Raw genomic sequence first — 72,089 nt, 5'->3', positions numbered from 1 at the left:
GCGCGCGGGCACACACCACTGCTCATTTCAGAAGGACTGGTATCTGCTTCCTTTCATGTGTCAGTGCGACGGCTGCGGTATTGTCTATGTTCTGCTTGTTTAAACAACAGTCCGACCATGAAAGTTTTCCAAATATGTGTCTCGGGTCATTATTTCATCCCTCCTAGACCCATCCATGCTGTATATATGTTACTAACACTGTGGGGCACATCGACAGTGCACTAAGCGCTACGGCGTCCAAAGAGCACGCACGGAATCTGTTTATCGGGCACGTTTCTATCAGACTGCTGCTCAAAGCACATTTCCTGATGAGGAATCCATTCTACTGCAATTCTATGACCATTTCCTTCGTGTCCTTTAAAAACGCCTTCCCAGTCCTCCCCTTTGAAAACAAATACAGCAGCGAGAGAGGAAATGGCCGCATAGATATGGAAAGCGCGCGCACAGTGCATGTTCTCATCTAAATGCTTAAACATCTTGAGCTGTGCTTCACAACAATTGAGCTGAAGATTGATGCCCTGGCGAATAATGCAGTGAGGAACTGCGTTAGAAAAATACCAGTTCCTCCTCAGTTGCCTCTCTGCATGTGCCAGGATACGGGCGAGAAAATTGCCAACCCAGTGAGTTAATGTTCAACCCGCTACAGTCATAGGTGTATGGGACGGGGAAAGAGATGCATCGCGCCGACACTCCCTGCACTCCAGACTATTTAGCCATGCATGTAGTTACTTGTAAGTTTCCTTGTCTAATTAGCTGCAGAGCTGCTCCGTCTTTATCCCTTGATGCCTTGCCGTCATACGGAAGAGGAGGCCCGGCCTGTCACCGACCATGATGGAGCAGCGCTTGATTGTGCTACAAGATGTCCTGTGGACTCATTCCAGTCTGTTTTGAGTAATCATCAACTTTGGGCCACATACACATCTCATGCTGCCTGTCGCTCTACACTCTAGGAGGGACCGCAGGCAATTTGGGTGCCGACCTGAAGGGCCCACGCGTCTGTTACAGTAGTAAGCTGCCAGATGATTTTGTGAGTGCAGAGTATGTGTGAGTGCAGAGTGTGTGTGAGTGCAGAGTGTTTGTGCAGAGTGTGAGTGCAGCGTGTGAGTGAGTGCAGCGTGTGAGTGAGTGCAGAGTGTGAGTGAAGAGTGTGAGAGAGTGCAGAGTGCAGATTCAGAGTGCAGAGTGCAGATTCAGAGTGCAGAGTGCAGTTTCAGAGTGCAGATTCAAAGTGCAGATTCCGAGTGCAGTTTCAGAGTGCAGATTCAGAGTGCAGATTCAGAGTGCAGTTTCAGAGTGCAGATTCAGAGTGCAGAGTGCAGATTCAGAGTGCAGAATCAGATTGCAGAATCAGTGTGCAGATTCAGAGTGCAGATTCAGAATGCAGAGTGCAGATTCAGAGTGCAGAGTGCAGATTCAGAGTGCAGAATCAGATTGCAGAATCAGTGTGCAGATTCAGAGTGCAGAGTGCAGATTCAGAGTGCAGAGTGCAGATTCAGAGTGCAGAATTAGATAGCAGAATCAGTGTGCAGATTCAGAGTGCAGATTCAGAATGCAGAGTGCATATTCAGAGTGGAGAGTGGAGAGTGCAGATTCAGAGTGCAGATTCAGAGTACAGATTCAGAGTGCAGCGTGCAGATTCAGAGTGCAGAGTGCAGATTCAGAGTGCAGAGTGCAGATTCAGAGTGCAGAGTGCAGATTCAGAGTGCAAAGTGCAGATTCAGAGTGCAGAGTGCAGATTAAGAGTGCAGATCCAGAGTGCAGATTCAGAGTGCAGATTCAGAGTGCAGAGTGAGATTCAGAGTGCAGATTCATAGTGCAGAATCAGAGTGCAGATTCAGAGTGCAGAGTGCAGATTCAGAGTGCAGAGTGCAGATTCAGAGTGCAGAATTAGATAGCAGAATCAGTGTGCAGATTCAGAGTGCAGATTCAGAATGCAGAGTGCATATTTAGAGTGGAGAGTGGAGAGTGCAGATTCAGAGTGCAGATTCAGAGTACAGATTCAGAGTGCAGCGTGCAGATTCAGAGTGCAGAGTGCAGATTCAGAGTGCAGAGTGCAGATTCAGAGTGCAGAGTGCAGATTCAGAGTGCAAAGTGCAGATTCAGAGTGCAGAGTGCAGATTAAGAGTGCAGATCCAGAGTGCAGATTCAGAGTGCAGATTCAGAGTGCAGAGTGAGATTCAGAGTGCAGATTCATAGTGCAGAATCAGAGTGCAGATTCAGAGTGCAGATTCAGACTGCGGAGTGCAGAGTGCAGATTGTGAGTGCAGAGTGAGAATGAGTGCAGAGTGAGAGTGAGTGCAGGGTGAGAGTGAGTGCTGCAGAGTGAGACTGAGTGCTGCAGAGTGTGAGTGAGTGCTGCTGAGTTTGAGTGAGTGCAGAGTTTGTGGTTTGCAGCTGAGTGCTGCAGAGTGAGAGTGAGTGCTGCAGAGTGAGAGTGAGTGCTGCAGAGTGAGAGTGAGTGCTGCAGAGTGTGAGTGAGTGCTGCAGAGTGTAAGTGAGTGAGTGATGCAGAGTGTCAGTGAGCGCTGCAGAGTGTGAGTGAGAGCAGAGTAAGTGGAGAGTGAGACTGAGTGCAGAGTGTGAGTGAGTGCAGAATGAGTGCAGAATGAGAGTGAGTGCAGTGTGAGAGTGCAGAGTGAGAGTGAGTGCAGAGTGAATGCAGAATGAGTGCAGAGTGAGAGTGAGTGCAGAGTGAGTGCAGAGTGTGATTGAGTGCAGAATGAGTGCAGAATAAGTGCTGAGTGAGAGTGAGTGCAGAACAACTGCAGAGTGAGTGCAGACTGAGTGCAGAATGACTGCAGAGTGAGAGTGAGTGTGCAGGATAAGACTACACACATAAGACCACACACATAAGATCACACACATAAAACTACATACATAAAACCACATACATAAGGCCACACACATAAGACCACACACATAAGACCACACACATAAACCACACACACACACCACTCTCACCACCACACACACCACCACACACACCACCACACACTCACCACCACACACGCAACCACACACACAACCACACACATACACACACACCACCAGCCGTCACTGCTCCCTTTTACCGGACACAAACACCACCTGCCATCAGTGCGCGCTTTCACCGGGCACAAACACCATCAGCTGTCAGTGCAGGCTTCCACCAGGCACACAACACCAGACATCAGTGCACGCTTTCACCAGGCACACACACCTCCAGCCGCCTGTGCACACTTTTACCAGGCACACACACCAGCAGCCATCAGTGCACGCTTCCACCAAGCACACACACCTCCAGCCGGCTGTGCAAGCTTCTACCAAGCACACACACCACCAGCCATCAGTGCACAATTTCTACAGGCACACACACCACCAGCCATCAGTGCACAATCAATTGTTAATGCATCCACAATTAACTATTGTAGCAAACGCAGTATGGTGCATTTTACTTTTAAACATATTCATCTAAAGTGCAGCATACCACTATTGCTACAATTGCAATCCAACCCACATAATTCCACTACACACCACATGCATACACTCCATAACACATGGCTAAAAGACATTGCCATTTACAATGCTATTAGCTCTAACTCAAATAAATCCGAGACCTATTGCATTTCTAATGCTTGTTTAGAGATGTTGCAGTGGTAAAGATAGACATTGTAGTGCCTATGCAGGATTGGATAACCCATTTTGTTATGTTATGTTATATATAATATGTAACACGTGCAACTACTCAGGAGTATCCTGGCGAGAATGGGCATAGACAGAGAGGGCACCAATGAAATTAACTAGGAGGGTTGAAAAGATGAGTTTTGAGGAGTTTCTTGAAGATACAGAGGTCCTTTATATGTCGCAACATGCCAGGAAGCTTGTTCCATTGAATGGCCACTTTTATTGACCATGATTGGCCGCCCATCCTGGTGCGGCGAAATCGAGGAATGGCCAGTGGGCGACGAGAGGAGGAGCGGAGCGAGCGGCCAGGCTTATAAAAGGCCACGAGCTTCCTAATGTATAAGGGTCCAGAGTCATGCAAGGCTTTATGCACCATGGTCAAGATCTTAAATTGAACCCGCTGGGCCACAGGTACCCAATGAAGGTCTCGTAGCAGCAGCCTCGCACTGGATCATTTGGCGATGTTAAATAGGAGCCTGGCCACCGCATTTTGAATCAGTTGGAGTTTATTCATGAGGTAGCCCGGGATGCCAATAAATAGGGCATTGGCGTAGTCAAGCCTGGAGAGGATAAGTGCCCGAGCCACCATTTCCTTTGCCTGCTGTGGTAGCAGAGGGAAGAACTTCCTAAAGATCTTAAGAGTGCCAAAGCAGATACCAGTCAGTTTTTTAATATGCTCGGCGAACTGAAAATCTTCCCCAAACCATATCCCCAAGTTCTTGACCGGGCTGCCCAGCGACCGTGGGCATGGGAAGTACGGAGGCCACAGGACCTCTCTAAACTGTGGGGGAAAGTTGCCGTACAAAAGTATCTCTGGTTTTTCTTCATTACACTTAACATGCGCCTTGGCCAGCAAGGTAAACACAGCAGATCAGCACCTCTGTGCATCCCCGGTGCCCAATTTGGAACCTTTCCATGTGAATAAAAGCTGCGTATTGTCGGCATATGCCATGATTTTGGCACCCAGCACCTCAGCCAGGCCAAACAAAGGGGTCATATAGATATTGAAAAGTAGCGGGCACAAAGTAGAGCCCTGTGAGACTCCCGTTGATAGCTTCATGGCCAAGGAAGAGAAAGGAGGCACCCAGGCCTGTTGGGAACACTCCTCCAGAAAGGAACTCAGCCAAACCCAGACTGCCCCAAAGATGCCGATGGCAGAGAGCCGATCCAGGAGAAGCTGGTGAGGTACCGTATTGAAGGCAGCAGAGAGGTCCAATAGAATCTGAGCTGCTCCACCGCCCCCGTCCAGGCACTCCCTGATGACTTCTGCTACCTCAACCAATGCTGCCTCCGTGCTGAAAGATGTTCTAAAACCAGACTGGGCTGGATGGAGCACCCCAGATGTTTCAACAAAAGCCTCAAGTTGACGTAAAACCACCTTTTCACAAACTTTGGCCAGTGCCGGCAATAAGGAGATAGGCTGTGAGTTAGAAGGCAGCAGGGGATCAGCAGTTGCTTTTTTAAGAAGCAGGAGAAGTTTAGCCTGTTTCCATTGGATGGGAACACTAGCAGAGTGAAGTGAGCGATTAATAATGGAAGTGATTCAAGATAGACACTTCTCGCTACTCCTGCTAAGGCTCTAGCTGGGCATGGGTCTGATGGAGAGCCCAACTTTAAAGATTTGAGGATGGCAAGAATGTCGGAGTCTTCTGCTGGCAGAAACCGAGAGAACCGGGGGCGGGTAGAGATGTTAGACAGAATAGCTGAGGTAGAAAAGGTTTGGATTTTGACGGCATCTTTAATCTAGGGGGGTAAATACCCTGTAAAGGGAGAAAAATATTGTTATAACAGTTGAACCCGTAGGGATACCTCAGATATCCTTGGAGGAAAGTAAAGGAGCACTCAACAAAAGTGCTAGTGGTAAAGCGGCTGGTCCCAATGGGGTCAAAATTGATTTTTTTAAGCATGACGTTGAAATCTGAACACCTATCCTACTGAATTTTTTTACTGCAACCCTTGATTCAAAATCACGCAAATTCATATGTTGAAAGTATTATAGTTCCTATATTTAAAAAAGGGGATAGAGGAATTGCCAAGTGTTGCCGCGCCTTATCACTGCTTGATTCTACCTCGAAACTGATGGGGAGAGTCCTGTTGGGAAGATTGGAGACCTGAGCCTCTGAAAATAACATCCTCTCAGAGGCCCAGTATGGGTTCAGGAGAGGTATTGGGACAATAGAACAATGTGTAAACTTGGATCTTTTGGTGAGAAAATATACACTAGCAAAAGGGGGGTCCCTACACCTCTGTTTTGTGGACCTCACTAGTGCCTTCGATCTAGTATATCATGATAAATTGTGGCAAACACTGGTTGAGTTAGGTGCCCCCAAAGACATTGTTGTTTATTTAGCCCAGATTTACACCTTTTTGTTATCCAGAGTTCGATTTGGTTTAAAGGGAGATTGCACGCCTGACTTCAGAGTAACTCGTGGGATTAGACACTGGTTCATTTTAGCACCCCTCTTATTCTCACTATACATAAATAATGTTGACTGTTCTCTACAGAACCTTAAGGCTGATGCACCAAAAGTAGGACATCGCTCCACTCCAGTGCTCCTTTATGCAGATGATGCTGTCCTTCTTTCCAGGACAGCAAACGGTTTGCAATGCCTGATTGAAAAATGTGCCCATTTTATGACTGAAAAAGAATTAAAATTGAACTTAACCAAAACTTTCGTCATGACTTGTGGCAAAAAAGGAACAAGGATTAAAAAGCATTATGTGGATGGCATTGCGATAGAGAGAGTATCAAGTTTTACTTATTTGGGTTTACTGTTTAATGAAAATGGTACATGGGGCTCACATATCAAATTTAAAATTTACACCAAGCATAGAGGGTATATTTAGATTTGCAGAAAAAATAGGAAATAAAACAATAAGAGAAATGCTCACCCTATATAGAAGTAAAGCAATTTCGTCTGCATGCTATGGTGCAGCCTTATGGGGGAGAGCTAATGCTGTAAACCTCCAAACACAAGAGAATACGTTTTTAAAACGACTGCTAGCAGTCCCAAGTTCTACATCCAATTGTCTAGTTCATAACATAACATAACACGTGTATTTGTAAAGCGCACGTTCACCCAGAGGTCTCTTGGCGCTGAATAACAGATGTTTATTGTTACCCAACTCAATGGTACTCATTTTATTGACCTCAGTTGGATGAAAGGCTGAGTGGACCTGCCGGGATTTGAACCTGTGACCATGAGGTCAAACACAGGCCCCTGCAATGGACGCATTAGTCCACTGAGCCATCAGACCCGGCTCATAGCCATCATAGAGAATTGTCTGTTCCCTATATTAGCTATTTTACAAAAACAGCTGGTTTAACATTGTGGCATGGGATTTGGACACGGGAAGAAGCCAGGTTCACCAAGAGTATAATACTTGACTGCCTGGTTTTAGATAATAGTAGGAACATTTTGTGGCTTGTATATATACAAATTTTATTAAGTAGCTGCAAATTAACCCTAGACCCTAACAAACCTTTGGGGCCCATCGGGAGACGGGGAGGGGAAGAACCGACCAGACACAGATGTAGGTGTGATAAAGGCCGCTTTATTGGGAAACAGGTGCATCCTGACAACATACCCCCACCTTGGCCTTTGCCGTACAAAACTAGGCCTAACTAATTATACATGCACCTGCCAAAAACCCCCACCCCCTCCCCTAAACAGTTCCCCACCAACAACATAACATCATTATAAATTACCCAACACTTGTCTCTCTGTTTCAACATCAACCATCTGTACACTCCCTCTCCTCAGCCAGTAAAACTCCTTCCTCCTACCCTACCCCCCCGTTTGGCTAGGAAAAGCGCCATCCAACATAAACATTGCAGCACCTGCCCCCAGCGACAACACAACCCCAAAACCCTAACTCAGAAGGCACCTGCTTCACAACATCCCCTGGGACTCCCGACGGGCATCATCCCCTGAGCAAACTGACCCTTCCTCCCCCGAAAAAACCTATCCTAAGGGAGGGTGGGAGGGACAACGCTCCAAACTAAGCCCCCCTGCTGCTGGGTCACTGTCCCACGAAATGGTGCACAGTGACCCAAAATGGCCGGTTTTATCCCTACCAGCCCAAAAGGAGCCCAAACCCTACTGGCTAGCCCAAGACCCACGCCCCTTCCTGTGTCCCCTCGTAATGCTTCCCCCCTCCCCTCTTCCCGGGTTCCCAAAAATCCCCGGGGGGGCAAGCCTCCCTCCGGTCGGCCACCCCCCCAAAGCCCCATTGGGGCCCATCGGGAGACGGGGAGGGGAAGAACCGACCGGACACAGATGTAGGTGTGATAAAGGCCGCTTTATTGGGAAACAGGTGCATCCTGACAACATACCCCCACCTTGGCCTTTGCCGTACAAAACTAGGCCTAACTAATTATACATGTACCTGCCAAAACCCCCCACCCCCTCCCCTAAACAGTTCCCCGCCAACAGCATAACATCATTATAAATTACCCAACACTTGTCTCTCTGTTTCAACATCAGCCATCTGTACACTCCCTCTCCTCAGCCAGTAAAACTCCTTCCTCCTATCCTACCCCCCCCCGTTTGGCTAGGAAAAGCGCCACTCAAAAGCCCCCATATGGCTTTCGACCCCCCCCTAGGGCCCTGCACCTTTGGATACCTGCGCACCCCAATTGCCCGGTCCAACGCCTCCTTCAATTGCACGATATACAGCTCCATCCCATATCTCGACAAATGTACACCATCCTCCATAAAAAAGTAGACCGCCCCATACTTCAGCTCTGGGTGTTCCATCCTTCCCACTCCCTCCTTGTCACAGAAGGCCCTCATCTCTCTGTTAATCTTCCTCCTAGTCCTATCTATAGCCCCTGGCCTCTCCGCCCCCCTCCAACACCTCCTGGGTATGAACTCTGACCAGATGACATAGCACCCCGCCCACTTCTTCCTGATCTCCAGCAAGTCCCTCCTCATTTGTTTCACCAGCACCAACCCTTTGCACTGCACCAAGTCGTTCTCTCCCAGGTGAATGACCACAACATCTGGGCAGACCCCCCCCCCGCACAACATTGTTCAAAACCGGCACCAACTCGTGCCAACGCATGCCCCCTTTGCCCCTCCAATGACACCTAAACAAATTCTCGTCCAGCTTCAGATTGAGGTTCCTGCATTTTTCCCACTCAGCCCTCTCCGCTCTTTTTACAAACGAATGGCCCACCACATATATGGACACCGCTGCCGCTGTAGGCCCCGCCACCGCACCTGAAAAGAGACATATGTAAGCAGCGATCCCAAACATCCATTCTAATCCAACACTACCCCTCGCAACCTCACATACGACTTATAGCAGTCTGATTTCCACCGCCCCAGCCGTTTGATCTCCTCTTTTCCCCAACCCTTCCGCGCTGCCTCCGTCGCTGCACCGATGCGAAACGAATGCGTTCCAAACTGCCCCGGGTCCTCACCCATAGACCACAGGGCGTGCCGCAGGACCCACAACAACTGCGCCGCCGTCACACAGCCCCCCCCTCTGCTGCCAAAGACCTCCGAACCATCCTGTCTCCCTTCTTCTGCCAGCCGTCTCCCCCACTCCGCCGGGCACACCGCCTCCGTACCCCCCGGGCCCAACAACACCCACGTACCCTTTCCCCGCTGATCAGTCTTGGACCGCCGAAGCCGCACCGCCACTTCCCGACCACCGATCTCCACCTCCCCCCACGTCAACCCCGTACCACCCTTCAAACCCACCAACTCCGACACCCGAAAGGCTCCAAAATACAACCACGACATCAATGTGGAAAACCGCACCGTCTCCGCACGATCCCTGCACACCCGCGGTAACTGGCCCACCAGGCCCGCCAACATTTCCTCCGTAATCGGCCGCCTCTTCCGTGCTCGAGCCCCTCTCTCTCTCTCCCAACCTTCCAGTAGTCTCCCCCCCAATTCTCCCGCCGAGGGCACATACCCCCACCACAGCTTGCCCATGAAGGCCACCCCTGCCAATTTACCCGCAATGGTCACTCTCGCCAAACCTTTGTCCATCAACCCCAGCATGAAACGCACCACCTGCTCCTCCCGACACCACTTGCCCCGCTGCCTTACCGCTCCAAAACGCAGAAATTCCGTCCAGGCCTGCTCGTAACTCTTCCATGTGGACGCTGCCAGGGACGTCCTCACCAACTGAACGACCCGCGCTCTCCCACCAACCACATCTCCTTCGGCACCTCCGTCTTGACCGCCGCCGCCTCCGTGGCTAGCCCATGGAACCTCCGCCACTGCGAACGAGACAAAGCATCCGCAATGTCATTGTCCACTCCCGGCACATGCTCAGCCCGGAACAAGATATCGTGTTCCAAGCACCTCAAGACGAAAACGCGCATCAGCTTCAGCACCTGGGGCTCCCTCACGGACTGCCGGTTAACTACCTGCACCACTGACATATTGTCCACCTTGAACAACACCCGCCTGTGCGCCAGCTCCTGCGCCCACACTGTCACCGCCACCACCAAAGGGAAGAGCTCCAAAAATGCAATGCTCCTACCCCCTGCCTGCCACTGCTCCGGCCATTGCTCCGCGCACCATCTACCCACCCAGTAGATTCCGAAACCTCCAACTCCCGCCGCATCCGACGACATCGTCACGTCCCACTCCCAGTCCTCCAGGGGTGCCATGGGCACGCCATTGAAGCGCTCCAAAAACGCCAACCACATGTTCAGATCCTCCTTCGCACCCGCCGAAATCCGCACATGATGATGCGGCCGTGTCAAACCAGCCAACGCCAAACCCAACCGCCGACAGAAAGTCCGCCCCGCTCGCACAACGCGACACGCGAAATTCAAATGCCCCAGCAACACCTGTACTTCGCGCACCAACACCTTCCGCCTGGCCAACATGCTCCTCACCAACTCCACCATAACCGACCGCTTCTCCTCCGGCAGGCGTGCTTCCATGGCCGCCGAGTCGAGCTCTATCCCGAGGAACGACAGCACCGTGCTGGGCCCTTGTGTCTTCTCTGGCGCCAACGGAATCCCCAGGTGACCCATCAGTTCCGTAAAACTGTCCAGACTCTGCTGGCAGTCCGTTGAACCGGGCCGACCCACCAGGAAGAAGTCGTCCAGGTAATGTGTAATCGCCTCAGAGCCTGTGTGCCAGGAAAAAGCCCACTGCAGAAAGGAGCTGAATCGTTCAAACAAGGCACACGACACGGAACGCCCCATAGGAAGCGCTCTGTCCACAAAAATTTGCCCATCCAGCTGAATCCCCAGCAACTGATGATCAGCCGGGTGAACCGGCAGCAACCGAAAAGCCGATTTCACATCGCATTTCGCCATGAGCGCTCCCAAGCCCGTCGTCGTCACCAAACACCTCGCGATGTCCACCGACGAGTATGACACGGACGCCAACTCCGCTGAGATAAAGTCGTTCACCGACGCGCCCTCCGGCCACGAGAGATGCTGAATCAGACGGAACTGGCCCTGCTCTTTCTTCGGGACCACTCCAATAGGTGAGATGATCAAATCCGGCAACGGCGCCTCTACAAAAGGCCCTACCATCCTCCCCTCCTTCACCTCCTTAAAGAGCTTCTCCCGGACGATGCCTTTGTGCGCGTTCACGGACTTCAGGTTCTCCGCCCACCGAGCAATCCGCGGACCCTCGTACCCCAACCGGAAACCCTCCCTGAAGCCCCGACACAGCACGGCTGCATCGTCCGCCCGCGGATAAGCCTCCAACAACGGCTCCAGCCGATCTAGCCTAACCGGTGTACGAGCCTTTTCCCAGGGTACTTGCCCCCCCTTCCCCCTCCCCTCCCCCTGCTGGGCCCTGGAGCCGGGTGTTGGGCCTGCGCTGGGCCTCCCCAAGGTCCCCAGCATCGCGCCTCTGGGTGTCGTCTCCCACATGCGGAGCACTCGTGCCGAAAACGGCAGGCCTGCCGGAGACAGGAACCCCTGTTAAAATCCCAACAGGTCCCGACACCCTGGCTACTACCGGCACCCCCCGCCCCCACCCCTCCACGGGTGGGGCGGGCCGAAAAGGGGGGCGGCGCCATTGGCAACCCACTGGCTGTGAAAATGGTGCGGCCAAACTTTGCCCCACTCATCGTCTGTTGGAAGAGGTCGGCATCCAACTCGCCCCACTTCGCCTCCGGATCCGATGCCATGCGCGCCCGAAACTCCTCATAGTAATGCGACCAAGCATTACCTCCGTAAATCACCTGTGCCCGTCGAACCACGTCCATGTACTTGAACAGCGCGACCGCCCTATCCGGGTACTTCTCACAGTACACACTGGCATAGATTAGGAACGCTGCCGACCAATTCTCAATCTTAACCGGCACTTTCGGACGCCTAGCTAATTCCTGCTCCTCTTCCTTCGACCCTTCTTTAGCCATCAACTCTCTGTGAAGCAACCTCCAGATCTCCACATACTCCCTCTTCCATATCTTTTCTTTGGTCACCAGCGACAAATGAGCCCCCAGTGGCTTCGCCACTCCCATGTACGGCAGCTTCTTTACCGGCACGTCACAACTCTCCTTCGCCCCGGCGCCCATCACCACCGACCCGCCGGCCTTCGCCGCATCCCCCGCCACCGCACTCCCCGACGCCGCGCCCCCTACCGCCTCCGTACCTACCCCCGCATCCGCTACGTATCTGCCCTTCACCAATCGCACTACGTCACCTCCGCCGGCATCTGTCCCCACTGACTTCTGGCATCCGCCATCTGCGCTCCCACCCTCCTGGCCTCCATGAGGCCTGCCCAAGCCACACCCCGACCCCGTACTGGTCTTACTTGGCGTCAAGGCGTGCGTCCTCACCGGATCCCGCCGCCTAACCAGGTCTGCTGGGGGGGCCGTCACTCGCGGCACCGATTGCCGGGGGCACACCTGTAAAACACTGTCAACAACATTACCGGTTTCCCCCCCAAGATCCCGCAGTTCCCTTTCTTCCTCCGACTCCATCTCCTCATCACCACCCTCCATGACCGCTCCTGTTGACATCCTGCTCAGACCTGCTTTGTCCCTACACGCTGTCATCAACCCCCCCAAATCCACACTCTCCATACTCATGTCCCCAGTTTGGTAGTCAGAATTGCCTGCCAGATTGCTGCTCCATCCCCGTCCCCCAGCGGCCGTAGCGACCCATCAGGAGGGGGGCGTTGGAGACCTATGACCGTGCCATCCGTTGCCTGCACGCACATGGTCCCTCGTTGGAGCACGACCGCCCGTACTAGGCTGAGCCGGCCCATCCTCTCGGCGGGTTGGAGCCGCATGCTGCTCACCCGAGCCCCTTACCAACTGCTCCTGTCAAGAGAAAAACGGGGAAGTCCAGCATGCCGGGGCAAAACCAAAACCGTCGCCACCCCACCCCCCGCCTCCCTCCTGCCGCCGAATGTCCTCCACGACGCGCCGGAAGTCCCTCCCCCCAACCCCCTTCACCCCACCCCCATCCCCCTGACTCGCCCCGCCCCTCCCACCTGCCCCCCCTTTACCCCCAACCATCTCCGCCCCCCCCTCGGCCCCCACCACTCCCCGCCCCCCCACTGCCCCCCTCGGCGACCCCCCGTGGTCCCCTCCCACCCGAAGTCCCCTCCGCCGTACCCCCCCCTCCCCCATCCCCCTCCACCATACCACCCGGACCCGCCGTACCCCCCCTCCCCGTCCCCCTCCACCGTCCCCTCCGGACCCCCGAGGCATCCCCCCCGCTCCGCTACGCCCCTCGCCACCTCTCCCCGCCCCCCTCCCTGCCCTTCGCCCCTCCCCCGGCCCCCTGGCAAAACCGTCCTACTGGGAGGCACCACGTCCTCATCTGCTGAAGACCCCAACTCCACATCCCCCGCCCCCCCCCTCACCGTCCCCTACCTCCTCCTCCGACTCCTCTACGATTACCGGCGAACACCCCCTTTCTTCCCCCAGCCCCCTCGCCTCCCCCTCCCCCACCGTGTTCTCACCCCCCTGCTCCTGCCTCCCACCATCATTGCCCCCTCGTGCCCCCTCTGTCTCCCCCCCACCCCCTGCCCCACCCCTCTGTGTTTTCCCACTGGCTGCCCCCCTTCTCCCCCCACCACCCCCTCCTGCCTAGCGCCCTTCCTGGGAGCTTGTGAGCTTTGCACGCCCCCTCGACCCCTGCCTGGCCTTGTCCCCCCCCGCGCCCCCCGACCCCCCCTCGCGCATGGTCCCAACCCCCCCCCAGGCCTCCCGCCCCCACCGCAAAGACAAGCGGCGTCTTCTTCCGGCTACCGCGCCCCTTCGCTGCGCCTCCTCTCTTCCGCGGCGCCCCAGCCGCCTTCGAACCGCCGCCTCGCGCCGCTCCGCCCCCCGCTCCTGCCCCCTCCCCCTTCTTAGCACGCGACCGCGAAGGCTCACACGCTACTACCGCCGCCACGGCGCCATCAGCAGCGTGCCGCGGTGGCCTTACCCGCACACCGTCCCTCAGGAGGTCCGTCCTGCCAGGCTCCTCAAGTAGACGCAACGCTTCCTGCACCCTAGGATCCGCCATATCCTCCGCCGCCTTCCGACCGCAGACACGCTCTCCTCTGCTCCGCCGCCTCAAAGGTAATCTCCCTGATCTCCCGCCCAGGACACACCCGTCCACTACCTCGGTGCCCCGCTCACCACCGCCGCAAACCGCTACCTTCACAGGCCCCAACTACCCCTAACACGCTACCACAACAACGCTCCAAACTAAGCCCCCCTGCTGCTGGGTCACTGTCCCACGAAATGGTGCACAGTGACCCAAAATGGCCGGTTTTATCCCTACCAACCCAAAAGGAGCCCAAACCCTACTGTCTAGCCAAAGACCCACGTCCCTTCCTGTGTCCCCTCGTAATGCTTCCCCCCTCCCCTCTTCCCGGGGCCCCAAAACTCCCCGGGGGGCAAGCCTCCCTCCGGTCGGCCACCCCCCCAAAGCCCCAATATCCATTCAATATTATAGCAAGAAAGAACTGAAAACAAGGTTTATTACTGCCATGGACTTAGTAAGGGAGGGTAAATTTAGTGTAAAAGAAAGTATCATTTCTTATCATGAGCGCCCGTTCTTTATGGACATACAAACCTACCTTATTATAGTAAGACATTTTAACCACAGATTCCTTTTGACTAAATTAAGATTTGGTACCCTGCATCATTTAGTTGCATTTCCTAAGAACAGGAGAAGGTACCATGTCTTACCAAAATGTCCATGTGATGGAAAATCTTCACAAACCACGCTGCATTTTTGTACTTTTTTGTGATTTTTATAAGGACATTTGTAAATTCGATTTGGAACCCCTTTTTTAAGCAAATAAAGATTATTATTATAAACAAGTTTTTAATTATATATGTAGCTTGGAGGATGAAAAGATTATGAATGCTGCCTGCAATTTTATTCAAATGTCCATCAAGAAAAGAAAGACTTATTCCCATTGGGAGGCTCTAACCTATGAAAATGATGAGAATTGATGTTGGATAATATAATGAACAATATGCAAAATATGTGATACTAAAAACTAAATGCACTCATATATTGTTATCTTTTGTGATGATTATCGGATTTATAAGATTTTAATGAAATAATATCAAATTGCCCCTCAGGATTTTTAGCCAAATATGGACTGTACTTGTAAGTGCATGTGACTGTGCAAATATTGTATTTTTTATTGATGTTTTTAGTATGCTTTCATGGTCATGTGAAATGTACAGAATAAAGCTTTTTGAATTTGAATTTGAGTACATCAGAAATTCTGTGGATGAAGTCATGAATGATGTCACAAGTGATGTCATCTGAGATGAGTGATGTAATATGTGAAGTCATAAGCAGTGCATTGCGGGGGCGCAAGTTATAGTTAGCTCAGCTAACTATAACTGCTAAATTTCTCTGGTTTTGGATAAGTGAAATATCAGCTTACCTATAACGTCCCTGAAACCTGCAGTTTTTATATATATATATATATATATATAGTAGGCAGTTATAGTTAGGATTATTTTCAATAGGGAAATTACAACATTCTATTGGGAATAACTTTGGCGCCGGTTGAGGAATCTGCCTGAATATTTCTTCAAATTTGCCTCGCAGCGCTCCGGTCTTTTCCGGAAAGTTTGGGGGGGATTCGTCAAGCGGGGGTCGAGAAAAAAGGGGGGTCCCAAAACGTGTTTTCCCCATGTTAATTTCCATAGGGCGGTCAACCTCACTTTTAGCCAGAACGGCTGAATGGATTTCAACTAAACTTGGCAAAATTGTAGGGACTGGTAGCCCGATGTGCCTTTGCTATGTCTCAAGATATGTGCTCCAGTGGATTTTGAGTAATTTAGGTTAAAAAAAATATATATATCTATAAGCGCGCCCCGGTACGCGCACCGGGGCGCAAACCAGCGAGCTACGCAAGTTCGCGTGCGGAAAGCTGATTGGCTCTCGGGTGTCTGTAAACATTCCAAAAAGTCCGGAGCGTCCGCCATCTTGTGTCTCGGTAGGATCGAGACACAAGAGGTGACAAAAACAAAGAGGGAAATGACCAAAAGGGGGCAGGATAGACCCCCCGGACCCCTAGGTTTGATGTGGGTGCCATAAAAGGGCCCAGCGGGGCAAACATTTTTTTTATTTCTTTACCAATTTGCGCGGGGGGAGCGCCCGATACGCGCACCAGGGAGCGTACCGGGGAGCGTGCCATGGGGAAAAAAAGATGACCGAGTTTTAAAAAAATGTAGCCTTTTTTTATAAATTGGAGGTAGTTCTAAAAAGAACTGTTTTTTTCTTCTTTTTGTTGTTTTATATATTTTTTTGTTTTTAGGAACATGTTATACTTTTTTTGGCTTTTATGAACAGTTTTATATTTTTTTTGTATTTTTTATGGGGACAAACAAAAAACAGGGAATTGTAAACAGCTCAACTGGAGCAAAAAAAAACAGGAAAAAATGAAGGCATCTTTCGGCACCGGTGGTTGTCTCCAGCATGGTTTATGAGTTTGATGCTCTGCTCCCCATAAGAAATGGTAGTCCCACAAAATATACAAGTAATCTTGTATTCTCCAAACTGGCGTTGGATGCATGGGACCATCTCTCTAGTTTCAGGACCCGATGGAGTGGGTTGTTTAGAAGTGCTCGGAGAAGATTGGGGAGAGTTTCTGGTCAGTTCTCTGTCCTCTGCTGCAGAATAGTTATTGGGGTGCTTTTGTTGCATATGGCGTAGCATTGTGTGATTCCGAAATGAATATTTTTTTGCAGGGTTCCCCCTGGAAAGTTCAGCGCCACAGATGAGACAGGTCACCTTTGCAGCATTAACTTTTTTGAAACCTCCTCTTCTTCTTCACCACCAATGTGATGTTGTGGTGGTCCTTGTGGTGGTGGGGCAGATGCTCCATCTGCTGCTGCTACTGTAGCCATTTCTCTATCAATAGAAGCAGGTCTACCTCACTCAAAAAATAAAGTGAGAATGAGGAAAAAAGGTGGGGGCTTTCATCATTTGGAAAACAAAACTGTTCTGAACCAATGAAAAGTGTTATTTTCAGGTCATATGAGCCAGGCTTTCATCATTTGGAAACCAAAACTGTTCTGAACCAATGAAAAGTGTTATTTTCAGGTCGCATGACCCTACGCGCTTACGTTACGTGCCCCGGTTCGTGCCCGGAGGCGATTACGTAATGCGTTCGTATGCGCGAGGGTGCTTCCGGGTGCGCTTAAGCGTGCGTATCACACGGACGCGGCTACGCGTTAAGTCACGATGATGTTTTCGTTTGCGGCAATAGCACTAACGGGACACTCACCGGTACGCGCCCTGGGGCACGCCGCAAGACTGCGCTTACCGGTGCGCTCACCGGGACGCGCACCGGGAGCGCTCCAGGGCAACAAAATTTTGGGGAAGAATATACATATAAAAAATAGTATTACATAAATATACAATATAGGATTCATTAAAAAAATATTACATTTCATAGCTATAGAAATTTGCATTTAAAAAACCTATGAAATTAACTGAAAAAACATAGGTTTCACACCAGTTATAGTTAGGAATTAGCATATAAAAAACCTTTAAAATTCACTGAAAAAACCACAGGTTTCACACCAGTTATAGTAAGGAATTAGCATTTAAAAAACCTATTAAATTCACTGAAAAAACCATAGGTTTCACACCAGTTATAGTTAGCTGGAAATTTTACTGACATAAAACCATTGAAATTCCCACGTTATAGTTAGTTGTACTCACTATAACTTGCGCGCCTGCAATGCTCTGCTGATGACGTCACATATTACATCACTTATGACATGGTCAGTGACATCGCGATTAGGTTTCTTAAGGAGGTGGCTTCCTTCCAGATGACTAGATACTGTCCAGATAGAAGAATGTTAATAACAATTTTGCACAAAGACTCTGCTGTACAATCGGGCACAAGCTTAAGTGTGTAAACTCTACAAGGATCAGTAGAGGATCTAGATTTGAGACCAAGTAGGAGTTCCATAGCACCCAGAACTGTAATAGCTGGAAACAGTGCCAGGTTAGGCATAGTAGGCAGGACTTACAGAGTGCAACACATAGCAGGCATAATTTCCTCAGAGCAGGAACATTTGTGGAATATTTTCAGGACTTTCTGCTGAAAATGAAGAGCTATGTCATCGCAAAGTCTTGGGTAGGATTAAATAGTGGAGTCAGAGTCAGAGTCAAAGTCACTTTATTCGATTATTTTAAAATCATAAAAGTATGCTATACCTATACAATATTAACTTTCAAGTTTATATAAAATAATTAAAAAACGATTTGATAAAAAAGATACAGTACATAAATATAAAAACAGTGGACTATATAGATGATTCTATGGAGAAATTTTACAAAAGTATTCATTATCTAATAACAGTTATTTTATGATTTTGTTGCGTTATTAATTCATTATATACATGGTAATACATGAAAGCTGTGGCAATTAAACATTATGCGGTTCCAATGATGTAATGTCCCTTACTCTGTTCCGTCTAGCACGGATAGATGCTATCAGAAAGTTCGCAACCCCAAACATCACTACTGGGGACTCCATAAGCTGTAGATATAGCAGTGCAGGTTTTACCTGTGTAAACCCCTTATCCCTTAGCAGTGGTACAATATACTTTTTCCGTCCTTCCACAAAAAAAGGGCAAAGAAACATAAAAAGTATAAGATCTTGGTCAGATAAACTATCACAATTACATGGTTTGTTTTCCGTTGGTTTACACCACTTCACGTAATATCCCAGCAAAAGATGTGCCTGATTGAAACGAAATTTTGTTAGAAGCCACCGATGGTAGGGTCTTGTGACAATAGTCAAATAAGGTTGTATAGACATTGTCGTAATCAGGGAATAATGTACCCTTACTGTTGGCTTAACAATTTCTCGAGCTTCACGCTCTATTACTCTGTTGCCCAAAAGTGTTTCTTTACCCATGCAATATCTTCCTTGCATAGGTTTTCGGGGTTAAGATCGACCTAATTGCTTTGCTGTTGTTTTTATAAATGACAGCCATTGAATATCCTTTGGTCTATCACGTCCCATACAGTCCTTAATGATCTTGTGATTTAATGTAAGGTTTGGGTTCAGCCAAGTTTTGATCCAAAACAAGAGTGGTGTCATGTTAAGGGTATCCTCAATGTAACCCAGTTCCATATGTACTGCAAAGGATGACGTGGAATGGGGTAGGCCTAGAAGTGAACGCAGGAATTTATTTTCCTCTCTCTGTATTTGGGCAGAGTCTTTATAGCCCCATATCACTGCTCCATACCTTGCTATGGCTATAGTTTTAGATCTGTATATAGCCAGGATGGCCTCTGCTGGTTTTCCACCCAATCTTTTTGCGAACCCCAATATTGCGGCCGACGATCTTCTCACGGCAGCCACTTTGTTAGAGATTTGGGGTACCCAGGAGCCCATGTCATCGAACACCACTCCAAGGTAGGTGAAGACTTTAACTTTTGTTAATACAACGCCATTACAGGAGACTGTTTTCGTATTATTTTTCCCTTTCCCCAGGGACATAACATGGGATTTCTCCATATTTACCACAAGATCTATTTTGTGCATAAAAGACCCAAAAGACTTAAGAAGATGTTGTAAGCCGATGGGGGTCCTTGAAATCAGGACTGTATCATCAGCATACAGTAAAACAAGCAATGGGACCCCCCCCCATATATGGGACATCAATGGTAGCTGTAGCCAAGGTATTTCCTAATGAGTTGATATAAATAGAAAATAAAATTGGGGTCAAAATGCACCCCTGGCGTACACCTCTACCCGACTTAAAGCCAGCAGTACACTTCCCCTCTTGTGTCATGTGTATTGACGCCTCCAGGTCTCTATGGAGTTCAGCCAGGAAATTCACAAGGGCCCTATCCAGTCCCAGATCCAAGAGCATTGTCCACAGCTTTGACCTATTGACTATCAATCAATCAATCACATCATTTGTATAGCGCACTACTCACCCGGTAGGGTCTCAAGGCGCTGGGGGAGGGGAAAGTTACTGCTCGAACAGCCAGGTCTTGAGCTGCTTCCTGAAGGCGAGATGGTCTTGGGTTCGTCGAAGGTGGGTGGGGAGGGAGTTCCACGTCTTGGCTGCCAGGTAGGAGAAGGATGTTCCTCCGGCGGTGGCTCTGTGGATGCGTGGTACGGTGGCGAGTGCGCGGCTGGTCGATCGTACCTGGCGGGTGGGCGTGTAGAAGGTCATGCGGTCGTTGAGGTACTTGGGGCCCAGGTCGTGGATGGCCTTGTGTGCGTGGGTGAGGAGTCTGAACGTGATTCTCTTGCTGACGGGGAGCCAGTGCAGGTCTCTCAGGTTTCCGGTGATGTGGCTGTGTCGGGGGATGTCGAGGATGAGTCGTGCGGATGCGTTCTGGATGCGTTGGAGTCTTTTTTGAAGTTTTGCTGTGGTTCCGGTGTAGAGGGTAATCCCGTAGTCCAGTCGGCTGGTGACGAGTGCCTGGGTGACGGTCTTCCTGGTTTCCGTGGGGATCCATCTGAAGATCTTGCGGAGCATGCACAGGGTGTTGAAGCACGAGGATGAGACGGCGTTGACTTGTCTGGTCATTGACAGGGAGGAGTCCAGGATGAAGCCCAGGTTGCGTGCGTGGTCCGTCGGTTTGGGAGCGGTGCCCAGGGAAGGGGGCCACCAAGAGTCGTCCCAGGCGGAGGATGATGATCCCAGGATGAGGACTTCCATCTTGTCCGAGTTCAGTTTAAGGTGGCTGTACCTCATCCAGTGGGCGATGTCTTTCATCCCTTCGTGTAGGTTGGCTCTGGCGGTGGTGGGGTCGCTGGTGAGGGAGAGGATGAGCTGGGTGTCGTCGGCGTAGGAGATGATGTTGAGGTTGTGCTGGCGTGTGATGGCTGCGAGGAGGCTCATGTAGACGTTGAAGAGGGTTGGGCTGAGTGAAGATCCTTGTGGTACGCCGCAGCTGACTTTGGTGGCCTCGGATCTGAACGGAGAGAGGCTGACTTTCTGGGTTCTTCCGGTGAGGAACAAGATGATCCACTCCAGTGCTTTTTCTTGAATTCCGATGTTGCTGAGGCGCTTCACTAGAGTTCGGTGGCAGATGGTGTCGAATGCCGCAGAGAGGTCCAGGAGGATGAGGGCCACTGTTTCCCCGTTGTCGATCAGGGTTCTGATGTCGTCGGTGGCTGCGATCAGGGCGGTCTCGGTGCTGTGGTTGGCCCGAAACCCAGACTGCGAGGGATCTAGGGATCCGTTTGTTGCGATGACTTTGGCCGGAAAAGGAAGGAGCGAGATGGGACGGTAGTTCTTGAGGTCGGTGGGGTCCGCCGTTGGTTTCTTCAGGAGGGCGGTCAGCTCGGCGTGCTTCCAGCTCTCCGGGAAGGTGGCGGTGTGGAAGGAGGAGTTGATGGTGTCTCGGAGATGGGGTGTGATGGTGGCGTCGACTTTGTTGAAGACGTGGTGTGGCCACGGGTCGGTTGGTGATCCAGAGTGGATGGAGTTCATCGTGTGGGTGGTGTCTTCGGTGCTGATCGGGGACCAGTTGCAGAGGCTGGTGGTGGCGGGCGTTGGTTCTGTCGTAGGGTGCGTGGTCTGTGCGTCGAAGCTGTTGTGTATGTCGGCAATCTTGCGGTAGAAGAACGATGCGAGTGAGTTGCAGAGATCTTGCGAGGGAGTGATGTTGTTGTTTCCGGCGCTGGGGTTGGAGAACTCTTTGACTATGCTGAAGAGTTCCTTGCTGTCGTGGGTATTGTCGTCCAGTCGTTCTTTGAGTGCCGTGTTCTTGGTGGTGCAGATCAGCTGATGGTGTTTGCGGATGGCGTGCTTGAAGGCAGTCCTGTTGTCTGTGGTGTGGTCGAGCAGCCAGGCTTTCTCGAGGGTGCGGCAGTTCTTTTTGGATTCCTTGAGTTCGTCGGTGAACCAGGGGGTTTTCTTGCTGCTGTGTCTGTTGGGAGGGTTCTTCAGTGGCGCGAGGTCATCGGCGCAGGCGGTCAGCCACTTGATGAGGTTGCTGGCTGCTTCGTTGGGGTCTGTTGTGCTGGTGGGAGTGTTCAGGCTGAGGGAGGCGGTGAGCTGCTCGGCGGTGATCTTGCTCCAGCATCGGCGGGGGACCTGTTGCTGGTGGTGGTGGGTCATAGTTTTTTTGAAGCTGAAGTGGACGCAGCTGTGGTCGGTCCAGTGGAGTCCGGTGGCGTGGCTGAAGGAGATGTGCTTGCTGGATGAGAAGACGGGGTCAAGCGTGTGGCCGGCGTAGTGGGTGGGGGTGTTCACCAGTTGCTTGAGTCCGAGGTTGGCGAGGTTGTCCAGCAGGGCAATGGTGTTTCTGTCGTTGTTGTTCTCCAGGTGAAAGTTGAGGTCTCTTAAGAAGATGTAGTCGGCGGAGGGAAGGGCGTGTGGGCTGATGAAGTCTGCGATGTCTTCGCTGAATTGTGTGCATGGTCCCAGTGGTCTGTAGATGAGGGTGCCTCAGAGGGTGGTCTTGGGGTCAGTGTATATCTGGAAGTGCAGGTGTTCGGCGGCGGCGAACGTTTTGTCGGAGTTAGTGGAGATGCGGATGGTGTTCTAGTGTACGATGGCGATGCCTCCTCCCGTCTGGTTGACGCGGTCCTTCCAGGTGATCTTGTATCCGTCCGGGATGGCTATGGCGATGTCGGGCGCTGAGGAGGCGCTCATCCAGGTTTCGGTGAGGAAGGCGACGTTCGGTGCTGTCGTGTCGAGCAGGTCCCAGAGTTCCACGGCGTGCCTGTGGATGGAGCGGGTGTTGAGCAGGATGCACTTCAGGTGGTTGCTGCTGCTGCTGGGCTTTGCGGGGGCTGTGTAGGTCCGGTAGCAGGAGAAACGGCAGGCTTGGCAGGCGAAGGGTCCGTGGGTGCGTCTCGGGGTGGCTCGGTAGCAGGCAGGGTTCCGTCCGTCATTGAGAGTGTTGAGGGAGGTGGCGTCGTAGGTCCGTCAGGTAGTCTTGCAATGGCCGGGGCCAGGTGTCCTGGCACTGGGCGCGGGCCAGGCGCGGACGGGCTCAGATGGGCTTGCCTTTGACGTGCCTTCGGCGCACAATCGGAGCGCCCGCTGTGCGTCAACGCTGCGTGTGGGAGTGGGCGTCATAAGAACGGAGCCGGGAGGGACAGTCCACTGGGTGGCAGGAGCGTGGCTCCAATCGGCTGGCGGGGGGGGCAGGGCCGCAGGGAGGCAGTGGCGGGAAAGTCGGGTCGGAGCAGGCGGGCGGCTCAGTGGCGGCTGGGTCGCCTGCACGAGGCGAGGATACAGCGATGCTGTGGCAGGTAGCAGGCAGGAGGAGCGGCAGGTAGAGCAGGCAGGAGGAGCGTGGAGGTGACCAGGCCTCAGCAAGGCTCAGTGGTTGCAGCATCGCTAGGTCAAAAGCTGTGGACAAGTGCATAAAAGCCAGGTGGACTGACCCTTTAGACGCCACTGTATATTTATTAATTATAAGCTGCAAATTTAGACACTGGTCTTCTGTGCCTTCCCCAGTTCTGAACCCATATTGCTCATTACACAATATATCGTTGTTATTAGCCCATGTGGATATTTTTGCCATGATAACATTCCCTAGTATTTTGAAGGAGGAATCAATTAGGGATATCGGCCTATAGCACCTTGGATCCCCCCTTTGACCCTTCTTAAAAACAGGGATTATGATAGATCGGGACCAGGATGTAGGCACACTAGTGTTATCTGAGCAGGCTACATTAAAGACATTTGTAAGGACAAGGGACCAGATATAGGGATTAGCTTTATACATATCTGCCGGGACCCCATCTGGGCCCAGCGCCTTATATCCCGCCGTGTCATCTATAGCCTTCTGCACTTCCTTAACTGTAAAACTCAGGGGGGGCTCTATGTGCTCAGGTGTTTCTGGTGTATAGGGCTCGACAGCGATATTACTACCATACATTTTCTCAAAATGGTCCAACCATTGCCGTTCAGTGATATTAAGTTCAAAAATGTCATTTTCTTTACCATTAAAAAGGGGCGTATTAACAATCGACCAGAATTTAGCACTATCCCTCATGGTTGCTCTCTCAAAAAGGGACTCCCATGCATTTGTCTTTATTTCATTCTTACGGGTCTCTATCGTTATTTTATATTTTTTCCTTAGCATAGCCACTACCTGGTTTTCTCGTGGTACCCTTTTTAGTGCCTCCATTAAATCTTTATGGGCTTTGGAACACTCTTTGTTAAACCACCCATATGTTTTTTGTACCTTAAGGTTCGGCTTACACGATAGATCCAGAGCCACTTGTTTGCAGATTATATCAAAGGCAGTAGTAACATTCCCTTCTGAAAAAAGGACAATTTTGCACCGGGCTACGTGCATCTATTCATCAGCGCAAGTTAGACGTTGTGAATGGAATCACACACTACTTGATATTTGTATATTCGTTCTATTTATTTATTATATCAAAATTATTTTTTGGTATATATTTTTTTTAAACTTTTTTTTTTTTTAAACCGGTTGGTTTAACAGATTATATATGTATACATAATACACTTGTTCTCAATAATTATATACACATGTTTGTCAATAGCAATTACATATACATTACTGCCATTCATCAATTTAATCATACAATACAGAACCAATTCCTTCTTCAACGCGTTTCGGCGGTTAGCCTTCCTCAGGAATTCTGTATTTCAAATGTACAGCGTTGGTACAAACACGTTGATACTATTGTAAATAGAAAAGATAATTTTTCTTTTTAGTTGACAATATTACAAATTTGATCGAGAATCACCACGTCTAACTTTTATTTACTTTAATTTCTATAGATAACTATTTCACAATAATTTATGTACAAGCGACTATCTATACTTCGCTAGGCCCATGTCTGGTTGAACTGGCCAATTCTACAATTTTATTGCAAGACTTTGCAATATCTACTAACTATTTACATATTATTTGCATATATCACTGGAAAGATCCTAAACATATTTACATTATATACACTATAAACAAAACATGGCTTTTGATAGTTCACATACCAGTTATTATATATCTGACATGAATAGCTCAACCTGCGGATAAGGATATACTAAACCCACTTGCTGAAAGGGTATCTAAATGATGAGTGAACCGACCTGTCTAGTGGGGAGATGAGCCTTCAAGGAAATCAATGAGGCTAGTCTTTATCGTCGTGTTCTGAGCAGCACAAATTGGAAGGTTTCTTGAACAGCTATAAAGTGAGAGGTATATGCAGAGATTGTGAGTACCTGTGTCTCTAATTAGAGTAAGTGACAGATAAAAAAGCAAATGTGGGATATACCTGGAGGTTTGCTGGTGAAGTTGTGTGTTCAATTCCAGAATATAAAATTTTCAAGTACTTATTTGGGCTCTTGCTTTTGGCTTGTTTTACTGAAAAATTAAAATAAAGAAAGAAAGAGAATCGTTCGTCTATCTGCAACCAACTGTACTTGGCTTGTGCTAGTTCTAATTAGGTTAATAGGTTGATTGTCGTGAACATTGACATACCTGCTAATAAGCAGACCACTTTGATGTGGGTATGTTTAAGTGTGGTCCATAAAGCTGCGGTTCTTAGAAATAGATGTGCAAACGATTCCACTCTATGGCCTAGGTTGGATGTGGAATCTGTGGGTTAGAAAACATCCCAATTTTTGTCAAGGAGCTGGGCTCACAACTGTTCTATAGCTTTCTAGTTTATATTAATTCAATGGGGCTTTTCTTTCCATTGTTTACTCCACAGTGCAGCATCTAGTCAAAACTTAGACATTCAAACTGAACGTCTATCAGACCGATTAACCAGAAAATAACATGCTTGCATTGTTTATATCTACTTGGTTTTGAGACAAATAACTCTGGACTTCCCAGATGCCAAAATGTCGAATGGGCAGAAGGCGCATAGCATGAAGGACATGTTGAGGAAATTATATATAAAAAACGGTTAGATATTTTTACTACAATGAACACATGTGCAACCTGAACGGGTGCATAAGCAAAAGATATAAAAAGCCCGGCCTATTTTCTCTCGTATCTTAAACAAATAACGGTTAAGACATATTCAGTCCTGGCGGGCACATGATGTGGAAGTTAAAAAATTCCTACCCTGCTATTTCGCCTAAAATGAGCGGAACCTACCACTCAGTTAGGTCATGTACCAAAGAAACCAAAACGGTATTTCCTACAGACTTAAATTTACAATATTATCCCACCAAAAAAAAGGGTTCTTTTAGTCGTAATTATTTCTAAACAATCCCATCGCCCGCTTGTACTTACTTTTGAGTACTGATGTGTACGACTCGAGAGGGTTTGCCTGCTGCTGCCAGACGAGAGAAACATTGTATCTGCGTCCTTCTAATATATAGCTGTTGATTCACGAGCCGGATGCGGACTCGCGAGACTAGATACTAAATCGTAAATCAAGATGGGAGTACGTTTCACTTATCCTTGTCCGCCATCTTGGACTAGTTTTCATTAACATCGCTGTTCTGTTCGTAGGGATGCGTTAATCGTTGTTTGTATATGTTTCTAGGTTTTTGTTTTAGCAGAGAATATGTGAGTAGCGAGAAAAAGTGAAATTTGATGAATTACATCAATCAAAATTGTCATGATTTTAGATATTCATACAAACTTACACAGATATATTCTGTTTCTTTGTATTTCCGCTGGTCTGATATATGTATGTTAAATAACGGGCCAGATACACAATTACGGGATTTAACTAGCTACTTGAAAGTAAAAAAGGAGGAAGGGTTTTTTTTTTGTTTCACTCGATTTTATGCGCCATCTTGGACTGGTTTCAATTAACATCGATGTTGTTTTCAATTGAACGCGTTTCTGGCTATTTATTAAACTAAAGTTCATGATTATGTTTTAACAAGAACTAAATTGTGTAAGTGATAATTGTAATGGGTTTAAATATCCAAGACTTCATCCGCAGATATACTCCATTTCATGTCAGATAACTGTATGAACCTATATGCATTGGTACAGTTCATAAGTACACAATTATTACAGACGTTCTCCATATATATACAAATCAAGAAAAGGGTTTAAGTATCCATTCAGTCATCCGCAGTTATACTCTATTTTCTTATCAGATAACTGTATGAACATTTCTGTATTGGTACAGTTCGTAAATACACAATTATTACAGACGTTCTCTGTATATATATTTAAATCATAAAATGACACTACCGTCCTCATTATTTTATACATATGCGAGGACAGTTAGAACAATTCAGTTATTATACAATTACAAGATTGCTTGCTCCTACGGTCTATCAATGTTCAGTCCCTCAGTTGCTGTATTCAATATAAAAATCCAGTATACCTCTCTCAATTTTCTGATTTTATCAACATCTATTCCGATCTTATAGTGTACCCTTTCTAGAATGTACCATGACATATCTTCGGGAGTGTGACTGTATTCTATATAGTGGGAGACCAATGGTGCCGTCAGTTTTTTTGTTCGTATTGCAGATCTGTGTTCCGTCAATCTGACGTTTAGTGCTCGACCTGTTTGGCCTACATATCCTTTTTGACAAGGACAAATTATTAAATAAATCACATTTGTACTTCTGCAATTATTGAGGTCTGAAGGCCTGATCACTTGTTTATTAAACGTCAGGCTTGGAGCTTGGAGCACTGTTTTGCAAGATTTACAATTAGAGCAACTGTATGTTCCTAGAACAGGCTGCAAATCTGTAAGGGATTGTTGATTGTTCAATGCTTTAGATGTCATACGCGACCGGACTATTTGGTCTTTTTTGAAATTTATTTCTTTTGTACGCGAACATTGGCTTGGGCAAACGATTTTCTTTTGCAACATTTACATTCAGTATATGCCAATTGGCACATATAGTTTGTCTGATTCGTTCATTGAGTAACATAGTAACATTCCCTCCATACTTTAAAGGGTCTCGACAGATATTTATTTATTTACCCACTTTGCCAGAAAGTTCATCAAAAAAGGCATCTGGGATGATTTTGCTCCACTTCATACGTCTTCCCTGATCTTGTATCCCTACTTTTAAAGGGTAATCACTATTACCTCCTTCATTCAATAGGATTGGGTTATTGTTGATCAATTCCATGATCACCGGGTTGTGGTTGCTAAACGCTGCATGTATAGCATTATAAAAAATAACATTATGTAACAGGCCTGGAGATAGAAAAATAAAGTCTATTATAGTATTACTGCCCCTAGCACTATATGTCGCCACTCTATCATTAGTGTCAATAAATTCTGGCTCCGACAAGTCTATGTCTGTCAGTAATTCTTCCAGGGCAACCCCTTTTGCCGAATGTTCAAAATGGGAGTGGGGCAGATAATCCGCATCTACATAGGCTCCATATTGACAGTGCAAATTACATAAGTGTGTATTAAAATCTCCAAAAAGGATAAAATGAACAAAAGTGGTTTGACCCTCTTTATAATCATTTAAAAATTTAGCAAGTAAATCAATATTCTCATTAACATAAGTGCTAAGTGGGGCATTATAGAAATTGACATACACAATGTTATGCTTATTAGGCATAGTTACTTCCAAAGCCATGTAGTTAGGGGAGGTGGTGTTTAGTACCTTAATAACCCCCATATGTCTAACAGAAACTAGAAACATGAGCCTTCCTCTATCTCTCCCTGTGGTTGAAGCTTGGGTTGCTAGAAAGTAAGATACATAGACATCTATCCAGAAATCACATTCAGTGTCCCACGTCTCCTGTAGAGCTACAACATCACAGTCCATGATTTTCTCAAGCCAAATTCTATCTTCCCTTTTTGAGCGAAGTCCAGCAATGTTCCAGCTCATAAGCTTCACAGCTTTCCCTCTTACCTCTATGTTGGTTGGGCTACATTGTCTCTGTGTAACCGAGTCTGCAGAGCAAGACAGTCTATCGTTTTCATCTAGCTGTGATAGGACTGTGTATCGATTTGATAGCTCCAAGTCAGGTCTACTTGCTGGTGTGATGTCTTTCATAGGTTTTGGAGTAAAATCTGGTGTTTGTGTTGCCCAAGATGAGAGACAAGTGTTGTGTCTCGAGGTAGTATTTTGATCATTCCGAACTTGAGGATAACTATGATGCTTGCGTGGTGGATAGAAGAAACCTAAAGGCAAAGCCCGGATTTCTCCTTTCTTAACCTCAGTAGCATCCCAGAATAATCGAGTACACACATGTGGTCTGTTAAAGTTTACTATAAGGCAATCCTCTGGCAAGTTTTTTTCCGTATGCCCCAACCTATCAACTCTTCTCCCTGTGCTTATGTTCGAGGATATATTCCTTGGGCCTGTACAGTTTATATCCCACCATGACTTAATGTTTTCCAGTAAGGTAGCCTGGGATTCTATCTCACCTGGTTTCAGTGCGGGGACATTTACCAGAACTGCAACAAAAGGAGTAGCCTCCGGGGGTAGGTTAACTCGGAGCTTTGTGTGCTGTCTTTTCCCCCCCTGTAGATCTCCTTCATTATGCCCATTAACTTTTGTGGAGGAGATACTGGGGTTGGATATACTCTGTCCAGGTATCTTTGGGCCTGTAATTTGCAGAGCTGGCATAGTTATTATAGGCGGCTTTAGCCTTGGGGGAGCGGGAATGAGATGGGGATCTACTGATGATACATTTCTTGTCACCTCCATAGGTTGCACCTGAGGATCCAGGGTCCCGGGTATCTTAGAGGGGAAGTGTTCAGGCATTTTTGTTGATAAAAATGAGTTAATCCTATCTCATTTGCCTAATATATCAGCCACACATTCTCGTAGGGTGTCAATGATATCATTTGAGATCTGAACAAGGGTGGTTTCTATTTTATCCGTAATCACCCTTTCAATCATGTCACTTATCGAGCCTTCGAGATTACTTGGAGTACAGCGTAATTTTTTATGGTGTTGCAAAATCGTCTTTTTCGGCCTTTTTCTCGTCCTTGTAGCTCTTTTATTGACTGGGCTTGCCACCTCCTGTGTGCGGTCTTGTTCATTTGCTTCATTAATTGGATTTGGCTTTACAGGGCCAGGCGTGCCTTGAGCTTGGGGTATAATAATCTTAGCATGACAATATGAACCTTAGGTTCCAAAGGGACAACTTGTCTATTTTGAGGGGGGGGAATTCCAAAATAACTGGAGGGGTAGTTTCAAGCCCCTGTTCCCGTTCTTTGTCAGCAATCTCTTGATTTATTTTTCCCACAGCTGTTTAAGATATGTCATAATAAAATCTCAGATGTAGTAGACTTCCGAGGGATTTTTATTTTCCCAGTACCCCCAGTAATGGACGTTTGTAATTTTCTCTTACCTATTCTTGCTTATGAAGCTTAGGGGAATGGCCCGTCCTGTCCCACGTCTTCCCTAGACGGCCACAGACGGCCCGCCCTTGTCCCGTGCCTCTCTCGCGCGCTCCCACTAGCAAATCGCGGGGCGAGAGGCGTTCTTCTGATTTGTAGCGCCTCCAGGCGCGTCTCTGGAGCCACAGGTGTGCCTGGTGAGCCGGGGCAGCTGGGAGATGTAGTTCCTCCCGCTGCTGCTGGTGGGTCTGGCGTGGGTCAGCGAGTCGTCCGGTGCCGTTTCCCTCACGGCGGAAGATGAACCCGTTTCCCTCACGGGATAGAAATGCTGCCTGCTGTGTGCCCCATTGAGCGCGCAGCGCTCTGCTGATTTGTAGCGCCTCCGGGCGCGTCTCTGGAGCCACAGGTGTGCCTAGTGAGCCGGGGCAGCTGGGAGATGTAGTTCCTCCCGCTGCTGCTGGTGGTTCCGGCGTGGGTCAGCGAGTCGTCCGGTGCCTTTTCCCTCACGGCGGAAGATGAACCCGTTTCCCTCACGAGATAGAAATGCTGCCTGCTGTGTGCTCCTAGGGGGTTTGGTAATTTCTTTCATTATTTTAGAAAACATGCTAGAGGAATTATCGGCGAACTTAATTTTATCAGTAAAATACTGGGATTTCGCCTGGAAGATGGCATGCTTATAATCCTTCAGCAAGGACCTCTGTATCAATTTTTTCTGTAAACAGGGGGCTGCCCGCCACTTTTGTTCTTGTTTGCGACAGAGCTGCCTAAGAGTTCTAAGTTCATTTGAGAACCACAGAGCTGAAGGTTTTGCTCTCTTGGTGGTACAGCATTTAATAGGAGCAACAGTGTCCGGTGCATTGGTAATCCAATCACGGAAGCCCTTAGCCATTATAGGATAAACAGTAGGACTACTGGCCGGGGTTAAAGCCAGAGCCTTCCTCCAGTCCGTGGCCGTGACCTTTTGCATTTTTCTGCTGAAGATATTTTTGGGAGGCAGATTAGATGTGATTTTAGTACAGGAGGGAAAGGTGATAACAAACTCAACCAGCCCAGTGTCAGCCCAGCTAAGAGGCAAAACGGTTTTGAACTTAAGATAGCTGTGATTGAAAAAAATGCCGTCCAGAGAAATTCAGCCATTATAGTTAGTAGAGCTAAAAATAACTTGCACACCTGCAATTCAATGCTGACGATGTCACATATTACATCACCCACAACATGGTCAGTGACATCACTGATGACATAGCAAATGACATCAATGATGACATCATCCAGTGACTGAGTGTTTCTAAAAGTTCAAGAAGAATATATATCATATAACATTGAGTGCTATAGAAAGGTTGCATTTACAAAATGCAAGGATACCCAAGAATCCTTGTTTATGCAATTGGTGGCCTGAAAAAGTGTTGGGCTACTCGATATGGAAGAATTCAAATACCTGAAGAAGGAACATCCTATTATCCCGGTTATTTATTTTATACCAAAAATTCATAAAAGCAGGGATAAACCACCGGGCGTCCCATTATAGCTGCGTGTGATGGCCTCTTGGAAAACCTTTCAAGATATATAGACTTTTTCTTGCAGGACTTTGTTAGAAGTCTCAAATTGTTTGTGCAAGATGCAAGTGACTTTCTGAGAAAGATACAGAACATAAAATGGAAGTCAATTAATTTATTGCTAGCACTTGATGTATCCAGTCTGTATACGTGTATCAAGAAAAAAGATGGTATTAGAGCAATTGAGTACTTCTTGCTAAACAGGCCTATAATCTTTTCTCAACACTCCAAAATGTTGCTCAAAATGTTATTATTCTGCTTAGAAAATATTTTTTTCCTATTTGATGGGAAAATGTTTCAGCAGACTCAGGTAGTAGACATGGGGGCCAGCTTCTCCCCCAGCTATGCCTGTTTATTCATGGGGTGGTGGGAGGAGCTGGTCCTCAGGCAACAACATGAGCAGGTGTACAATAGGAGTGTGGTAACATGGCTGCGTTACATCGATGATTTGTTTAAAGTGTGGGATGGGGACATTGACAGTGCGGCAGATTTCATTGAGAAATTGAATGACAACACAGTTAACCCGCAATTTACAGCAGAGCAGAGATTAGTAGGGAAATGGTCACATTTTTAGATGTTAGAGTCCAAGTGTTGGATAATGAATTGACCACCACCCTATATCGGAAACCCTCAGCGGGTAACACATTGCTACACACCTCCAGCCCGCATCCGTCCCATTTAATCCCAGAGTATTCCATATGGAGAAAGGCTCCGTATTAGACGGATCTGCAGCAGGGAGGGTGATTGTAATGATAAGCAAAAGGACTGCAAGGATAGGTTCCTGAATAGAGGATATAGCTCAGATGTGATTGAGACAGCAATCATTAAATCTAAATCATTGTGTAGACAGGATCTGTTGAAATATGAGGACAAACAGAGCAGCAGAGGAGGACAGGAAGAACCAATAAGGCTTATCCTGGGTGCATCACTGGTTAGGAGCAGTATTGATACAAGAATAAAGAGCACTTGGTTAATGGCGAGAAAAGGGTTCTTCCAGTGCTCTGTTTGTAAGGCATGCCAATATGGTATAAACACTACCAGTTATATAACATCATTTGATCCTGCAGCTAGCAAAATCAATGAACACCTTACGTGCAAATCTGATTTTGCAGTTTATGTGCTTACCAGCAGCTGCAATCTAAAATATGTAGGAAGCACTAAATTGCCGGCACACAAGAGGATTTTGCAGCATATTCATGCTATTTGCTACAATGATCAGAATTATCCAGTTGCAAGGCATTTAAACTCAGCCATAATAGCGATCCAAAAGATCTGAAATACCATGTAATTGATGCTATATCACCACAGAGAAGAGGAGGTGACAGGGAGTCTAGGTTGAGGAGTCTGGAAACAACATATATTTTGTGATTTGACTCCACGTACCCAAATGGGTTGAATACCAGTGAAGACTTGTATATCTTCTTGTAAAATATGCAGGTTAACTGAATAAGGTTGGAATGTGCATTGTATATATTCTTTGTAAATAAACATCTATTGACTCTGAAATGAAATGCCTGTGGGTATTATAATCCATGAAATCTTGAACGTTCACTATGTCTACCTGATATTCTAATTTGTAGAACAGATTTTAGGACAATGATATTTATATATTTATTATATTAAGGATTGATTTTAGAAATCATCAAGTAGAAAGTATATTTCTATAATTCTAGTTATTATTAGTGATTTTCGGATGAATCAGCCTATGATATGAAATGAATATATAATGTCCTGAAGCCAAATTTGCACTTTAAAATTCATAACAGTTTTGTATATATGTCACTTTACTAAGAATCATAAAACTTTGACTAAGGTTTTAAAAATGTATTTCGTTCACTTTGATATACATTGCACCTATTTAGTTAACACTTGGATAGGTCTCACTATTTTGTAACATAGTTGGAAATTCATGTTTTTTTTCAAGCATTTATGCTGCTATTTTTATATGAAATTGTATTTCATGAAAAGATTACCAAGGAAATGGATTAACTGGTAGTATTTCCTCTATGTTTATTGATTGTTGCACTGCACTTGCACTTTAAAAAGCGATGCAAAAAGCTAAAGGGCTGTAATGTGATCAAGGGAGGAATCTCCCGAAACGCGTCATGGCGGCATTGGCAAAAGAAAATAATGCACTGAAAAGATTGGGTCCACGCTTGTCTGTTTGAGCACAGAAAGAAGTGAAGGCGACTTGGATTGAAAAAAATAAAATATATATATATATATATATATGTATATATGCACACCTCTCGGTTTTTAAGATGTTATCTATTGCAGATCACAAGAAAACTGGAGAGTTTTCTTGTGATCCGCAATAAATAACATCTTAAAATCCGAGAGCTGTGCCGCGATCTTAGTTTTGTGAAAATACTTAACGAGACACCGTCCTGGTCTCGAAGCGGGCCCCAACTGGAAAGTGCCTCCAAGTGTGCCTGTGCCTCCAAATATGCCGACGCGTTTCGATTACAGGAAACCAGTTCCTGGAATCTCATCAGGGCCTTTTTTCTTTTGTCTGTGTGATGTAAACAACAAAACAATAAAGTTTTGTGTATAAAAATCTCAATGTTCATTTCCATTAAAGTTGCAAAAATGGCCAATGCAATGTCTCTGATTTAAGACTACATACCAGATTTAGGTGGTGGACTGTGGAAGACTCTCTTGTTGTGCTCGGAATTTTTTTTCTTTCTTTAATTCCCAAACGTTTTAGCAGTGTAAGGTGCGGGGCTGTTAAGAAAATGTGAAAGCCGTTATGGGGCCTACCTTTGTATTCGTTGTTGGCAGATTCCTTTCTGATTCTTCGCGTTATATGTGGAGTTTACTCAACACATGTACACTTTAAAACACTCCATGGTGTGAAAATGCAGAGCTGCAAAACATTTAAAAACGTTTCAATGCTGCTGTCCTGCCAATCAAACAATTCTAGCTTATTGGGGGGCTCCATTGCAGCAGTACATATAACGCGAGGAATCAGAAAGGAATCTGCCAACAACAAATACAAAGGTAGGCCCCATAACGGCTTTCACACTAGGCTAGAGAGGCTCTAGGTTTGAATAATTTACACTTCACATTTTCTTAACAGTCCCCCGCACCTTACACTGCTAAAACATTGGGGAATTAAAGAAAGAAACATTTTTCCAAGCACAACAAGAGAGTCTTCCACAGTCCACCGCCTAAATCTGGTATGTAGTCTTAAGTCAGAGACATTGCTTTGGTCAATTGTGCAACTTTAATGGAGATGAATATTGAGATTTTTATACACAAAACATTATTGTTTTGTTGTTTACATCATACAGACAAAAGAAAAAAGGCCCTGATGAGATTCCAGGAACTGGTTTCCTGTAATAGAAACACATCGGCATATTTGGAGGCACAGGCACACTTGGAGGCACATTTGAAGGAATCATTTACTTATAAGAACTATTTGCTAGCTTTAACACCATGAAAGAGTATAATTAATTTGACTCCATTCCTCACGCTCTCCTTCCTTCTTGCCTTTCTTTTCCTCCTTTTGATTTTGTCTCTCAATTATTGAGATCAAGTACACATCAATTTAATGTGTTTTTTGTTGTGATGATTTTTTTGAGTTTGTGTAGATCATTGTGATATGTTTTGTTTATAAATTAGTTTGTATAGTATTGTAAATATATGTACAGTTTGTCCTATCTTTGCTAATGAATACATATGTAAAAAAACTTTGAAATTAAAAAAAGAAGTAAAAGGTATAAAATATAAGTACCTGGTCAGAATTCAATAAAGAGTATTCTTGACCTACAGTAATTGTTCTTGTTTATTAAAAAAAGAGTGGTCTAGGCATTTTTGTGTTTTTTGCAACATAGTAAAGTAAAGCTCAGAAAGAAGCAAGAGAAGTGCAGAAAGAGGCAAAAGAGGTGCAGAAAGATACAGAAAAAGGCATGAGAAATGCAGAAAGAGGCAACAAAAGTCCAGAAAGAGGAGAAAGGTACAGAAAGAAGCAAGAGGTATGCAGAGAGATCCAACAGAAGTGCAGGAAGAGGCCTACATTGACTGTACCTGACAACAGACTCATGAAATTACCCTAATCAATAATGCTTCTCCGAAGATGTCTTAAACCTCACTAACCTTACAGATGCTCTCCCTGGTGAGGGGAACTGGGGCTGCGGGCTGCTGAAGAGCTAAGACAATCGCGATCTGAGGCGCATTGATTTTAGCCTTTCCTGCATGACATTTGGAGCGTTTTTATATCTATTTTAAAACCGCCGTTTTTTAACTTTGGGGGCTGTTAGATTAAGGGGAATTGAGAATACAGGCACTCTGACACTCCTTACACTTTCTCCTCCTCTTCTTTCAGCCCAGCCACTTTTAAGCAACATCACTCGGCGGTGGGCGCCATCTTGAGTGAGGAAGGTGAGGTCAGCGCTCTAGTCGCGCCGTCCTCCCGCCCTCCCATTGTATTTAGGTGTGCCCTTCCCAGCGCTCCCTGCCTTACAGACGCTCTCCCTGGTGAGGGGAACTGGGGCTGCGAGCTGCTGAAGAGCTAAGACAATCGCGATCTGAGGCGCATTGATTTTAACCTTTCCTGCATGACATTTGGAGCGTTTTTATATCTATTTTAAAACCGCCGTTTTTTAACTTTGGGGGCTGTTAGATTAAGGGGAATTGAGAATACAGGCACTCTGACACTCCTTACACTTTCTCTTCCTCTTCTTTCAGCCCAGCCGCTTTTAAGCAACATCACTCGGCGGTGGGCGCCATCTTGAGTGAGGAAGGTGAGGTCAGCGCTCTAGTCGCGCCGTCCTCCCGCCCTCCCATTGTATTTAGGTGTGCCCTTCCCAGCGCTCCCTGCCTTACAGATGCTCTCCCTGGTGAGGGGAACTGGGGCTGCGAGCTGCTGAAGAGCTAAGACAATCGCGATCTGAGGCGCATTGATTTTAGCCTTTCCTGCATGACATTTGGAGCGTTTTTATATCTATTTTAAAACCGCCGTTTTTTAACTTTGGGGGCTGTTAGATTAAGGGGAATTGAGAATACAGGCACTCTGACACTCCTTACACTTTCTCTTCCTCTTCTTTCAGCCCAGCCGCTTTTAAGCAACATCACTCGGCGGTGGGCGCCATCTTGAGTGAGGAAGGTGAGGTCAGCGCTCTAGTCGCGCCGTCCTCCCACCCTCCCTCCTTCCTATATAATGTGTCATCCACCTAGACGGCGCAGCGGGCTGGCGCAGTGGGCGCGCCAGTTGCGCGCCGAAGCCGCGCCTAAGCCAAGCCCGTCCGCGCCAGGATCGCGCCGGGCGCGGGCCATGCTGCCCTAAACCTCCCAGTTCTCAGGTATGACTCCAACGCGCTGCTTTCTATGCGCCCGACTATAGAAAGCCTCAATTGTAAAGTTCACCCCCCCACAGACCGCCTCTGGGGCCCTTTTTCCTGCCGTTCATGCGGATGGTCATCCTTGGGACCCGCCAGCCCAATTCCTCCCCGTCCTCCCCCTCCCCGTCATAAGTTGATCTCCTTTAACTGCGGTTTCATTAATGCCAGATCTCTAGCATGTCATGGACAAGACATCCATGACCTAATTCTGTCTCACGATCTTGACGCCTTATTCATCACTGAATCCTGGCTACACGATGCTTCTAACCCCGACCTGGCAACCGCCCTCCCTCCTGATTTTACCATCTTCAGGCGGGATAGGCCCAGCGGTCGGGGAGGTGGGTTGGCTATCATCGTTAAGAAACTCTTCAGGTGCCACACATTCGATTTGGCCTCTCTCAAGGACTGTGAGAGCATTGGCTTTGTGATCCACATTAACCCCTCTTCCTCCCTATCAGGAGGACTCGTCTATCGTCCCCCTGGGAACGCCACATCATTCTTGGACTCCCTCGACGAGACTTTGGGATCACTCATGACCCACTATCCCACTTTCACCCTTCTCGGGGATTTCAATCTTCATTTGGAATCCTGCACAGACCCCTACACCTTTAACTTCCTACACTCACTTGAGATCTTCGGCCTTTCCCAATCGGTCCCCCACCCTACCCACCGGGCCGGGCACACACTGGACGGCATTTGCACAAACCTGGCTTCCCTAGATGTCTCTCCCCCATTACCGCAAATATGGACAGACCACTGTTTTATTCCCTTCTCCATTAAGACTAAACCCCCTTTGTTACCGCACATCAAATACCCTCCCACCCCTTTTCCCATCAATTGGAAGAAAGTAGCCGAGCGCATCAAGCTGAACCCCCAGCTCTCTGTCCCCCCCCTCCTATCGTGGGAGAGGCATCACAAGACTCTATTAACTTTCATTTGTGGATTGACGGAGTGGTCTCCGCCAATTCCAACCCCACCAACCAAAAATTAGGTCAAGGCAAAAGGAAGCCCAATGCTCCCTGGTACACTCAGGCCCTCACCGATTGTCACCTAAAGTGTAGAGTTCTGGAAAGAGAGTGGAGGAAAACTTACGATCCTACATCCAGATCCATATACATCCTTCAGAGGAAACAATACCTCTCTAACATAAAAAAAGCAAAAAAGGTATTCTTCACTTCAGCTATAGACGAAGCCAAACAGAAACAACAAACTATCTTTAATATAGTAAAGTCCTTCACCCACCCAAAGGCACTGGCACTTGAAATCCCCCCATCACAAACCCTCTGCGACCAAATAGCAGATTTCTTCATTGAAAAAATCAATAACATCCATAAGGATTTCCCCCCTCCACCAACTCTCACACAAGATACCGACACAACTATTCCCTCCTTGAATAACTTTACAACAGTCTCCCTGGCACAAACACAAAAGGCCATTTTGAACTGTAGATCAGGAGCCCCTACGGATTCCTGCCCTCCGATTATTCTACACCATCTTATTGAGGTTGTCAGCCCGTCAATCAATGCCATTGTTAATGAATCCCTTAACTCCGGCACTGTCCCCGCTGAATGGAAGAAGGCCATAGTTAAGCCCCTCATGAAGAAACAAAATAAATCCCCTACTGATTTATCCAACATGCGCCCAATCTCCCTTCTCCCAGCACTAGGCAAAATCACCGAGCAGTTAGTCCATGAGGAAATAAAAAATTTTGTGGAAAATAACCGCATCTTACACCCACAGCAATCCGGCTTTCGCCCGGGCCACTCTACAGAAACTGCACTGATCGAATAATCGGACACAATTAAGCTCTTGCAGGATGAGGGCAGACAGGCTGTTCTCATCCTGCTCGACTTAACCGCGGCCTTCGACACCATCTCACACGCCATTCTCATTAACAGAATGCGTGACATTGGTGTCTCGGGTTCCGCCCTGGCTTGGATAACATCATTCCTATCCAATCGATCGCAAACTGTCTCCTTAGGCCCCTTTCTTTCTGGCGAAAGACCCACCATCTCAGGTGTGCCCCAGGGATCCATACTGAGCCCTCTTTTTTTTAACATATATATGGCTCCCCTTCTCATGTTGATTGAATCCCACGGGATCCTCGTGACTTCTTATGCTGACGACACCCAGCTTGTCGTCACCATTGACAAAAGACACCCTGACGCTGCCCTTAGATTTCAAAATTGCCTTTCCCAAGTTTTTTCCTGGCTTAACCTGAATCATCTTAAATGCAACAGCGCCAAAACCGAAATAATACCCTTAGGCAAAGGCATCCTCTTCTCCCCTAAAGACTGGTGGCCTCATAACTCCGAAGCACCCCCGAGTGCGGTCTCCTCAGCCCTCAATCTTGGAGTCCAATTTGACTCGTCCCTCAGCTTTGACGAGCATGTGCGCATTACTGCGGGGTGCTGTTTTAGCCTGATCAGGCAGCTAAAGAAATTTTTTGACTTTCTGCCCATCTCAGCCAGGAAATCAGTCGCGGTGGCTCTTATTCTCTCCCGGCTGGATTATTGTAATGGCCTCCTAGCAGGCATAAAGAAATCTTCCCCTAAGAAATTGCAAAGTGTTCAACACGCAGTGGCCAGGCTTGTTTTGAAACTCCCCCGTAGGTCCTCGGCCTCTGCAGCTCTTAACACTCTCCATTGGCTGCCCCTCCATAAGAGAATTCTCTTCAAGCTACTTGTCACGGTCTTCAAATCCACCAGGAATACTGGCCCATCTTACCTGACTAAGCGCTTTTTGCGTTACATTCCACCTCGTTGCCTGAGGTCGTCAGGAGCCAATTTAGTTACTGTACCCCGAATAAAACTAAAAACTAAAGGTGGAAAGACCTTTTCATTTCTGGCTTCCAAGGCATGGAATTGTCTCCCCCCCAATCTTAGGCACGCCCCCTCAGAAAGCCTTTTTAGGAAACTCCTGAAGACCTGGATTTTCTCTCAGTCTGACTCATCGGTCCTCGCAGCTATCTGATCCCCGCTCTCCATTGCTGGTTCTCTGTGTGCTCAGCGCCAAGATGCTCCTTCCGGAGCGATAGTCGCGCTATACAAATTTAAATAAATATCAAATATCAAATATCAAACCTTTTGAAGGTTCACTATTTATCGAGTACTCAGAATGTTAGGCTACCAAATATAAAACAGCAATGCTAAGCATATCACTGTTGTAAGTCTGACCAAGTTTGTGAAGGTATGCATGCATGTCCATGCTTTTACCTAGTGACATGTTAAATACAAATAAACATACACACACTTGAATACCTGTGTTTCAAACAGCATACACTGTAAGTTTGTTTGTAAAAAAAAAGGTCTATTAATTTCTTTTTGCTCAGAAAACAGGGCACATGGGTATTCAATAATATATTGTAGGGTCTATATAACACATGTTTAAGACATGTGCAACCGAATGACAGCCCAAAACTGAGAACATTTGACCATGTATAGGAGAAGTTACCTGCTTTTAAAGCTACCATCTTCAAATGCATAACACATGTAAGAATACATATACAAGTAGACATATACCTCGGTCATGAGAGCATGCAGACCTTTTCACTTGACAACTTGCACTTCCCATTTGAGTACAGAAAGAGGAGAGAGAAGATCAGAAAGAAGCAAGAGAGTTGCAGAAACAGGCAAAAGAGGTGCAGAAAGAGGGGACAGGGGTGAACAGAGGCAAGAGAGGTGTGCAAAGAGGGAAAAAAGGTATAAAAAGAGACAAGAGGGGTACAGAAATGTGCAGGAAATAAGCAAGAGCTGTGCAGAAAGAACCAACAGAGTTGCAGAAGGGGCAAGAGGGGTACCGAAAGAGGCATGAGAACTGCAGAAAGAAGCAACTGATGTGCAGAAGGAGAAAGTTGCAGAAACAAACAAGAGAGATACAGAAAAAGGGAACGGGGTGCAGAAAGAGGCAAGAGAGGTGCAGAAAGAAGGATAACAGGTGCAGAAAGAGGCAAGAGGAGTACAGAAAGAAGCAACAGAAATGCAGAAAGAAGCAAGAGGGGTCCAAAAGGAGACATAAGAATGGCAGAAAGTAGCAAGAGTGTTGCAAAAACAGGCAAAAGGGGTGCAGAAATAGGGAACAGGTGGGCAGACTGAGTCAACAGAGGTGCAGAAAGAAGCAAGAGAAGCGCAGGGAGAACCAACAGAGGTTCAGAAAGAAGCAAGAGAGGTACAGAAAGAGGCAAGAGAACTGCTGCAAAGGGCAAGAGGGGTCTATAATAAGGCAGGAGAGGGGCACAAATAGGCAAGAGGGGTGTAAAAAGATGGAGATAAAGAGCAGAAAGTAGCAACAGAGGTGCTGAAAGAGGCAAGATGGAGCAGAAAGAGGCAAGAGAAGTGCAGAAAGAAGCAACAGAGATGCAAAAATAGACAAGAGAGGTGCAGGAGAAGGTCTTTATCAGACCCTTGGACCCCATCCCCGGGGCATTGTCTAATTTATTTTTAACGAATTTAATATTGGACCCCATCCCCCGGGGCCTGGCCAGCCTTTCCTTCTTATTTAATTTGGAGGTGGGCCATGTGACCCCCCTCATGAGGCCAATTAAGGCCCAAAGACCCCATCCCCCGAGGCATAGCCTTATGTTGGGGACATTGGGGCGAGCCCTATGCCCCTGCCATTCCAGAAAGATATCAGCATCCTGCAGGAGCTAACTCTGCAGTTGGACAAGGGGAGCTACTGACATTCAGATTCCCTGTCCAAAAGCAATCCTGCTTTGCTTCGTGGAATCTGCAAACTGCAATTTCACTGGAGTGGGCACCCAGGAACATTGCAGGAGCCTGCACTGGGGGGTGGCTGTCCCCAGGCCAATGAAGGCCGATGGAGGGGTGCTGCGCGGCCCCACTCCGAACATGATTTAAGCCCCGGGGAGGTGGCGGTCCCTGGGGCAGTATGGGGAGGGTCAGGAGCCCCCCAAACTTTCTTTTACTTTATTTAAGCCCTGGGAAGGTGGCGTCCCCAGGGCTTGGGGGGCCCACGAGGGCCCCATTCATTATTACTGAATGCCCCGAGGAGGTGGCGGTCCCTGGGGCAGCAAGAAGGAGTCCCCCATGAATTATTATTTAAAGAAGCCCAAGGGAGATGGTGGTCCCCGCATGCCCCCACATATTATTAATAATGCCCCAGGGAGGTGGCTGTCCTTGGGGCTATGGGGAGTTCCCTTACTGCCCCTGAGGTCTGGCCTACTCGGGGTATATTAAAACAAAGAGCGGGAGACGTGCCTAATTTTTTTTTTCTCAGCGGGTTTTGAGCACACAACGTGAACTCTGGCCTGTAGGACCCCCTGACCAGGGCTAAGGGGTCAAGGTGTTTATACCCTGTCCCTTTTTTCTTTTTTTTCAATTCATTTTCATCCTTTTTTTCTTGTGACTCAGTCTTACCGAGTCACAAGATGGCAGCCAACACTTCTTGGTTTGGAGTGTCAAAATGAGGCTCGTGGTCGGGAGGGTTCGGGAATTCTCCTTGGCCACCAGATATTGATATTTTCTTTTTTTATTTCCCAGGAACTACTGAAAGGATTTACACCATTTAAAAAAAGGTTGCTTTCTGAACCAAGAACTAAATTATTGCCTAATTTTGTTCAGCAGTTTGGGCTGTATCCATCCAGACACTTATACATCCACTCATTCTTCAATACAGCTTGGTATATATATATCATACATATTTAAATTTTTAAGAAAAACCCATTCACTGGATGATGTCATCCATGATGTCATCAGTGATGCCACTGACCATGTCATGAATGATGTAATATGTGACATCATCAGCAGTGCATTGCGGGGGCGTGAGTTATGGTTAGCTCAACTAACTATAACGCCGGAATTTCTATGGTTTTGTATGAGTGAAATGTCCAACTAACTATAACGTCCGTGAAACCTATGTTTTTTTCAGTGATTTTCAAAGATTTTTTAAATGCTAATTTGTAACTATAATGTCCCTGAAAACTATGTTTTTTTCAGTGAATTTCAAAGGTTTTTTAAATGCTCATTTGTAACTATATCCTCCCTGAAAGCTACTATTAATAGGAATAGCAGATACTTGTGTAAGTAGCTAGTCCATTCCATAAGAACACGACTAGTAACTGAAATAATGACAGTGCTGCAAACAGAGTGCATGGTGAATTTATAAGTGCTTATGTATCTCCTAGATGGGTGATTGGAGAAGCGCATCGGACTCACAGGAGGATTCCTTCACTGCATGGGTAATAACTGCATATTTAGAGAGGTGTATCAATAGTATATAGGTGGCTAGAGGTCTGCATGGATAGTGTACAGAATATTGTAGCTGTACTTATATTAGAAATTACACCATTCCATAAGTATGTGGCTAGTAACTAGATGATTACAGTGCTGTAAAGAGAGTGCATGGTGCATTTATAAGTGCTTGGGTATTAATGGACAGATTGCATTAGTATATTGTACTGGCTGGGTGACTGGAGATGGGCATGGGGAGTGACAGTGTCTTTGATAGACACTTAGGGGTCGATTAGGATGGGGGACGGACAAAGTCCATCCGCCATCCTGTCTGGGGCAGGGACCGTCTGCCACAAGGGCGGAGGTACAGTGCCCCGAATAAGGATGCACCCGCCAAAGTGGCGGGTGCATCCCGCATTTTTAACATTGCGGCCGACAGTGCTGAAAACACCGTCCGCAGCAATGTCAAAAATGCATGTTGTGCGTTTCATAGCACAACATGACAGGCACCTCTAAAATGCCGGGGGTACCATAGGTACCTCCCATGTGTACCCCCCACCCCCCTTCACCCTGGGGGTCCCCAACAGGCCCCCAAAGCAAGGACTGTATGCCTTTCTGAGGCATTTCCCTCAGACCATCCTAATATGGCTGGCAGTGTCTGATAGACACCGCCACCATATTAGACCTTTTCTGCCGCGGCCGCTTTGCGACTGCGGCGGAAAAGCGGCGGACGGTCTTCCCATCCGCCGCGGTCCCCCCGCCATTGTAATATGGCGGGGGAAATAGGTGGCGGACAGGCAAGGATGGCGGACGGATCGCCACTGCCTGCATGGCGGTGGCGATCCGTCCGCCATCCTAATCGGCCCGAAGATTGTTAAAAAAACCACATCTATCTTGAAAATATCTACTACAAATTCTCTATTTCCATTTTCACAAATGAATGTCCTTATTAACTTAATATATATTACAAAGATTACATATATGAACACCTTCTTTCATACACATTTTTCAAAATGCAATATGAAAAAACAGAATCAATTATTTAAACCGTAATTCTGAACATCTTTCCAAAAGGCCAAATGATGTTTCTGAAAACGTTTGCATTCTGAATTCATATTAACACCTTCCCAACAGGCCGAATGATGTTTGTGAAATTATTTGTTGTGAATATATCCAAAATATACTGAGTAATTGGGGTTGACATCTTCTCAGAATTTTGGCATCAAAAATATTATTTATGAATTTGGTAATTCATTAGGCAACCGAAATTTATACTTTAATGTGCATCATTACACAGCGTCCATCTTTTACTTTATTTTAAATATACAGTATAGTGTCCAGATGTTGAAGTAGTTCTATCGTGGAAAACAATAGCCACTTTTTTCAAGGTTCTTCCTGAAATTGAAAAGTGACCTGCCACAAAATTTTTAATTTTGATTTCCACTTTTGTTCCATCTGCTCTACAGCGTTGCAGCATTAAAATAATATATTGTCCACATCTTTGTATAAACAATGTTCACAACATTTCTGACTTGCACTGAGTACATTCCATATGTTGATTAGCTGATTTTACTAAATAGTTGAAAGACACTGTTTTCAAATCGGGCATTGACAAATATATGAACCGTTCAGTGTCTATTTTAGAGTAGATGAAAATGAACAGCTGTCACATCTATGATCCCATCTTTAACATAGACCAAACAGATTTTCAATTTGTATACATTCATCTTCTAATATTGCAAGTATAAATATAAGAAATTCCTGGGCATCTTGCTGTACATTCTGTGTAAATTGTGAAGATCCAGGACATATATCCAGAAGATTCTGCACATCAGAAGCAGTATGGATTTTTGTTTTATCAATTTTCAACTTCTCAAAAATATAATGTAACAAAGAACAAAATCTTTTCTCTCGATTTTAAAATAATTGCATGCTGTAGATTTTCTAAAGAAAACACAACGTTGATGATTACATTAGCATAGCAGTTGATACCTGAACTATTTTCAAACTGATATCCTACAATATTAGCAACCGTGTTCTCTTTTATTTTCTTTCCAGACTCATCATTCGCTTCAATTCTTTTTTCTTTGCAACCTCATATTTTTGTTTTGGACGTATAAAACGTTTTTCATAAATAGGATATTCACCTAAACTAGGAGCATCGAGTCTTCTTAACCTATTGTACTCTTTCACACAATTTACATCTGTAGTAACCTTTTCTTCATCAAAATCAATCAAACACAATCTGGATAATGTTCTTACTTGAGACAATGTAACATATGCCATACCCTCCTTAAACGCAGAACTTCCAATATTTACCAATGCACTGTGTACACTTAAAACTTAAGATTTATGAATAGTCACTGCATAAGCTAAACAAAGAGGAAACTGTTGTCTACGAACATACAAATCTTTTACAAGCAGAAAACGAACAGAACAGCGTCCAATCTGTTTCACCTCTTCAATCTGATCAAATATACCAGCCTTCGGGGGTCACGGTGTAGCAGCAGACCACCCCACAAGACGCTCCCATCCAGCACTGCCTGCCTCCGCTGCCGCAGCTCACCAGCGGCCACCGAGAGGGGCCGGGCAGCCCGCAAAACTACACTACCCAGCGTCCCCTGCTTCGCGGGGGCGCTGCCGGATCACAGCCACTTCCGCCCGGAGGTCCTCATATTCCAGCACTTCCTCCGGTGGAGCGGGGGACCTTACCAGCCATGGGGGTCACGGTGTAGCTTTTCATCAATGGGGGAAAGGATCACTTGTCCTGCGAAAAACTTAGGTCTGCAGGTTGGTTACTGGGTGTCTCCCAATAAAATGACCCTCATACACGTGTGTTTTTTGGCTTACTTGAGTTAGCGGTATATGAGGTGCCCCCGCTTATATCACACGTGCGTGCGTAATCATAGGGTCAGTTCATTTGTGTGCACCCTCCACCAGGAGGTTTTACCTTAAGTTTTAAGGCGGTAGTGATCGTGGAAATTGGGGTGATCAAGGTGGTGATGAGTGATTTGATAAAAAAGTCTGGACTCTCAGAGCTAGGAAATTTATTAAGTCTGGATTCCAGCTTTTGTTAAAAGAAAGTTCGTGCTGCTACAGAATCTGTTTATGAATTCAAGCGCACTCAAAGGTCGTATAAAATGGTCGACATGTTTCAGCTGTGATAGACTATTGGTCAAATAGCTTTCTTCAGGACCAGGGGGTGAAAGTTGTGAATCCAGACTTAATAAATTTCCTAGCTCTGAGAGTCCAGACTTTTTTATCAAATCACTCATCACCACCTTGATCACCCCAATTTCCACGATCACTACCGCCTTAAAACTTAAGGTAAAACCTCCTGGTGGAGGGTGCACACAAATGAACTGACCCTATGATTACGCACGCACGTGTGATATAAGCGGGGACACCTCATATACCGCTAACGCAAGTAAGCCAAAAAACACACGTGTATGAGGGTCATTTTATTGGGAGAAACCCAGTTACCAACCTGCAGACCTAAGTTTTTCGCAGGACAAGTTATCCTTTCCCCCATTGATGAAAAGCAATCTAACAGGAGTTTGAAAGGATCCTATCTCTTTCTCCCCACCCCAATTGATTACCTGTTTCAAGCAGCGCACAGCTGTGGGAGTTCAAAACATAGAATTGAATACGTTCTTCAATTTCTAAACAATCTTCCCTGCCTTGAGAATCCATCATGGCTGGAAGCTTCGGACTCAGTTACACTTCTGAAGACTTTGACGAGATACTTGCCAGACCACCACTACTCATGGAAGGTGACCTCACCCAGACTCTATCTTCGACAGCAGAATGGGATGAACTTAGCGAAGCCAAAAAAGAACAAGTACGCACGGCCGTGCATGGGATTATAATGACTGAATACCTTCGGGTTAATGCAGCCCCCAGAGGACTCTGGGTAACAAACGCACCACGGATCTTTCTCAAAGACCTTGCCTTTATGACAGACTGGTCCGCCATTTCTTGGAAATGTACCAGAGATTATCTAGTTCTAATAATAAAAACAGCCACAAGATTAACAAACGAATTGACTGTAAAAATAGAAATCCTTAAGACGAAACTAAACAACACAATAAATATAACCATTTACAAAACTTGTCTAGAGGAGATCAACAAAGAGATGAAGGAGAGCCAAGAATACCTAATCCAAACAAAATTACAAAAGCTAGCGAAAGAACTCAAACGCTTTTCGCTGGAAAGAATCCACCCCTACAGCAGCAAGGATTACAAACCAAATGAACACACTCCAAATCTGGATTCGAGCAGTGCCTCATCCAATGACAGTTCAGACCAAAGTGGAGATGAACAGTCCAACCGAGGCAGAAACAATTTCCGTAACAAAAGAGGCTACAGAAGAGGCTACAACACCGCAGGACGCCCTCCATACTACCAGAATAGCGGACAAGGTATGCCCTTCCATCCATTCAATCCCATGTTTCAAGGATGGCCCAATCCCTATTTCCAGTTACCTATGAATCACCAAATGCAGCCACAAAGTGGACACAACTTTCAACCAAGGATTCCTTTTTTAGGGAATGGCCGGAACAACCGTCGGCCAAAACAAAAAGGAGTAACCTGGTCCGACCAGACCAGACAAGTCGAGACCAGGAGCATAACCAAGGCGAAAACAGGTCCCAATCCAACGACCTCATCGTCAACCTGACCAGCAAAACCCTTACAAACGACAAAATAAATGTTCTCAATAAAGGCCTTGGATATGTACCGACTCCAAAGACAGATATTTTCAAAACCAAATGCGAAATAGCCAATTTCTGTCGCACTCTCAAACTAAAAGCTTTCTTCAAAGATGAAGCACCACCACCACAAGAAGGAGACACTACCCTCAGAAACAAATCCAATTTCTGTCCCTTGAATTCTCAAGTCCCCATTAAAATTTGCACCTTCGAACAGGCAATAATGAAAGAGCTTGACGATCTAAACCAACAACCACAGAAGGTTTTCCAAAACATCACAAGAGCGGAACAGATAGCTCTAACAGAACTAAAAAATGATAAAGAATTAGTGATCAAACCGGCAGATAAAGGGGGAGGGATAGTACTCCTCACCCCAGAGGGATATGACAAACAATGCACTGATTTATTGGCCGACACAAAATTCTATGAAATTCTTGATTCAGATCCCACTGCACGCCTACAAAGAACAATATCACTAATGATTGAGGAAGCTGAGACTAACAATTGGCTATCAAAAAAAGAAGCAGACTACCTAATCACCAAATTACCGACAATACCTTATTTCTACTCCCTCCCTAAGACTCACAAAGGGAGGATACCACCCCCAGGACGACCAATCGTCTCAGGAATCAATTCACTCCTAGAGCCCCTATCAGAATTTGCTGATCAATTTCTAAGACCCCTAGTCCAAAAAACACCAACATATCTTAAAGATACAAGAGACCTTCTGAATTTACTCAAATCATTTGAATACTCTGAAGACACTATGCTCTTGGTGGGGCTAGACGTAGAGAGCCTCTATACAAGCCTCCCTCAGCAAAAAACTCTGAACATTCTAGAGGATATTCTTTTCAGCATAGAGTGGTCTCATAAAACCCCCAAGACACTTTGTGCTAGAATGTTGCAGACTGGCCTTGATGGAGAATTTCTTCATGTACAAAGACACTCTCTTTGTCCAACGTCATGGGACTTCGATGGGCAGCACCTTCGCCCCCAGCGTGGCCGGACTGTACGTGAGTCACTTTGAGAACAGGTTCATCCAAAATACAACTAACCCTTTCCTGGAAAATATTACCTTTTGGAAAAGGTATATAGACGACATCATACTGATCTGGAAAGGAGATGAACAGACTCTCAAACATTTCCATCGATGGCTAAATGAACAGGATGATTGTCTACAATTGATGTACACTGCCAATAACAGAACACTAGACTTCCTGGACATAACCATCTTTGCTAAAAACAACTCCCTCCATACCAAAACCTTTTTTAAGCCTACAGCGAAAAATAGCTCACTCTCTTTCAAAAGCTTCCACCCACGACCCCTAAGGGAAAATCTCCCTTATAGCCAATTTCTTCGCCTCAGAAGAAACTGCAGTATCAAGAGTGACTACAAGGACCAAGCAAATGATCTTTGTGAAAAACTGTCAGTTTGTGAATACCCTAAGAAAATAATCCTTTCCTGCAAGAAACGTGCACAGAACCAACCAAGAGAGGCATTACTGGAAACACATCCAAAAACACCAGATAACAGAACGACATGTGTCACTACCTACAGCCCCGTCACAAATAAGGTGAAAAAGATAATTAACAGAAACTGGAAAATAATTACATCGAACAACCTTGACTGGCCAAAACCCCGTTTTGCAAACAAAAGAAGCAGAAACCTCAAAGATCTACTAGTACACACTAGACCACCACCGAAAAAGAAAAAAGAACAACCAGGCTTATGGAACACTACCCCCATAACAGGACATTATCCCTGTGGCACCTGCCTAGCCTGTGAAACTACAAAACCTACTAAAGATCTACAGTTGCTACCAGACCTGCTTTGGAAACTCAAAAGACACACCAACTGTAATACGAGTCATGTGATATACATGATAACATGTCCATGCCAGATGAAGTACATAGGCATGACCTGTCGAAAGGCCAAACAACGGATGTATGAACATCGCAGTAATGTGAACTGCAAAAAGACTACAACAAAAATGTCAACTCATTTCAAGGAACTGGGACACACAGTCAAAGATCTGCAGTGGGTCATCTTAGAAACCCTTGACACCGTAGACAGAAATGCCTCAAAAATATTGTTCGAAAAAGAACAACGCTGGGTGCACAGACTCAGAACTGACACCCAAGGACTGAATGACTCCATCCCATGGCTCGCTCTTAATTAAATGAGTTCATCCTTTAACTTGCTCTTAGCGAAATTCAAGTTCATTAACTTGGGTCACTATCCCTCTCTCAAATCCCGGTCTATCAATCAGCCACTAGCTACACAATGTGACATCTGAACAAATCAACAATCCATCCAGGCAACCAACTTATGTGCCGCCATAAGATCCACAAATTCCCCCACTATTTTTAATAAAACAAACACACCTTTTTATAAGAATTTACAATTGGCAAAAACCCATTTAGAAAATACTTTTGGGACTCAAAAGAATTATCGTAATACCGAGTCTTTCCTCTATTTTCACATCACTGCACTTAAAAACATCCGCCTCGCCGACCGCCACCATTTCCGGGTGGACAGAGGCAGAGACAGCACATGCTGCGAGCGAGGACGCAATTGCAGAAGGTACAAGACGAAAGCTCTGATCCCCTCCAGACGCAAAGCGCAAGTACAACCTTTCCATAGTAACATTTATTTCCCTCCTCCTAGCTCTACCGTCCAGTTCAAAAACCTCCCTCCCCTGATGAAGTGAATAGCTTTGAACCAAGAGGTAGGCTTTACCCGATATTCAGCATAGCCATCCACGCCCACCCCTGATTACTAAGCCATAAATATCACGCCAAACACCGCGTGATAAAGATGTCTCAATCACGAACGGCACTAAGAAACCCTTGACAACGTCACATCAGTAGCACCTAAATGCCGAGCTACCAGCATGCCATATCACCGTATGAGAGCTATTTATATACACCAATGACCGGCAAGATCTAAGAGCACCACAAAACAGTATAGCACAGCCACCTCACGCCGTTTTTTGATATGAGAATGGGTGAGTTGACGCCTGACATGAGAGTGATTCTGTGCGAAGCATTGCCATTTTACAGTTACTTAATTCGAGATCATTTGATTTTGAATGTGTACAAATTTGTACTTTATTCATTTCCCTCAACCCCCCAACCCCCCCCCACTTTTGTTCTTGTCTCCCCCTTTTGTCTTTTTTGTTGTGTGCTTTCTTTTACAGGTACAATGAGACCTCTCATCACTTCAAGAATCAGGTTATAATTTACCTATTCTATCACTTTATTCACAACTTTCACCCCCTGGTCCTGAAGAAAGCTATTTGACCAATAGTCTATCACAGCTGAAACATGTCGACCATTTTATACGACCTTTGAGTGCGCTTGAATTCATAAACAGATTCTGTAGCAGCACGAACTTTCTTTTAACAAAAGCTGGAATCCAGACTTAATAAATTTCCTAGCTCTGAGAGTCCAGACTTTTTTATCAAATCACTCATCACCACCTTGATCACCCCAATTTCCACGATCACTACCGCCTTAAAACTTAAGGTAAAACCTCCTGGTGGAGGGTGCACACAAATGAACTGACCCTATGATTACGCACGCACGTGTGATATAAGCGGGGACACCTCATATACCGCTTACGCAAGTAAGCCAAAAAACACACGTGTATGAGGGTCATTTTATTGGGAGACACCCAGTTACCAACCTGCAGACCTAAGTTTTTGCAGGACAAGTGATCCTTTCCCCCATTGATGAAAAGCAATCTAACAGGAGTTTGAAAGGATCCTATCTCTTTCTCCGCACCCCAATTGACTACCGGTCACGGTGTAGCAGCAGACCAGGCCACGAGACGCTCCCATCCAGCGCTGCCTGCCTCCGCCACCGCAGCTCACCAGCAGCTGCCGAGAGGGTCAGTCAAACAAAACTTTATTTGATTTGTTAGAACCTTAAAAGTACATTCCACAGAGTACATTCCTGCCGAGAGGGGCCGGGCAGCCCGCAAAACTACACTACCCAGCGTCCCCTGCTTCACGGGGGCGCTGCCGGGCCACAGCCAATTCCGACCGGAGGTCCTCAAATTCCAGCACTTCCTCCCGCGTCGCGGGACGCGCGCGGGCAGCGCTGGGCTGAGCCTGGGCAGAGGGCGGGCCGTCTGTGGCCGTCCGGGGCAGGAAGAGGCAGGGCAGGGCCATTCCGCTAACACCTACTGCAACAAATGGGTAAGAGAAAGAAAAATCTGACTATGGAGGAGGGCGGAAAACATGCTAAAGTACCAAGACACTCCAACTCTATTATGACCTATCTCTCCTCTGCTGTGGGGGCCCCAACCAAGGAGATTGCTAATGCCGAGCATGAACTGGGCATCTCTCCTTTCTCCCCTCTCAATATTGTACCATCTCAACTATTGGAGGTTGATGTGTCAGGCCCTACTAATACACCCACACTTCCCCTGGATCTAGTTGTCACCATAGCAAATCCCCCCTCTGGGTCAAATGAGCAAAGGTACCACCCCTGCGTCACCTACAAACCCCCTAAGACTGAACCCCCAGATGGGTCCTCAACTAGCTAAACGGAAGAAGGGGAAAAGTGCCATTACGACAATCACCACTAGTGAAAAAACGGACACTTTAGGAGATAAACTTGAGGGACTCTTTGTGGCCAGGATTGAACCCCTCTTGGTGGGAATTGCCAAAGACATTGTGGACACTCTAAACACCTGCCTGGAAGGTCTTTTAAAGAAATGCTCCCTCATAGATAGACTCGTAAACTCTTTTCCTCCCAATATTGCTTTCACAAGTAAGGATTTGATTGGGGATGGTGCAGGGAGCTTGGTATCAGCAGACAACATGATAACTACACTTTCCCCAAGTAGGGCTATGAACAAGGATGTCAGACCTCAGGCACCCAAAACGGCTCCCCCCCCCCCACCCGATGGCTTGTGTTTCCAACATGGGGGACCAGACATCTGCCCTACCCCAGAAGAGCCCGCTTCCCCAAAGGAAGGTTACCCCAAGCACTTATAAACTCAATCTTCCCCCAGAGGCGTCCCCTCTGGTAGCAGTGTTTATTGGGGTCGAACCACTTATGGAAGGGGAGAGGGAATCAACCCGGGATCTTATGGCTAAAGTAAAAATGTGGTGCTCTGTGAAATGTTGTGGGGAGAATATTGCAGATTTGATCATCCATGCAAGGAGGGTGGGCTTGATCGGTAAACAACCAAAAACTACGCATGGGGATTGCGTGGTAAGGTAATTAATTTTTGTAGGGACGATCTAGCAGATAGGCTGTTTTGGGACGGTTCGGCAATCTCTAGTAGGGGCCACCTGAGACCCATTCCCTTGGGGTTTTTCTATCAACCCCCACCCCGTACTAAACACACAACCAACTATCAAGCAAGATGGCAGGGTTTGAGGGCAGTAGCAGGGCAGAGTAATGTTCATGACAGCACAAAGACACAATTCGTTATGGACCCCAGTGCCCCGCAGATAACCCGCCCCCAGGCCCCATAGGGTTTAGTAGAGGATGGCGGGCTGGTTATGAGTAACCATTATGCCCCCCTGTCTGGCTTGGACAATACAGATTGACTACCAAACGTAGCAATAACACCGATTGAGGGGGGTAGCAAGTCAAATGGAGCTGCAGTATGTAAAATCCTCAGTTGGAATGTCGCAGGAATTAGATCTAAAATTGGCGACACTGATTGGATTAGATTTATCTCCGAACACAAAGTCATTGCCCTACAGGAAACCTGGGATACATCATCCTGCTTTTGGCTGGATGGGTTCGCATGCTTCGCTGTAGCCGCAACCCCTAGTAATGCAGGCAGAGCCAGGGGAGGCCTTCTGACCCTATTCTCACTTGACCTTTCAGGGCCTCTAAGACAGATTGAATATGATTCCCCAAATTTTTTAATTGTTAAAAGGGAAATTAGTCCCTCTAAGACTACCCTGTTTATACATTTTTATAATTCAGGTAATAAGGATGGTTGTGGTGATAACATTGCCGCCCTCGATTCCTTTTTAAATGTAGTCAGTCACAATACTCACACAAATTATGAATACGTGCTCATGGGCGAGTTAAATATTCATCCCTGTGAATCTGGGTGCGGTTTAATTGATCCTATGGCGACCACGGGACAGGAGGGGCTCCACTTTGAGCATACCAAATCGGGTGAAGAACTGGAAGAACTTTTGGCCAACTTTAACTTTTTTGAACCAACGAACACGGAGGGGGAGTCCAGAACACCTACCTTTTAGGGGTCAGTTCCGGGTACAATTATTGACTATATATTTGTGACCCCAGCCATCCTTAAGCGTGCTATTTCTTATTGCACAGTCCTTTCTCCCCTTAGTGACCATAATCTCGTCCTCCTGGAGGTTGCGTGGGGGGATTTTATGGGCCCAATGCCGGGGCATGCTGTTACAGGGCCTGCTCTACGCACAATAGATCAGGGAAGAAGGCTTAAGTGGGCAAATGTGGTCCCTAACAATTTTTATGCTGACATTTGCCCGCAAATTGAGGATCAGGTCACGATCTGTCAGAACCCAGTCTCGCAAGGCCATGAGATAATGGATGCCTTCTAAACCATTTGTAGTAAAATTTCTTCTAACCTCACGGTTAAACTGAGGAAGGGGGAAAATAAACACTGCCGATGGTTTGATGCTCCATGTTCAAAAGCCCACAAATCTTTAAAAATGGCACTTTAAGCTAACGCTAGGGTCAGGTCAGATATCGCAACCCTAAGAAAAGACTACAAACGAGCCATTAAGGCCAGACAGGATAAAATCAAAAACGAGGCTTGGGAGAACCTACTCTCTGTTGATATCTTGAGGGACAGTAGGCAATTCTGGGCCGTAATTAATCAGCCTTACTTCTCTGATTCGCCTAACCTAGACACGGACTGCGTCATCCCAGATGATAAGTGGTTGGCACATTTTAGTTCCGTCTATGGAGATAATGGTACGGTTATCCAGCCACTAAATATGATGATTCCTTAAAATCGGCCGTTTGCGATTCCAAAAATGCTTTTTGGAATGCATCAAGCATTTTTTGAAATCGCAACATTTTTGCGATTTCCAAAAATGCGATTGCTTTTAAGAAATCGCAAATTTGCGATTTCTTAAAAGCAATGCATGAATACTTTTGAAATTGCGAATTCGCAATTAAAATGATAAATTTACCGAGTAGTTGAACTACTCGGTAAATTTGCAAAAAGTGTAATTAACACAGAAAACGCATTTTAAAAGCATTCATGTTACGGACACACATGTCCTTAGGACATGTGTGTGTGCAACATGATGCGAAAAATACATTTCAGGGGTGCAGGGGGGGTTCATTTGAACCTCCCTCACCACCCTTGAAATGCAATCAGGATTTGCGATTTTGAAATTGCGAATTCGCAATTCCTATTCATTCCTATGGGCCTTTTGGCCAATAGGAATGAATGGGAATTGCGAATTCGCAATTTCAAAATCGCATTTTTTATGCGATTCGGTAGAAATAGCGATTTCTACCGAATTGCATAAATATTTAAAAAATAATCATGCATAGGCTTTTGCGATTTCTAAATTGCGAATCGCTTTTTATCGCAATTTAGAAATCGCAAAAGCCGAGAATGATGCATGTGGGCCAAAGCCCCTGGGCCGTACGGGGTGCCGGCTGATTTTTACATACACTCTCCAGAGTTATGGGCTGGCATCCTCGCTAATGTATTCACAGCTGCAAACAGTAACCCCCCCCCCAACTACATGGGCAACCTCCATAATAGTTCCCACATTTAAGAAGGGGCAACGGGATGAACCAGGGTGTTACCGGCCTATATCCCTTTTGGACTCTGCAATTAAGATCCTAGGCAGAGTCCTCTTGGCTAGGTTAAGGGATAGCCTGGAGAGCTGTGGTGGTTTGGCCGACATTCAATACAGTTTTAGAGAGAAGAGAGGCACGATAGAGCAGTGCTCTAATCTACACCTGCTGATCTCAAAGTACACGGTGGCCAAGGCGGGGTCACTGTACCTAGCATTCATGGACCTCTCCTCGGCCTTCGATCTGGTGAATAGGCCCAAGCTCTGGGACGTCCTCCTGAAGATTGGGATTGATGAGGCCCTGGTTAGGTTCATGGCCTCACTTCATCAAGAGCTTTTTGCAGTGGTGCGGGTCACAAAAGAAGGTAGATGCACGTCCCGTTTTAACTCTAAGCGAGGGGTTAGGCAGGGCTGCATACTCGCCCCCCTGCTATTTACAATCTATATCAACGGCCTAGGTACCCATCTAGACGGTGCTGCCAGAGACGTTCCGCATGTAGGAGAAGTCAAGACCCCGCTCTCCTATACACGGACGACGCGGTGCTGATAGCTCGCACCAGCGTCTGTCTCCAACAGCTCTTGGACGCATTTGGTACCTTTATGGACCAACTAGACTTGAAGGTCAACTCAAACAAGTCACACACTATGGTTGTTGGTCCCCAGAAGAAAAGGGCCCTGGTAAAAACATTCAGATGTAAGGGAGAAGTTGTGTCTAGCGTTTCCGTTTTTCCCTACCTAGGTGTGCTTTTTGACAACAAGGGTACCTGGGGCCCCCAGGTAAGGGCCAAAAGCCTGGCGGTGACCAGGACATCAACGGCCCTTTTGGGCTTTGCCAAAATGTTGGGTCATAGACCGATGGAAGCTCTCCTAAAGGTTTACAATAGTAAATGTTTCTCTGTGGCACTGTATGGCGCACCTTTATGGGGCTATGCATGTTTGGAAAAATATTAAAAAGGCGGAAAATAGATTCTTACGCTCCCTTTTGTCCCTTCCCTTGTCGACACCACCTTTTCCATACACGCTAAGGTGGGCATGGACTATGTTTACGATAGGTTAAATCTGGCGCCCCTAATTTATTGGCTTAAGACATGGCTAAACACAGAATTAACTCTTAACCACTTGATAATGATGGAAGTCATGTCTTTGGATCATAGCAGTAGAATCCCGTGGTTGGCCTATTTGAAAAAGTCCTTTACGGATCTGGGCCGGCCGGATCTTTTTATAGACCCCTCTGGCATAACAAATCAAGATGTAGTCATCATCAAAAAACAATTTATGCTAAGGGCAAGAATGTGCCGAGAGGAAAAGGAACTGCTAAAGCCTACAGTTAGACGTCACTATTTGTTAGTTAACTCAATTGCATTAGAACCCTATTTATTATTTGTTACCAAGCCATTTTACAGGTTCCTTTTAACTAAATTTAGATTTAATCTTATTCATTTTTATTTGGGAAATTTCAACACTTGGGTGAAACCAGAGTCAGCACCGCCCTGCACTTGTGATAATTTCTCTGTACAAGACACCATGCACTTTATTATGTTTTGCGATTTCTTTTCTGATCAGAGGAAAAAATATTTGTTACCGGTATTAAGGGAAGCTGGTTTCTCCCAGGTGAGACCAGCCATGTTTTATCTTCAATCATTGAATAACATCCGCATCACATTCTGCATGGCTAACTTTTTAGTGGCGGCTAGATCAAGATCACGCAAGAAACCATAAAACTTCCCTGTATGAACTGTTATTATATTCTTTTTAATCTTGTTATAACTGTAATACCTCGTCACATGTATTCGATTGAAATGAAATTGTTTAATTGTATTTTACTTGTACATAAATGTTTTTTATGCTCTTTGTATGATTTTTAACTAAATCGAATAAAGATAATTTGACTTGACTTGACTTGACAAATATAATCTTCAACAATTCAATCCCCTCTCTATTTGCATAACTAACAAAGTCAGCAACTTTCCCCGTTGCTCTATTTACTAATCCTTTCTCAACATCTAAATTACACCACAATATTACCTGGCAGATTAGAGATACATATAAGGTATTTTCCAAACCAGCAGTCTATATTGATTTCTCCAAAGAGTCTAATTAAACTCCAATTTCTCTGACAAAAGAATAGTTACTCCTTCATGTTCTATTTTATCAATAGCTACCATTTTCATCATCGGTTCATTCACCAGTTTCAACAGTTCTTCATTGAATGTAGAGCATTCTTTCACTGTTGGCATAAGTCAAATTATAGATTTCTTTTCTGCAATTCTTCGGTTGATTGTTTCAGCTACAACATTTTCTTTTGGAAACAAGTTTCTTAATAGCCGACTTTCAAAATCATTTTTTCCATCCTTTGTTAAGACACGAGTTATAATATTTGGTAGAATATTTCCATAATATTCATCATTTGCTCATCGCATGTTCTTGATAAGTTCCTTATATTCAAAATAACTCCAAATGTTCACATTTCCAATACTTCCCAAAGATTTTTTTGTGTATTCATGAAGAAGGGTTTTAAAAACTGGTTGGCCTTTCACAGGTGTGAGCTATAGTAGTTCACCTAGGGCCAGATGTAGGTAGGCATTAAGCATGGGCGGAAAATCCGTTTCGCTCGCGGATTTTGCGGATTTTCGGTAAATTCGCAATCCGCGAGATTCGCGAATCTCCCGCAAAATCCGCAAATCCGCGAGCAGCGGATTTTGCTCGCACTGCTCGCACTGTTCGCGTGAGTTCGCGGCTTCCCAGTACAACTTCGCGCCCCGCGAATAAGTGCAAAATTGCAGAAATACGATCTTAGCAAAACTGAAACTACTTACCAGGTTCAAAAGTTCAGGCTCATCATTAGTAGCCATTTCCTGTAGTGCTTCCTGAGGGGCCCCTCCAGAGTTCAGTTGCCAGTTGCAACTATTATGTGACCCTGCTCTGAACCTCAGAATAGTTACACATATGCCACAAAGGTCCTGAATTACAGCTAAGGGAGACAAGCAGGAGCCAGGCTGGAAGTTCAAATCCATTAATCAGCCCCTAATTCATTATTGTCAGTTGGGGCAGGGCAGGTGTTGTAACTAATTTTGCAACAATGAAAGCACTTAGCAAGTGCAAAAGATCACTAATCAGGAAGCACTAAGGAAGCAGGTGCCAGCTAAAAAAATATTCTGTGACACATTAATCAGCCCCAAATTAATTCAGGTCACTTGAGGCAGGGAAGGTGTCCTTGCGTTGCCACAATAATGTACACTGACTGGACAACCAGAGGGTGCTGTGATGAAACAGAGGGTGGCATGGGTGGGCCAGAGGGTGGCATGAGTAGTCAGAGAGTGGCAGTGGTGACAGAGAGTGGCGAAACTTGCGACCCGACAGGTAAGTTCGCAATTTGCGAAAGTGTACAAAACCCTCGCGAACTGGCAGAAACCCGCGCAAACACACAAAAAAAAAAAAAACGCAAATTCGCGAGAATTCGCGGATTTTGCGGATTGCGAGTTCGCAAATCCGCAAAATTCGCAAACGCGAGATTCGCAAAATTCGCCCATGCTTAGTAGGCATTTACCGGTCGGTAACGGCCGAATTCGGCCGTTACCGACCGGTAAATGCAATTTGAGATGTAGGGCCCTGTATTTTACAGAATCGGTAAATTTACCGATCGGTAAATTTACCGATTCTGTAAAATACCGAATCGGTATTTTTTCCAATTCGGTAAAATTGATATGTAGGTGGGACTCTTCTGAGTCCCACAAGCATTACAGAATCGGTATTTTACCATCAAATACTATTTGATGGTAAAATACCGATTCTGGTGTGCATGCACATGTGTGCATGCACACCTGTGCCATATGACAGGCAGACCTGCCCTTAGGGCAGGTATGCCTGCCACATGGCCCCCGAACCTTTTTTGGGGGTGCTAGAGGGTGTCAAAGTGACACCCCCTGCACCCTTGTCAGAATCGGTATTTACCGATTCGGTAAATACCGACCGGTAATGCCCCATTCATTCCAATGGGCTTCAAAGCCCATAGGAATGAATGGGGCATTACCGGTCGGTATTTACCGAATCGGTAAATACAGATATTTACCGATTCGGTAAAAGGAACATCTGGATGTTCCTACATATCCACCCCTCAAATTTACCGATTTTTAATTACCGAATCGGTAAAATTCGGTAATTAAAAATCGGTAAATCTCATTTACCTACATCTGGCCCCAAATACATGTTTTCCTCTGAATAAAACATCATAATTTGTTTTTTAAATCTGCTGCATCCTCAAATGTACAAATGCTAGCATGAAGTTTCAGACCATGCTTACTTCATCAATTACCAGAAGTTTCATTTTCTTCAGTACTCTTGAAACTTCAAAACAAGCTTCTCCAGATAGCTTGTGGTAGTCCAACTTATTTTCACGTTCTACTGGTCACATAAGTAGTCAATATAAAGTAATCCATTTAATGTTGTGTGCTGCTAACCCAGTTGGAGCAGTTACAACACAATACAAATGTGAATCTGTTGTTTTCTGTAGATAACTTAACAAACATTTAATCAAGAAACTTCTCCCCATTTCAGCTTGTCCACTGATGTACATAAGAATAGGTCTAAATGATGTACATTGGCTCTCATTCTTTACATGCAGTAATCCATGTTGTATCTGTTGGGTAACTTAGTGATATATTTCTTTCTGTTCAGTATTCCGATGTTACTCCAAATTTTCTAAATCAATATTGTCCTGTTGTGCTTGCTGCATCACCGTTTCCACTTCACTCATTGCTATTGCCGCTTCATTTTGAAGTATGGCTTCTCCTAGTGGATCTTGACTTTGTGGAGCAGAACCCTGACTATCTTGTGAACTATCTCTAGCAATTTCAGCTGCAATAGTTCTTTCTTGATTAATCTCTTCGTTCAACATTTGGAGGTAATTCTTGTACATTCAATCATATCTTTACATGCATTGAAAGAATCTTCATAGCAGTCATAATCTCCAAGTAATTACATTTCAGTCCGCCAAGGTTTTAAGAGTGGCAGAAGAGCTAAATAGAAAAACTATCTCTTATCTGGAGTATCGCAACTTAAGTTCCTGTGATTAATCAAATTTCCTTTGGCATGCTTTACCAAACATCCTTCAGATCCAATTACAGCATATTTTCCTTCATTTCTTTTTTTCTGTAACATTTTTTTAAAAACTATAAATTGTTATAGTATTTTATATAGACATATGTTTTCCAGGAATGGACGTCTATTTGGATAGTATGTATCCAACATATTTGATTTCAAAATATCTGTACTTTCTGGTTCATTCAGTACCAAGTATTCAATTTCTTGTACAGATTTCAAAACTCAATTTCGTGCTGCAGCGAGGCCTAGACTTATTGAGATGATTCATCTTGGCTTTGAATACAAACTTGCAGATGTCAGTCGTTCCAAATATTTGTAGGATCCAATTTCCCAATGTGAAAGCATCTTCAAGCAGCAGATGTATAATTTTTTTCTACCTGTCTTCTCCTGTGAAATTTCCTCCAACATTTCCTTCACTTCTGTCTTCTCAGACTTGGTAATATATGACATGACATAGCGAGCAACAGCAATTGAGTTATCTGCAACATTTTGTATGATCATATTTACATTCTGCATCTTCAAAATCACCGGATTGTAATCATTATTGTACTTCAATTCTTCTGTTCTTTTAATTTTTATAAGTATTTTTGGGTGATTTTCGAGTGATAGCATGCCTGATTGCTGACATAAAACTGTTCACTCTTCCTTTGGAAATTACTGGATGTGGAAAGTCAAATCGACAGTTTGGAAAGGGGCGACCACTCGGTCCCCCCGAACGTATGGTCGGGGGCCCGGATCCTCCCGGGAAACCATTTTGTGCGGGGGGCGTGTCACGGCTGGTATGCCCGAAGCGGCGTAGCCGGGGCGCGCCTTTTCCCACCCAAGAGGGGTTGTCCTAGACACCTACACCGTTGGCCACGCCCCATAGGCGTACCGGAGGAGGGTACACGCCCTCCCGAAGAGGAATAAAAGGAGCAGCAATCCGAAGAAGCATCCTCTTGTTCCTGTGCTAGGAAGCTGCACCCCTCGTTGCACGTGAGCCCTCGACGGAACAAAGAGCAATTTTGAAAACTTGTAATTTTTGTGTTTCTCTTCCAGTGACTTCGAACCTTCGGATCCAGGACCGTGTTGAGCAACAAGGGTCGAACATCCGACAACAATGCCTGGCAGGAAGACCGGAAAGAAGCCAGGGACTGACCAGATGCTTCGCATGCTGATGAAAGATATGGCGAGTATGAAGAAGCAGATGGCAGCAATGAACAATACGGGCAGACCGAAGAAGGTCATAGGACCGGCGTTGCCCGGAGTCGTCCCCGCTGGGAGAGGTAAAAGGATCAGGAATAGGGCAGCAGGGGGGGAGGTCCCGATTCCCGAGTTACCCCCGGCAAGCCCGGTCATTCCAGTTGAGGCCCCGGTACCGATCCCGGATGCGGGCCAACCGATTCTGGTCGTTGTTACGCCCGCCAGCGAGGAGGATATGCCTCCAGAGTTAGCCACCCAGTTAGCCGCATGGCTCAGCAGGAACACAGGGGGTGCTACGGCACCGGGAGACACGGCCGTAGAGGCCAAACAACTAATGCAGCAGTTGCGGCAGTCACAAGATGCGCCGAAGGCGAATCTCCCTCTTGTCCCCCCACAGGTGACCTCGGAAGGATCAGCAGCCGGCGTCGACAAAGGGACAATGCAGCCGGGTAAGCAGGCATTGCCAATGGCAAGGGAGGGGTCTTTGCCCTCGAGAAGGGAGAAGGTGGTCCAACATATACCGCTGGCCACAAAAGAGATGATTTGGGCTGATAAATATGTGAATATGTTTTCTCTCCTGACCGACCATCACGAGATGGAGTATGTTAAGACTCAGAAGGATTTGTCGCATCCGAGTGTGTGGCGAGCAAAAATGGCAGGATTCAGGGTTGACGAAACGATCTCAAATTGGGCCAAGGCCTTTGCAATGTTTACGGCAATTATTGGGAAACGTCAGCCCGAGGTTTTGACCGAATTGGCCTGCTATCAGGCACGTATAATGGATTTTTATGAAACTTATGAGGGAGATGAATGGATGGGCTATGATATGAAGTTTCGCAAAGCCAAGGAGCACGATTCATCTCTGACGTGGGATTGTCTCGACTCCATCTCTTGGCAGAAGCAGCTCCTGCCGGGCGCGACGAAGTCGTCCTCGCTTGGCGGGAATGGGTCGGGGCCGTCCCGCCACCGGCCGGCGGCGCCCTTTCGAGCGGGCCCCGCTGGTGACCACCAACCAAAGAGTGGTGGGAACGGGAGTAGAAAAGGGGTCTGTTGGAATTTTAACAGGGGCAAGTGCTCTAGGCCACAAGGGACGTGTAAGTTCAGACATGAGTGTGCAAGTTGCGGAAATTCTTCTCACCCCGAGAGTGCGTGCAGAGCCAAGAATGGTGATACGGGGGTAGAGGGGGGCCAAACAGGTCTGAGGTGGACCAAGGAGTTCCGCTACCAACCCCAGTAGATATCATGGCAATGATCCCCTGGCTAAATGAATACCCTGATCATGTCTCCGCTGGGGTGTTGAGGAACGGCTTCTCGTACGGTTTCCGCATCCCGGCGGGGGATTTTCGGGGGGAATCATTGTGTAGGAACCAACTGTCGGCACAGCACAATCCAGCGGTGGTGGTAAGAAATATTGCAAAAGAGGTTGCCCTTGGCCGAGTCGCTGGGCCATATAGGCACCCGCCGGTCACTAATTTCATCTGTTCCCCGTTGGGAGTAGTCCCCAAGAGGGACCCGGGTGAGTTTAGGTTGATCCACAACTTGTCAGCTCCTAGGTGTCTTTCGGTGAATGATGCGATTGACCCGGGAGTTTGTTCGGTGCGGTACGCATCCTTCGATGATGCCGTCGCCATGTTGAATCGCCTAGGGCCCGGAGCGCTGATGGCAAAGTCAGATATCGAGTCAGCGTTCCGGTTGCTCCCGGTACACCCACAGGATCAGCGTCTGTTAGGCTTTGTTTTTCAAGGACTTTACTACATGGATAGATGAATGCCAATGGGTTGCTCCATTTCTTGTGCTTATTTCGAAAAGTTCAGTTCTTATCTGCAATGGGCGTTCACCAAGGCCACGGGCCATACCCAGGTTATGCATTACCTGGACGATTTCTTGTTCTTGGGGGCAGCCGGCGACACTCAGTGTGCGCAGGCGTTACGAGAATTTTGCACTCTCATGGAGCAATTCGGGGTGCCATTGGCACCAGGTAAGACGGTTGGACCATCGACTTCACTCGAGTTTCTAGGCATTGAGCTCGATTCTGTGGAGGGATGTTTCCGTTTGCCAGTGGGGAAGGTAGCGAAGTTCAGGGCTTCCTTGGAATTGTGCATCAGCAAAGAAAAAGTCACGCTCCATCAGCTACAACAAGCTGTGGGCCAGCTTAACTTTGCCCTCCGAGTGATACCAATGGCCCGCCCCTTTTCCCGCTCTATTGCACAAACCATGGTCGGTCTCAAGGAAGGACACCATCGCACGAGACTGTCTGCAGAAGTTCGCCAGGACATGCGCATATGGTTGGCATTTCTGGTGGATTTCAACGGTCGAGTGGTGTGGACCAACCCACCGGCGTCCTCGGACGAGCTGGGTTTGTGGACCGACTCGGCAGGGAGCGTGGGTTTTGGCGCCATCTTTGGTAATCGCTGGTCGGCGCAAACAGGGCCGACGTGGTGGCACACCAGCGGTCTCACAGGTAACATTGGGTTTCTAGAGTTGTTCCCCATTTTGGTGGCTCTGATGGCATGGCCGGATGAGTTCAGAGATCGCTCTGTGGTGTTTTGGTCCGACAATATGACTGTTGTTGAATGTATAAATAGTCAGGCAGCGCGCTGCAAGTGGATATTGAGATTACTGAAGGAAATTGTACTAATTTGCATGAGACTGAACGTACAATTCAGGGCGAAGCATGTGCCAGGGGTACTGAACCAGGCGGCTGATGCACTCTCTCGTTCACACATGCAGGCTTTCAGGGGTTATCTACCTTCCGCGGACCTAGCGGCGGCCCCATTTCCCGAAGCACTCTGGCTAATCGGTGCCCCGGATTACAAGACCTCATGGCAGCAAGCCTAAACCCCAGGACATGGAAGGCATACGAAGGAGCGTTTCGTTCCTATTGTGCATTTTTGGGTCCGGCTGGGGGGGTCAATTGGGGTCAGGAGGATTATGTCCTGAAGTTTCTTGTAGCACTACACAGTGCGGGCCGATCAGCGGCGACGGCCAATAGGCACCGGGCCGCCATTTCATTCATGGCGCAGGCGCATGGCATCAAGGACCCCACATCGTCTTTTTTGGTAAAGAAGGCCCTTCGTGGTTGGCAACGCCTTGAGGGTCGTAGAGTAGACGAAAGGCGCCCGATTGGGTTAGAGAGGTTGTCCCTGCTGATGTCGATACTCCCCACGACATGTTCCTCACAGTTCGAGGCAGTGCTGTTCCGGGCCGCTTTCGCATTAGCGTTCCATGGGGCTATGCGGGTGAGCGAGCTGGTAGCAAGAAATAAGAAAGATGCAGAGGGAGGCCTGTGTCGGGATCACATTCTGATCAAGGGTGATTCAATGGTGGTCACAATAGCCAGGTCCAAGACCGACCAGGGGGCTATGGGAGACAGTATTGTCGTCCAGCGCATGCGAGGCTCCCCCATGTGCCCGGTGAAGTGCGTTGAGGAATATTTGGCGCGAAGGGCGGATGCATGGGGGGGGAGCTTGCTGAGACACATCGACGCCACCCCACTGACAAGGTTCCAGTTTCAGCGGGTGCTAACGATGGCAATCGCAGCGGCGGGCTTGGACCCGGGCGATTTCGGGACCCATTCCTTTAGAATAGGGGCTGCTACAGAGGCTACAGCCAGGGGTCAGAGTGTTGAGAAGGTGAAAGAACTGGGACGATGGTCCTCGAACTGTTATAAAAGGTATGTGTGGTTGCACATGTTATGAAGCCAATGTCATGCACTCACGCTTCTTATCTTCTGTTTGGTTTACAGTTTCGCGAGCATGCGATGCGGGGCGGACTGTGCAGTCGACCCGGCACCTGGGGACCAGCGGTCAGAGATCACCGGCTGAGGAAAGAGTGGTGTGGGTCGTGGGCCACTCATACGTGAGGCGGGCCGGGGACGTATTCAAAGCAGGTGACGTGATTCACGCAGCTGGGGAATACGGGTACAGGGTGACCTTCCACGGAAGGGGCGAGCTCTGTATTGACCGGTTTCAATGTTTTATTGAGGAACTGTTAGGGCGGACAAGGTCACCGCCGTCTGTAATCATAGTTCACCTGGGAGGCAATGACTTAGTGACACTCGGTCGGCGAGTGCTACTCGAGCGAGTCCTATCTACTGTTATCTGGCTGGCGAGAAGGATCCCTGGGTGCACGATAGCATGGTCCCACTTGATTCCCAGGAAGGTGTGGCGGGGGGGCCTCTCTGTGTCAGCACTTAACCATTCAGTGAAGAAGGTCAATAACAAACTTGGTAGGTTGTTTCGCTCGGCGCAGTTGCACTGTATTCCGCATGGATGTATTCGGGGGGATCACATGTATCTCGAGGATTGGGTCCATTTGTCCCGGGAGGGGAATGTCTTACTCATAGGAGACTTCGTAGCTTGGTTAAGGGGTTTGTAAAAGCATGACCTATAGTAGGAGTTTGTGGGGGGGCCGGATAGCCGGTCAACTATCCGGCCTGTGGCGGTAAGGTCATGATCGGTGAGCAGTAATTTCAAGATCCCTAGAGGGGGGGCGCCACCCATTATGGATGGGAGCGCCTGGGGGGAGGCGGCCATTGGCCCCTCAAACGGGGAGGCGGCACCCACTAAGTATGGGGTCGCCTAAGGGAAGGTGGTCATAGGCCCCTTCCAGGGGAGGAGGTGGCTCGATGCCCCTCCTATGAATTTACCGGGGCCAGGATATCCGCGACGGCGGATATGAGAAACAGTGTGGGGTGGGAGGGGGGTCCACGCTACCTTCTAGACACCTCACACGAGTCCTCGGATGACCATTAAGATGGCGTCGAGTTAAATAGAGGGCCCCCGCGAAGACAAGGGAAATTGGAGTTGGCACAGAGGTACAGTCCTCTGTGCGCCCGCCCCTCACACCGTGAGGGGGGAGTTCTGGTAGTTGGGATCTGACACCGGTTGCAACCTTGCCCGTAATGCCAGGATGTACAATTTTAATTTAGAAAAGTATGCTTGGCAGGATGTTAGACTCGGCTAGGAAAACCTTTGTACTAGAGATTTTTTAAGGTTAGCCAATCAACGTGTCTTCATCATAATGTAATAAATCAAAATTGTACATGATATGAAACTGGTATTTTAATGTTTTAATTTTGTTTCATATTTTAATAAATACGGCCGGGAGGGTAACTCCCTCCCGCCTTCCAAAAGTTCAGAACTGCGTCCGTCTTCCCATCCTTGGGGATTGTGTTGGGAGGGGGTGACAGGCATCCCGGCCATATGGAAAGGGGCGACCACTCGGTCCCCCCGAACGTATGGTCGGGGGCCCGGATCCTCCCGGGAAACCATATTGTGCGGGGGGCGTGTCACGGCTGGTATGCCCGAAGCGGGGTAGCCGGGGCGCGCCTTTTCCCGCCCAAGAGGGGTTGTCCTAGACACCTACACCGTTGGCCACGCCCCGTAGGCGTACCGGAGGAGGGTACACGCCCTCCCGAAGAGGAATAAAAGGAGCAGCAATCCGAAGAAGCATCCTCTTGTTCCTGTGCTAGGAAGCTGCACCCCTCGTTGCACGTGAGCCCTCGACGGAACAAAGAGCAATTTTGAACCCACCCACCAGCCCCTCATGGCAAAGTTAGTACTGCAATAAAATGTTTTACTTTGATAAGCCTCTCTTTTCTCCTGGTTTAGTCATTAATAAAAAGGTCGATGTTGGTGCTGCAGTAAAGTGATTTGTTCATAACAATTTTTTTTCCTTCCTTGATAGAGCGGAGTATAACAGTCTAGTTGAAGGAAGTGTTGAATGTATAAGTAATAAAGGATTGCCATTAGAGGGTAATTTTTCTTTCTTAGTAGGTAAACAAACGTCGTATTTATTTTGGTCGGGCGGTAAGGTCATGATCGGTGAGCAGTAATTTCAAGATCCCTAGAGGGGGGGGCGCCACCCATTATGGATGAGAGCACCCGGGGGGAGGCGGCCATTGGCCCCTCAAACGGGGAGGCGGCACCCACTAAGTATGGGGTTGCCTAAGGGAAGGTGATCATAGGCCCCTTCCAGGGGAGGAGGTGGCTCGATGCCCCTCCTATGAATTTCCCGGGGCCAGGATATCCGCGACAGCGGATATGAGAAGCAGTGTGGGGTGGGAGGGGGGTCCACGCTACCTTCTAGACACCTCACAGGAGTCCTCGGACGACCATTAAGATGGCGTCGAGTTAAATAGAGGGCCCCCGCGAAGACAAGGGAAATTGGAGTTGGCACAGAGGTACAGTCCTCTGTGCGCCCGCCCCTCACACCGTGAGGGGGGAGTTCTGGTAGTTGGGATCTGACACCGGTTGCGACCTTGCCGTTGGCCCGTAATGCTAGGATGTACAATTTTAATTTAGAAAAGTATGTTTGGCAGGATGTTAGACTCGGCTAGGAAAACCTTTGTACTAGAGATTTGTTAAGGTTAGCCAAACAACGTGTCTTCATCATAATGTAATAAATCAAAATTGTACATGATATGAAACTGTTATTTTAATGTTTTAATTTTGTTTCATATTTTAATAAATATGGCCGGGAGGGTAACTCCCTCCCGCCTTCCAAAAGTTCAGAACTGCGTCCGTCTTCCCATCCTTGGGGATTGTGTTGGGAGGGGGTGACAGGCATCCCGGCCATATGTGCCTTTAACTTATATTTCCATCGACAATATTTTCCACATCGATGAGTTTGAAACCGTAAAACTTGCTGTCTTAAGATATTTTGTCCTTCTGTTTTCAGAATTGCACAGGTGACATACTCTTCAATAAAAGATAAAACAGTCTCATCCGAATCAGTTCCAAATGTGGGTGCATCCTTGATCCATAAAAGCATATGTATATGAGGAGCACATCTGGCTTGGTATTCGTTTTTCCCCAAAAAATCAATAACTTCACCAATAGGTGGATTTTTTAAATTACAGATGAAAGACATCATAGCTTCAAATCTATGATTAAAATATCTGTAGACATTTACAGGCTCTAGGGAACACAGTTCTCCATGTGTCTTCATTTCAATATTTTCTATATTTGAATTTGCTTCTCGTAGAAAATCCAGTAAATCATCCCATGCGTACTCAGCACAGCTAAGTGTAACAAACTAGTTAGGAGTTCCTAAGTTTCTTAACATACATTTTAATTCCTCATGACGTTGATACCAATATTCATTAGTGCCACGTTGACATGCCATCAAATTAATTAACTTTGATTCTAAATGTTTGTCTCTTTCTTCAACTTTGTTTATAAATTCCTTTGCAGAAATATGTGAAAGATGCGTTATAGTTTTTAATATATGGTATGAATATGAAAGTGCAGACAGATCACTCTCAAATAAAAGATTAAACAAATAAGGAATACACTGACGAAATCTTGGTTCTTCTGAGTATAGTCATAAAATAGGATATTCTGAAGCTGGAATCTGAACTGGACGTTCATCATATCGTCCACCTTTTCCAGTAGGGAACAGCTGTGGAAAACAACGAGCTTCAAAACTTTAGTCCCATACACTCCTAGGAGTTCCTTTTGCTTTTTTCATCTGGAGTAATTCAATAGTGTCTCCTATCAGTTCTTTTGAATGTAGAGGATGTATAGTATAATGTTCATAAAACTCTTCCTTTATGCAGTTCTTCACTTTCTCTATTTATCCACTTGAAATGTCTGTATCATCTTCTAAACTCATTCCTTGTGATTCTACATTTACAGTGGTATCGTGAATATTCTTTGCACCAGATATAATGTAGCCTTTTGGAGTTTTTCACATCTACTAATTCTTGACATATTTTCCTACTCTTTGTAGGTACGCCATTAACAAGAATGACTACAGGTTCAGTATCCTCTTTTGCTACACCAACAGTTTCAACACTTTTCTTAAAATCTATAGGTAAATTCACAACTCTTCCTGTTAAACTTCTTTGTTGATCAGTTGGAGGCAGCTTACCTGTTTTATGCTCCATAAGAATTATAGCCTGAAACTGGTGCATAGATTGAACAAGGATGGACTCATATGTATTTAAATCTTTAAGTTCTGGAGGAATAGCTACTAATTCTAGGTCATTATGGACACTTCTAGCTGACATTTTAATCTCTTCTAATTTATTGTAACAATATTTACAAATACATTGTTCACTATCCAACAGAAAACGACCTTCCACAAACAAATAAATAGCAAATTTCCCCCATTTATCATTGTTTTCCTTTTAACTTTTTAAAAACACATCTACATTCCTAGTTTGAATTTCATAATGAGTACGTCGCAACAAATACAAACATAGGGCCTCATTATGATCGCGGACGGACTTGCGTCCATCCGTGACCTCTGAGTACGAGGGAACGTCCGCATGGGCTGCGGCGTTCCCTCAAGTGCAATTAGGATGTGACCGCCACCCTGGCGGTCACATCCTCTATTTTTAACATTGCGGCGGGTGCGGCTTCAAGCAGCACCCGCCGCAATGTTATGCATTTGTATGCAGAAAGCGGCAGACACCGCACGGTGCCTGCCGATTACTGCATACAAATGCAGGGGGTACCATAGGTACCCCCATGTGCACCCCACCCCCCCCTTCACCTAGGTGAAGGTCCGTATGCTTTTCCACGGTTGAAAACCTGCCATAAAAAAGCATTTCTTTTGGGGCATCCTAACATGGCTGGCGGTGTCTGAGAGACACCGCCACCATATTAGGGATTTTCCGCCGTGTTGTAAGCCAACCACAGTGGAAAAGCTGCGGACTGAAACCAAGACCCACCAGCCATCCTAATGTGGCGGTGGGTCTTTGGTGAGTCCGCTGCGGTTTCTCCGCATCCTCCGGGCCGGCGGTGGCTTCCGCCGGGCCCAAGGATGCGGAAAAATCGCAATCCTAATGACCCCCATAGTTGGGATTTTCACCAGAAACTACTTTAAACTTTGGTATTTTTTTTAAAACTTCACAACAGTAGTATCTTTCATCTCTCCTTCAATACCTACACTTATCAAACTTTCACTTTCTCTACACTCCTCTACACCAGCAAAGAAACGTAACTCTAAATCATCACAAACTTTTTTTACATCCATCACTGAACCATGCAAAAGAGCTGTATTCATTTCATTTAGACATAATGCAGGACTTTTCACGTAGTATAATCTTCTAACTACCTTCCGCATTTCGGAATGTCGTACTGCTAACATTCTCAAATGATGAAAACTACTTTGACACACTTTCTTAGAAGACAAGCCAAAGAATGACCTTGCAACCATGTATTTTGTTCACTTTGCAATGATCCAGTCCTTGCAATATCTTCTGTTTGACAGTTTTTCTACCATATACTCTAAAGAAATTTTGTAAAATATCAATAGCTTCTTGACGTATACTACAAATACTATTACAATCCCATGTAAACACTGGAGCCTATGTACGTCTCCCTTGAACTTCCCCAGCTATTACTTCTTCCACATTTCTAGGAACCATCTTTTCTTTTTGAAATGGACAACCATTTTTAACTTCTTACAACAACCACATGTATCAACTACGTGAACTAATACATTAGTATTAATGCGCATTTCTCGTGAGAAATGCGCATGTGCGGGCGGCCGCGCATGCGCATTAGTATGCAAGACGCCGGCGCAATTACGAGAGGGAGCCCCGGGGGACGCAGCGTATAAGGTAAGTGGTTTTATTCATTTTTAAAAGGTAATTTAAGTATTTAGGGAGGGTGGGAGGGAGGCGGGTGACGCGTAGTGGGGCTACTCGAAGTGCGTAGGTGGGCGTAGTTTCTCGCCCACTTCACGTAGCTTCGCGTAGCCCCACTACGCCTACTACGCCCACCGTTAGTATTGTCAGAGTGAATGGATAAGTAGATAGCACATGGATGGGTGATTGGAGAAGTGCATGGGACAGACAGGAGGATTCCTAGACTGCATAGATTCTAACTGGGTATTTAGAAGAGTGTATCAATAGTATATAGCTGGTTAAAGGTCGGCTTGCATAGTGGACAGGATATTGTAGCTGTACTACTGCTACTGGCTAGGCCATT

The sequence above is a fragment of the Lissotriton vulgaris genome, chromosome 6 (assembly GCF_964263255.1).
Source record: "Lissotriton vulgaris chromosome 6, aLisVul1.2, whole genome shotgun sequence".
In the NCBI taxonomy this organism is placed as follows: Eukaryota; Metazoa; Chordata; class Amphibia; order Caudata; family Salamandridae; genus Lissotriton; species Lissotriton vulgaris.
Note: the sequence above shows the minus strand (reverse complement) of the source record.